The sequence below is a fragment of the Tetrao urogallus genome, assembly GCF_951394365.1.
Source record: "Tetrao urogallus genome assembly, chromosome: 6".
Classification (NCBI taxonomy): Eukaryota; Metazoa; Chordata; class Aves; order Galliformes; family Phasianidae; genus Tetrao; species Tetrao urogallus.
Window position 1 is genome coordinate 55,806,159 of NC_136819.1, and position 72,089 is coordinate 55,878,247.

The 72,089-nt window shown below is 41.4% G+C and overlaps 2 protein-coding genes across 2 annotated transcripts; one reads left to right on the forward strand and one right to left on the reverse strand.

Moving 5' to 3' along the window:
• Nucleotides 1–4,141: 4,141 nt before the first annotated feature.
• AP5M1 (adaptor related protein complex 5 subunit mu 1) lies at nt 4,142–14,689 on the reverse strand (the record flags this gene model as incomplete). The annotated part of the gene is made up of 8 exons (XM_079536765.1): nt 4,142–4,224; nt 5,213–5,309; nt 5,586–5,701; nt 5,806–5,891; nt 6,602–6,741; nt 7,289–7,516; nt 10,025–10,670; nt 14,631–14,689. The coding sequence occupies 8 exons, from the start codon at nt 14,687–14,689 to the stop codon at nt 4,142–4,144; spliced, it is 1,455 nt and encodes a 484-aa protein (XP_079392891.1).
• Nucleotides 14,690–14,889: 200 nt separating this feature from the next.
• Nucleotides 14,890–39,828, forward strand: EXOC5 (exocyst complex component 5; the record flags this gene model as incomplete). Its single annotated transcript, XM_079536746.1, has 18 exons — nt 14,890–14,916; nt 18,729–18,820; nt 22,649–22,796; nt 23,169–23,363; nt 26,882–26,946; nt 27,443–27,471; nt 27,643–27,752; nt 28,385–28,429; nt 28,530–28,670; nt 29,733–29,815; nt 30,289–30,498; nt 31,620–31,767; nt 34,078–34,186; nt 34,463–34,583; nt 35,253–35,339; nt 37,431–37,539; nt 38,514–38,729; nt 39,640–39,828. 18 exons carry the CDS (start codon nt 14,890–14,892, stop codon nt 39,826–39,828), a joined length of 2,124 nt encoding a protein of 707 aa, XP_079392872.1.
• Nucleotides 39,829–72,089: the final 32,261 nt, after the last annotated feature.

A 72,089-nucleotide genomic window follows, 5' to 3' on the forward strand; every position in this document is an offset into this window, starting at 1 on the left:
GAACAAATAGAGGAAAGCTGCTGTTCAATGTTTAATGCTTTGTTGTTTCAGTGTTTACTTGTTAACAAATGGCCAAAGTATTAAATACCACTGGGGAAAAAAATAGAAAAAGAGAAAAACAGAACAATTTAAAATGCAGAGGAGGAAATAGATAAAGGAGACGAAGAAAAAATAGCTGCTTACAACTTATCTGAAGTAATGGGATTTACCCAAAAGTACTTCGGAAACTGGCAGAGACCATCTTGTTGGTATCACCAAATACCTTGTTACTTGGTGGGAGGAAAGGAAAACAGAAAAGCAATAAATTACCTTTAATTGAGCGGTGATACGTAGCAGCCAGCACACATTTGACACCATTGGACCATGTTAGGTAGACTGATTTCTTTCTTTGGTCATATGAACATGCCCTGTGGTTCCCAGGGTGGGGGAACAGTTGGTGTCTCACACATAGGTGTTGGTGATGCTTTGACTTGCTGTGACTGACACGATCATGAGCTGAAGAGATGTGGTTGATGATTGCTGTTAGGGTGTTCCTGTGGCCTGGGCAATTACTGCTTCTCAGTCCTTGCACCCTCTGAGAACTTCAATGCAAAATCTGTTTCTTTCCACACCTTCCACAAAGTGTTCAATAACACAGGTGGTAAACAGAACATGTTTGATGAAGGCACCCCATCACCATGATGTCTCCATTTGGAAACGTCAGCCAGGTTTCACTGTGCTTAATGCATTATACGTGAACTTACATTATACATGAATTTCTTAGAGATCTGTTCTGCCAGTTCTGTTATCTTTACCATATAAAGGTGAAGGTTCATCCAGAAGGATTGTTTGGTACTATTTAGAATCAAAGAACCATTAAGGTTGGATTGGAAGAGACCACTAACATCATCTAGTCCAACCATCAACCCACCAGCACTATAGATTGATGTTAATTGGCATTCCTTACATTACTCCCAACTTTTTATCAGATCTAGTGAGTTCACTTTATTTAAGATCTATATTGGTGGTTGTTTTTTTTTCTTGTTTATACACATTATTTTATTTGGGTTGACAACCAATACTTAATTACACCCTTCTGTTAATTCTTTTCAAATATTTGCATGGTAGTTTTCCTCCAGTCCTCTGAAATGCAATATTATGCCTGGAGAACTCTTTGGCCAGGTCTTGAAGAACTCTCTGTGCAAATCTATCTGTATATATCTCACATAGTCCATACATGAATGGACTCCTTGAAGGGAGCATACAAACAGGAAGGGGAACGACTGTATATGTGGCTGGACAGTAATAGGACAAGGGGGAATGGTTTTAAACTGAGACAGGGGAGGTTTAGGTTGGATATTAGGAGGAGGTTTTTCATCCAGAGGGTGGTGAGGCACTGGCACAGGTTGCCCAAGGAGGCTGTGGATGCCCCATCCCTGCAGGCATTCAAGGCCAGGCTGGATGTGGCTCTGGGCAGCCTGGGCTGCTGGTTGGCAACCTGCACACAGCAGGGGGTTGGAACTGGATGAGCACTGTGCTCCTGTTTAAACCATACCATTCTAGGGTTCTACCATAGCTGTAACAAAACTATAAATGTAAGTACTTCAAGAGAGAGAGATAGAAGAAGTATAGCATGGCAGTGGGAGCATACCAGAGCTGTAACCCAGAGGTTTACGGAGCAAAACCTTAACCAAAACTGCTTCTACTGAGTTATGTAAAACTCAGGGCTAGAAGGGAAACATCACCCATATACTCTGTATACAAACCTGCAATGCTTGATGTATGCATAGCAGTGTAAAGCAACAGCCCTCCATTCCTGAGTACTGCAACTGTCCTAAATTCGGGAGTTAGAAACACAGGTGAGAGGAAAACCAAATGGAATGCAATTTAGAAGCAAGAAGTGTTAGAATCAAGTCCTGGGGAATTCTCTTTGGACACCTGTGAGAAAGAAAAGTTATTCCTCCACGGTGCTGCAGTGCAGAACAAAAAGATCCAGGGGCACTTTCTAGCAGTGTCCCTGCTAGACTCAGCAGAAGCTCATAAATGGGAGGGAGATCAACTTTTTACAGGGTCTGACAGGAAAAAAGGAAATGATTTTAAGTTGAGAGAGGTGAGAAGAGAGTTCTTTTGCACTATGAGAGTGGTGAGGCCCTGGCATTGCTGCCCAGAGTGTGGGTGTCCATCCCTTGAGATGCCCAAGGCCATGGGTGGAGCCACGGTGCAGGGTGTTCCAGCTCACAGCTGGATTTTGGGCTGGATGGGCTTCAAGGACCCTTCCAACCCAAGCCAGTCTATGATTCTATGATCTTTCTCATGGGTAGTTTAAAAGCCAAAACCATATGCTGAAATTCTGCATATGAAATTGAATCATGGAGAACACAACCTAAACCCTTTCAGAGGTGTCTTTCCCCATTCATTGTAGCACTGAGGTGTGCAGATGGCTGTAAAGGGTGAGGCTGAGTTCTGGGCAAATTCATTAAGTTGCTTTTTGCATGCAAAGCAAATTGCATGTCATCTTGAAATAGGTCATAGCATAGCACTGCTGTACGTTTGCATAACAGTTTCAACTGAATGTCAAGTTTCACATGAATTAATCCATCCTTTAGAACATTTCACCAACCTATTAATTACTATCTCAGCCTAAGCATTTTTTACATTTTAAACTCTTCTCCTTACATAGTCATTAATCTTATTTATCCTGCACCATACAGTTAAACAAGAGGTATGGCAGCAGCAACATGTCCAGCTATTAGATGAGATTCTTCTCTTCTTTTGTGCTGCTCTCCACGTTCCCTGTTTTTCATCATCCTCTCAGAATTTGCTCATACCCTGATAGCTCTCTTGAACCATTTCCTGTGTTCCTGCAGATAGCAATTTTCTTCCCAAAATTAGAAGACACCCTCTACAAACCGAGTCCTTCCCTTTTATGCCTACTTTTCTACTGAAATTGGCTCAGCGATGTTTTCTGAAACATCCAGCAAACTCATCTGTTTTGTGCTTACTTTGAACTAGTCTTACAATTTGGAAAAATGGATTTATGTCCCCAGATTCTGACTACTGCTGATCTTAAGAACAGTGAGTTTTTGCATGCCTGCATGGAAAGGAACTCAAAACTTCTGCTGCCAGGGGCCATACAGATTCATGCATTGTCTCCACTTTTAGAAGCACTGTTTGTGTCATACTTCCTCACTTAAAACTCTCGTCAACTATTGACTCGTGTGTATTCTGTGCACAAAATAATGCCATGAAAATAACATTTCTTCCTTTTAAATATCCTGCTTATCAGGGCACTAATGAGATTCTTGTGATTTAAAGAAAAGAATAAGGCAATTAAAACTTTTGTGTCCTTGTAGAGCTCTGGGGTTTACAAAACCAGTGAAGTAACAGGGTCTCCTGGACATGCCCAGTCATGGAATCACAGAATCATACAATAGTTTGAACTGGAAGGGACCCTTAAAGGCCATCTGGTTGAACTCCCCTGCAATGAACAGGGACACCCACAGCTCCATCAGGTGCTCATGTTCAGCCTGACCTTGGCTGTCTCCAAGGACAGGGCGCTCACCACCTCTCCAGGCAACCTGTGCCAACGCCTCACCATATTACTGTAAAAAGCTTTTTCCTTATATCCAGAAAATCTCCCCTCTTTTAGTTTGAAACCATTTCCCCTTGTCCTATCACAACAACCCCTGCTCATCAGTCCGTCCCCATTTTTCTTACAGCCTCCCTTCAGATACACAAAGGCCACTCTCAGGTCTCCCAGCGCCTTCTCTTCTCCAGGCTGCTCAGCCCCAGCTCTCTCAGCCTGTCCTCGTAGGGATGTGTTCCATCTCTTGTGTCACTGATCCCTGTCAGACCAGTTTGTATTGTCTGTGCCCCTAGGTACATATTTTGTACCTTTCTGATAGAAGGGAGTGTAAACTTTGTGTTAGAAAAGAGATTAAAAATGGCCAGGAAAAAAAAAAACCTATTTATTTCAAATTATCTTCCCTAAGCTGTTATCCAGAACTAAACAATTTTAAACCAACATATATATTTAAGTGAAACGACTTACTTGTCATTTTTAAACAAACACACAAGTGCAGGAACAAATTTATTTTCACAGTATTGTGGCACTGCTTCCATTTGCTATTTTGTTTAAATACAAAAATCAATCACAGTCACATCAGTAATATAAGCTTTTGTACATGGTAGGTGCTGATGCTTCGGAATTCCAGATGTAATAATCTGATGAAATCAGTTCCCGGGCTAAAAAAATAAAACAGACAAGAAATATAAGCATTACAGAGTGCCTTACAATCAGCCATTCCTTCAGTCAAGTTAAGAGACTACTAATCCATCCTTACAAGTTTACAGAAAAGGTATAATGGCCTCTTTAAACTCTAAGACTCTTACTATTATTTGAAAATTATTTCTGATAATAACGCATTTAAAGTCTTAGCTTCAATTACCTTTACTAATGTATCAGTCATGAGCTTAAAATTCAAACAGAGGTTAAGTCAAAAGCAGGTGGATAACTTGGATTTTGTTCAATGAATATAAATTACATACTTGACATAAAACATACAGTATGGAAATGATGCTTTTTTGTGTTACACTTTAGGACTGACTGTGACCTGTCACAAAATTAACAGCATAGATCACAGCTTCCAAAAGGCATCTATAGACTTTTGACTGATGGAAGTCGCAAAAGACAGAGAGCAACAAATAGAAATGCTTCCATTAGACAGCAGTGCTCTGATTTTATTGGTGCTTACAGTGTTCTCAGTGTATTTTTGCTGCAGACTTGCAATGTTAACTCAAGAATAGGCAGATTTGGGTTCTGCTCCACATCCACCAGCAGATGTTGGTATGATGACACTAAGACAGCAACAGCTGCAGCCTGCATGCAGGAGCTGCATTCTGGCCTGCAGTCTGTATTTCTAGACCACATATATCTCCAAATTAAAGCATCCTAAGCAAGAGGGCAGACTATGGAAAAGTGTTCTCTGTCTCCCAGTTTAAGTCCTATCATTAGGTAGAACACTGTAAAACATCACAGGTAATTTAGCACACGTAAAAGGGTGATGACAGTCCCTATTCCAAAGGACTTCGTGTGCATTAAGCACAGCAAGAAAAAGATTTGTACAACTTTAGTTACATAATTTTAGTAATTGACATCCAAAGTGTGTCTTAAATCATTGACATCCAACTTGTAACTGTTCCAGCAAAACAACTGACATTTTTAGCAACTCACATGCAGTGATTTTGGGTTTTCCTGGTGCAAAGATCTGAACAGAATGCTGGTCCACATAACACCCAGTAAGTGTGAAGTCTGGGATCCTAAAATACATCTACAGAATGAAAGGAAATACACAGTGAGATGCATAATGTCATGGTTGTTGTGCAAATACTGGCAACCAGCGTTACGTGCTTTAGGTGTGCAGGCGTACCCCAAAATGACAGGATGTCAATTCATGTAAGTTAAAAAAGACTCCATACTGAGAAAAAAAAAACAGGTTAATAATTAAGTCTGATTAATATCTTTGTAGTTGGTTGAAGGCAATAAAAATATCACCTTTCTCACTTATTTACTATTAGGGTATCTTTTTACAGAGACTACGACTTACTTTTACATAAGCTGTGTTGCCAGTGCAAACATAATCAGTTGGGTGCTCTTCACCTATGTCACCAAAAGTCACAGTTCCAGTAAGAGAAACTTCTGAAGATTTAGGGAACTTCTGTCCTAAAGCCAGAAACAACATCTGTTAAGGAATTATACAGCTGTGCTTCCCCTACAGAAAATCAGGTTGGGAAGAAATGATGAATGCACAGGAGTGTTGTACTTACCAATGACCCAAACCAGGAGGCTCTTCTCTCGTGACAAATCCAGTTGGCCATAACTAACTTTGTACTCCAAATGAGCAATTGGGCCCCTGCAGTGTGAAAAAAGAGCAATAAGGCCGCTGGAATTAATATTATTCAGTTATTTGTTAATAATCATTTTGTTCAAACAACAAATGCTGAAATGCTTAAGCGCACACAGACAAATCGTATGTATCTAAGCACACTGTTAATTTATGGAAAGAAATTACAGAGCAGGAGGAAATCAATGTGTTTTCAACCTAGTAATCATCAAAGTTGTTGGTATTTTACTGTCTTCAGTTCACCGACAGCATTTTCCTAACACTGTGATCAGCATCACCAACGTTGCATCATTCCATCTTTGAATTTTCATTGCTGTTGTGTGACAGTGCAGTCAGGCAGCGGTCTGAAAGGCTTAAATAAAAACTATCCTTTTAATTTTAAATGACTGTATTTTTGATAAGCTGATCTGTAGCTAGGATTAGCAGCCTTAAGGAGCAGGTAACCCTGGGCTAGAAAGTATCTCAAGGCTTAATCCACCTGGAGGATTGTGGCAGTGTTTCATGTGAGGAAATACCACAGGGAAACACGATACTTAATGGAGGTATTGAGAACCAATCAGAAGTCACAAGAATTCCAAGGCTTCCCAACGTTACCAAGGTTGATGTCCAGTGTTGGTCCTTTGATGGAGCACAATCTGTTACACTGACTGCCAGGAAGTTCATTTTGGGAAGATCACAGAGAAAAGGAGGAAATGTATCTAGGATTCCTTTACTCTTACCTGTTGAAAAAGGGTATACGAGCTTCACAGTACTCAAAAGAATTCTTTATGCTTTCATGAAGCTTCAAATTTACTGTTATTTTTAACTGTGATCCCTCTTCAGTGAGTTGATAAGATCCCAAAATTGGTGGAACCGGCACCTGGAGAAAACCATATTCATTCTCAAGACATATCAGCAATATCATGGTAAGATCAGCTATATGCTGTTTTAATTACTAAGGTATTTTACAGGCTAACAAACTTATTAATTGCTGATTGGTTTTGAACAGTATCTGTCAAACCCTTTGGGCTGCTGACAATACATAGATTTTTTACCTATGCTCTTGACATCTCAGCCTGGATTCACTTTGTCTAATTTGGGCAATGAGTGGTTCAGAACTTCAAGTATGAACAGTAATGCCAAGTAGTCAGAGGTACTGTCATGTTATGAAAGTGACTCAGATGACTCAAGTCCTGAAGTTCCAAGCAATTTACTATATGAGGAGATTTCTATTTCCTTGTATTGAACTGAAAGTCACTTCTCATAGAATTATTAAGGTGGGAAAAGACCACTGAGATCATCAAGTCCAATTGCTGACCCATCACCACCATGCCCACCAACTCATGTCCCTGGATGCATTCAACAACACAGGTATTTTTATTTCTGTTTGAGGACTGGAAAACAACTAGGGTCAGTGATGGCATTACCTGGGAAGTGTAGTAACACAAGTTGAATGACTCTGAAGGAGGAATGAAAGGAAATTTGTAAGGCCCACTGTACACAGAATCATCCAGTGGATTAACACTGCTGGACATGAGCATGGCAGGGTCAATGGATGTCACGCAATGGTGGACGAAGATGTCTTGGAGTGGAGAACCATTAGTTGGGAGATTCAAAGTGAGGGTTACATTTGGTGCAGCTCCCTCTATATCACACTTGAAAAAAATGAAGACGAAAAGTTATGCTACAATATTTCCTTCAAGTCAGAATTAGATGTTCAAAAGTTAAACACAAACATTAAACCATCACACTAAAATTTTTCAGCTGGCTTCAAATGTTTGTACTGACAAATACTTTCAAAACAAAGTCTCTTTCTCCTTTCTGTACAGCTGAAGCCTTAGCTAGCTGTCTCTTAATTGACAAGTGTATCTTAGCAAGAAATAAGCCCATAAGCAAGCCAAGGACTTACTGCTATAGCTGAATTATTACATAAACACACTTGGTGACAGTCCAATTAATTCAGTTACATTTACAACATTTGCTTAATGGATTCAAGCATGCTATTAATGGCCACTGTGGTCCCATGCCAGCTCTCTCACAGCAACCATGTGCAGCACATTCATGCTCTTGTCCCTTTGCGTGCCAGCTCAGCAGTACACAACTCCACCAGGTCTTTCCTTTTACGTAAGGCCATCCACTCTGCAAGACGACCTAGAAACTTGTTCCTCTGAGAACAGGAAGCTGTTCAGCCATATAGTCCCTACCAGCATGGTTGGTGTGAAATAACTCAGTTTCCAGAAATGCAGTATTTAAGTCGGCTCCCTTTGAAGATGACTATCTCACCTCTTACTAATTACATAAGCACAATCCACTTTAAAATCACAAAATGGTTTGGGTTGGAAGGGACATCAAGGATAACCAAGTTCCATCCCCCCTGCTGTAGGGCTACTCTCAAGGAGTACTTCTCCCAGTCTGAACACATGGGACTACCCTGACTCACCTCACTAGCTTCACATCAGCCCACCTTTCGATTTCATCAAGGTCTCCCTGGATGGCATCCCTTCCTTCTGCCCGATCAGCTGCCCTTCTCAGCTTGGTGTCATCAGCAAACTTGCTGAGTGCACTCGATGCCACTGTCAATGTCATTGATAAAGATACTGAAGAGCACCGATCCCAAGATGGACCTCACTCATGATCAGCCTCTACCTAAACACAGGGCCATTGACCACAGCCCTCTGTCTGCAACAATCCAACCAATTCCTTATCCACCAAATAGCCCACCCTTCAAACCCGTATCTCTCCAAATTAAAGATGTGGTGGGGAACCATGTCACGAGTCTTGCAGAAGGCCAGGTAGATGACATCAGCTGTCTTCCTTGTGTCTACCAATGCCATCACTCCATAATAGAAGGCCACCAGATGGGTCAGGCATGACCTTCCCTTGGTGAAGCCGTGCTGGCTGTCTCGGATCACCTTCTCATCCCTCATGTTCCTTAACATATCCTCCAGGAGGACCTGTTCCATGATCACCCTAGGCACAGAGGTGCCTGTTGTTTCCTGAGTCCTCCTTCCTCCCTTTCTTATAAATGGGAATGACGTGATTATTTTTCCAATGAGTCTCTCTACCCTTACAACAACAGCTATTACAAATACACTGCACTAAGATAATTTATGAAGCATAGTTTGGAAGAAGGAATGTTAAATATAGCAAAAGTAGAAAATACAAATATTAATGTATTTTGTAATTGTTGTTGATCTATTTTGTCAACATTCCCCCAAATTTTAGTATCAAACAAAGAAAACCATTGCTACATTAAAAACATTCAAGATTGTTACGCAATCAGTTTCTTTACACAGATTCTGCAGCAACAGTTCTTACATCAGTCAAACGAAACAGCATTTATGGATTCAAAATTTCATTGTCACAGAATCATAGAATGGCTGGGGTTGGAAGGGACCTCAAGGATCATGAAGCTTCAACCCCCACCACAGGCAGGGCCACCAACCTCCACATTTCATAGCAGCCCAGGCTGCCCAGGGCCCCATCCAACCTGGCCTTGAACACCTCCAGGGATGGACGGGACATCCACAGCCTCTCTGGGCAGCTGTTCCAGCACCTCACCGCTCTCATAGCAAAGAACTTCCCCCTGACATCCAACCTCAATCTTCCCTCCCTCAACTTAAAGCCGTTTCCCCTTGTCCTGCTATTATCTACCCTTTCAAAGAGTTGAATAGAATGCAGGAGGATGGAAAATTACATTTTCATGTGGTAGGAAGATTAATTAAAAATGCTCAAGTAAAGACAGTCAAGTAGAAGACTCAGAAATAGCTTCTAATCATTTATTAGATAGGTAGAAATGAAGTAAGTGTTAGCACTACCATTTCTAAGCCTTTATATGCAAAGGCTGTATGAAATGACTTTTCTCTATTTCATTTAGAATTTAATTAATAAAAAAAAAAAGGTAAAATACATGCAATGTAGCTACTGCTGGTAATTGAAGGCCCAGAAATAGTTACTGATAAATGTTGAAGCATGCAGGAATAAACAGTGAAGATCAAACTAAAACACACTACTAGCACATGAGTCTAATATGCAATGGCTTGCTAATATTCCAAATTTTGCAATTTTAGGAAATCACTGAGTAAAAGGAAACATGCATTTGCTTTCCCAGTGTGCTCACATGAAAAACACGTTGGTTAGACCAGCACAACAAATGCTCTCACCTTGCAGTTCACAGCTCCGTACACCTGCCACATGTCCACAACATCTCTCTTGTCATACTGCATACATTTGACTTTTTCAGTGATGCAGACGTTGACCTGAGGTTTGCCTTTATACGTGTTGGATCTCCAGGCTGGTTGCTTCACGTCTGCGGGAACAACCTGAATGTCATCAAACGAGCTGCTCAAGCTGCTGATGTTTGTGTTTAAGGGGGTGCCAAGCGGACATGCCTGTATGATCAAAGTGCGAAGCTGGCCTGCTTTTGCACTCAACTCCGCTTCATTTTTCCGACTGGGAGAAATGTAGTCCAGGATGCCAAACAGAAGAGCGAGTCCTTGCGAGAGCCCAGGGATGGTGAGGAGGGGCGGCTGAGGCTCCAAGGCTTCCTCAACCAGCGGCAGGCAAGCGTAGATCAGCCCGCTCTTCTGGAAAGCCACCACGGGCCAGAGGTCCCCTCCCTCGACGCGAACCGAGCGCACCGAGGAGTGATCGATTCGAGTGCTCGTATCTCGGTGCTCCACAAAGCTCTGGTCCTCTGTGAGCCTGAGCTCAAAAAGCAAGGCCTTGAGGAAATCGCTGTCAGACGGCACAGCCACGTGTGTTGATCCATTGAAGGCCTCCGCGCGTGCCTCAACGGTGGGGTAACGCCTGCGACACAGAAACAAGAGCGTCTCAGTACTACTCCTCTTTTCCCACTCAAAATACAGCATTCCTAAAAGCAGAACCACGTTGTCTCTTTCCTTGATGATCTCCTTGAATGCAAAAGCACTACAAAAGTCCTTGGAGTGTTGCTGGGTTTTAGGTACAGTCATTCAACAGATGCTCAATCAGATATTCAGCTACTGGCAGAAGTTGCCCAGAGGTGGTGGTGCCCCATCCCTGCAGACACTCAAGGTCAGGCTGTATGGGCTCTGAGCACCTGATGGAGCTGTGGGTGTCCCTGTTCACTGCAGGGGAGTTGGACCAGAGGGCCTTTAAGGGTCCTTTCCAACTGAAACAATTCTATGATTCTACAGATGGAACTCCTGAAAGCTCCTAGAAGTACCCTCGTGCCAGTGGATGCCAGCACTGCCCTGACACAAAGAGCAAGAGGATCACACACTAAATCATGGTCAGTAAAACCATGTCACATGTAATTAGGAATCATACTAACAAGCAGATTTTTACTGGAAACTTTGAGCAAATACATTCACTTTTTTTTTTTTTTTTTTAAACAAACTGTGTATCTGTCTGTCTACCATTTACAGTCCTATCTGTCTGACCTTTTGCGTACATAGACTATTTCACGACACTAATGAAGCCAAGCATGACTCACCGATGCAACAAAACTCCAACAGCAAAATATTTCTAAGAGGTGAGATCGCTCTAAACACAAGTTTTCACACACTTAAGAAAACGAATGCCACACATGACCAAATTATACTTTTTCAGCTTTTTTTTGCCTACATACAGCTACTGTTGTAGTTCTGCTACTCTGCTAAATACACTGAAATTACCTACATACAGGGTTTGCACTTCTGAGCTTGCACAACTGATCTGCAGCAGCTGTTCAACTAACAAGCAAAATGAATTAAAACTCTTCACAATACTGTAAATCCAAGAAGACCTCAGCGTACCTAAGCTCAAATGTTCCAGCAACAGTTGCAAAGTTTTTGTGGGAGAGCAAAGTGGATTCTGCAGTGCAGGTACAATACACGTTATTTGAGTGCTGCTATGACGGCTCCTTCATTTCGTGTTTTTGGAGTATTTACAATGTAACCATAACATCACAGGGGGACGGTTTTGTATATTCTAAAACTGCAGTGCTGCATCAATGTATATACTCTACTCCACTTCAAATGTTCTGCAGATAATGTTTGAGAATAAGCACAGGATTTTCCTCTGAAGCAGTATCATTTTTTACAGGAAAGAGGGGTGAACTTCTTCTCAAGCTAACTAAAACCTATCAAGAAGAACTGAAGAGTTCCCTTATTAAATGGCAATGAAAAATCGGTTTCCACAATTTTTTGTTTGCATTACTGACTCCCTCGAGCCTTTTAAATTAAGTCTGATGACAGGCTAACTTTTCAATATTCTTTTTTACTGATTCTTATAGCAGTTATTCATGGCCCCTCAAAAGCCATGCCATGAGTTGCACACCGCAGAACAAGAAGGATCCCTTTGAATCACACTGCAGCCAATCTGTACTCAGGCCATGTGTTTGTGCTCAGGACCACACTTATAAATGAACACGGGAGAAAAAAATGCCCAGATACATCAACGCCTTCACTTATTCCCCTTTAAATACAATTTTTTTTCTTTTAATACAGTGACAGCCTGTTTCTTAAATTGCCATGGACTTTGTAATCCCAGTGATGTGGTATTTCGTTTTATCTATGACCTCCACATGTAACATCCCTGAGCACTTGTGTGGTTCTTATCTTATTGCCCCCACGTCTCACTTGCACCATCTACAAGAGCAGCAGCCCCTTGCTGGAGGCAAGCCATGCTTCCTCATGCTTGTTTTCGTGACTATGCTTTTTCGTCTGATTCTTAATCACGCATCTGGAGCACCATTTTTTTCCCGTAAGGAAAAGGTATGCATAAGCAGAGAGAAGCCAGAGCTACGGGATTTGTAAACAGGATACAGATGACAGTGAAACACCTCCCTCCAGTGTCACTTCTGTTTTGAACAACAAGGAAACAGAGTGTTTTTGCTGCTCGAAAATTGACAAGGACTTCCTGTGCAAGGACACTGATAAGAGGCTGCGGGTAACCTTGGTGAGCATCTCTTATTTTTGGCCGATGTTCCCAAAACAAAGGAAGAGGAGATATTTCAGCCTAGTTTTGTCCATCCCAACCAGCCTGCTGCATTTGCTAGAGCTGTCCCCACAGCACAACCACCTTCTCCTCCTCCTCCCACTGCATCTTCCCAGCTTTAGCTGAGTCATTAGACAATTAGTTAGCCCTTCTGATCTAAGTTTTTCAGTATTCCCTTCTAGGAAGCGATGAAAACTTAAAAAGATGAAAGTTTCCTGGGCTGAATGAGCTTTAGTGATTCAAGAGAGCGACCACGCTTGTTGCTTGAATTAAGTTATGATCAGCTCAAAAAAGTGGAATGCTTTGATGTCCCAGATGTCTTCTCTGAGGTTAAAGATCAGGGCTCACGTATCTCCAGCTGAGTGCATAAGTCCTGAAACCAACAGCTTCCATGTGATCTGGCATTCTTTATATTGTCTGCACGCTTTGTTGAATTTAAGGTCAGTTAGGAGGATAAACTTGGGGTTTCCACAGCCCTATTATTTCCTCTGGGAACTTGAAAGATCTAAGTCTGGAAATCACTTGAAGTATCAAGTTGAGTTTGCCCTTTTCAAAGGAGCGCTCCTGGCTGACTGTGTGACAAGTTACTTCACAGATCCTTGTCAGCAGCCCCCGGCCTCCATGGTGATTACACTCACCAGCTTTGGGACATGGCTTTCTTTTTCTCTGCGTTTGTAGAGGGGAGGCCACATCTCTCAACTTGTAGGTAATACAAGGACTATAATACTAATCCTAAAACAATCAGAGGAATGCCCAGCGTGGAGAGCTGGCTGCACCCAAAGATGGACAATACTCTACTTACTCCTCTTTTTTGCATCCTTCTAGCTTCTCAGCTTTACAGAATTCAGATGAAGACTGTATGCTGTTCCACACATTTTTTCCTTCCCCAGCCTATTTTTCCTCTTGTTCCTCCCACAAAGGAAATGGGTTCAACACTGCCCAGACCAACAACACCAGCTTGCCTCGCCCAAAATCTTACTTAAAACTCTGAAACAGTTCTGAACGCAAAAAGCCCTCCTTTGGGTCAACCTCACTTTGTATGCAAAGATTAGAACCAAACTGAAACATTTCTGTACTCTCGGTGCAATTCAGCATGATGCTAATGAACAGAAGTGGACACGTGTTCTGCCTGTGTGTCTGGCAGCATTTCCCAACTGCTGCCTTGTCCTTTGTCACATGATGACAGAGAGCGGTGAGGTAAAATGTTTGCAACAAAAGAGAAGCCAAGACAGAAAGAGGAAGAGGGAAAGAGAATTAAATACAAAATGCAGACATTGTAAAACGAAAAAAAAAAAAAAAAAAGGAAAAGGTAAAAGGAAAAAGAAAAGAAGGAAGGAAGAAGGAGAGAAAGGAAGAAGGGAGAAAGGAAAAAGGGAAAAAGGAAGAAGGGAGAAAAAGGAAAGAAGGGAGAAAAAAGAGGAAGAAAAAAAAGGAAGGAAAAAAGAGGAAGGCAAATAGGAAGGGAAAAAGAAGGAAAAAAGAAAAAATAGATGAGAAAAAAAGAAAAAAAAAGGAAAAAAGAAATAGAAAAAAGGAAAAAAGTAAAAAAAAAAAAGAAAAGAAAAGAAAAAATAGAAAAAAAAGAAAAAAAAACGAAAAAAAAAAGAAGAAAAAAATTAAAAAGGGAAAGGGGTTTGGGGAACACGACCAGAATCCAGCGCTCGGCACTGACGGCTCCAGGCCAGCACTGCTGGTCTCGGCGCATCCCGAGCGCCGTCCCTGCGACGCACGTTCACCAGTTCCCCGTTTCCCAGCCCCTGCCCGCCGTGCCCCACCCGCCTCATCCCCCCGCTCTGCCTCCGCCGTTACCTGGAGAACAGCACGGCCCGCGGCTCTTGCCGCAGCACCCAGAGCGCCCGCAGCGCCATAACGCGGCGCCGGGGGCGGCCGGGCCGGGGCGCCGCGGCCGGGGAGGAGCCGGGAGCTGCGCGCGGCACTGCCGGCCGGCGCACGGCCATTTCCGGCGGGCGGAGGCGGCGCCGCGGCGGCTGCTGCTGCCGCTGCTGTGCCGGGACACAATGGGCGGCGGCGACGGGGCGGCGGAAGGCCGCTGAGGAGCCCCGCGGTCATGGCCACCGCGGCCGAGCTGTTCGAGGTGGGTGCTCGGGTTCCGTGCGGGGTGTCCGGGCCTCGGGATGGGAAACCCGGAACCGGGAGGATGAACGGGAGGGTGTGGGAGCGAGGGGGGAGGAGGAAGTTTGGGTGATGGCGTGCGGGGCGGCAGCCCTCCTCGTCTTCTCGTGCACCGCTGTCAGCTGCGCCGTGGGCTGACAGCGCTCTGCTCCGGAAGAGAGCGCTGAAACGCGGAGGGAACTTCGCCCGGCGGCGTCGCGTCGCCCGAGTGCCTCTGAAACGGTGAGCACGCCCTTGGTCTGCCGCGTATTGAGGCCCAACAAGGCAGATATCTCGTCCGAGGCCACGCACGGGCAGGGCAGGGCGCGCAGCAGGAGCCTGGCCGTCCTTCTGGCCTGGACGTGCTGTGACCTGCGTGCCTGTTCCCATGGCTGGTGCGTGGAGGCATCGCTCCAACCCATCGCTGCCGGTTGGAGGCACTCAGGTGCCCGTTGGGTGTGTTAACACTGGGACACGCTTTCCCCAGCCTTCAGGATAGGCCTTCCTGTTTCATCACAGGGTCTGGTGTCTTGTCTAAAGGCATTGTGCTCACTTGGATTTATGAATCAACGCCAACACGTGGGTGTTGTGACTCATGTCTTTTTGCTTGCCTGGTTTTAAGAAACAGGGAGAATAATGCAACATGACCTATGTAGGTGGGTGCCAGGCTTAGTGTCCTCTCCACACCTCCACCATAGACTCTTCTCGACAGATTTCATTCCTCAGCATGGCGATTATGTGGATGCTGAGCATGGGAGAACTTTCTGTGTAAAGAAAGCTGTGGTGTTCAAGGCCAGGTTGGATGGGGCCCTGGGCAGCCTGGGCTGGTATTAAATGGGGAGGTTGGTGGCACTGCATGTGGCAGGCAGGTTGGAGATTCATAATCCTTGAGAGCCCTTCCAACCCTGGCCATTCTGTGTTGGGTGCTTTGGGATCATGCACAACGTGTTCCATTTTGCAATAGAGGTGAGATTACAAAGTAGCTGAGATCTTTGCAAAAAGATGCATTTGAAGTGTTGTTTTCCAGAAGGGAAAGCGGCACTTCATTCTCTCCTGTTCGCATTTCAGTACAGAGGCAGGAGGGGTTATATTCACATTTGTTACGTTAATATTGCCTCATGCATTAGATTGAAGTGACTGCCATGAAGGTAAGACATGAAAACATGTGCTTGTTATGGGAGTAACCCTCAGCTGTATCCTGAGATTAGTGTTAGATTTCAGTCTTTGCATGAAAGCATGTTTGAAAGTAATTTTCTGTATAAATATGTGAAGTTGTATGGGAAGATCTGCTGAAAATGGATGCTATGTGCGCTCATTCTACCCCATGTAACTCAAAATATAACGATTGTTTCTAGATTTTAATGTGGCTTGGTCCAGTTTAGTGTTCCTACAGGCCAGGTTATCACCCACTTCAGGCTTATCTCTTATTAAATCAGGAGTATTGGCAGGATGGATAGGATCGCGCTAATTCATCTTGAGCTGAAGCTGAGTTCAAAGCTGTGAAGAAATTGACTGTTGGGGCTCATCTGATAACAGGCAATGGACTTGCAAATGACATTTGTAGAAGCTGATTTTCAGCAGTTTCTTCAGGACTGGAAAGGAAAATTAAAATAGGAATTAGGCTATCGGATAGCTATAGGTGACCGTATTATCAAGATAGCATTAAAAGCAGTCTACATTTCCTTAGGAGACCCAGCTTGCAGAAAAGCTCTGTAAAGTTGGTTTAAATAATAAAAAAAGAATCATTATGGGTGTAGGGGCAATTATATTGTGTGAACATTTGAATGAATTATAGAATCATAGAATGGTTTGGGTTGGAAGGGACCTCAAGGATCATGGAGCTCCAGCCCCCCTGCTGCATGCAGGGTTGCCAACCTGCCCATTTAATACCAGCCCAGGCTGCCCAGGGCCCCATCCAACCTGGCCTTGAACACCTCTAGGGATGGACGGGGCATCCACAGTGTCTCTGGGTGGCTATTCCAGCACCTCACCACTCTCTGTGTGTATCTATGTACATATGTGTATATACAGGCACACAGAACACATCAGTAAGTAGTGCACCCCTTATACAGGCCTATTCCATAGAGTTGGCATTGGTGTCCTAGCATCTAGAGTGGCACTCCAGCTGGGTTATGGGATCTTCAGAAGAAAGGCTGTGGTTTTTATACGAAGGAGAAGTGCTGAGAAGATCCATAAGACAGCTATGAAGCTGGGGGGGCTCCCCTGAAGGGGCTGCTGCTGTGTTGAATGGCTCATTTCAGCTATAATTAAACTACCAAAAATGTTCCCAGTAACTCGGATGTAAAGGTGATGTAAAGAGAGAGTTTATACTTAGTATGAAAGCGCTGCGTTGCAACCTCTGATGAAAAGGGTCCACATACATGTAACTACATTGCATATTCCAATTTGAGATATGATTTTATATCAGAACTGAGATGAAGAGATGAGTGATGTGTTGGGAAGTGCGTTTTCAGTGCTACTGCTTTTGAAGCTCAACCAAGTTGCCTGAGCAGAACACAGTTGCTGTAGTCAGTCTTGGGAAGAGGAGTCACCCACTGAGCTGTTGAAACTTCTGCATAAGCCAGCAGGATTCAGTACATTGCAAAGTATATTCAGAAAGCTTTTATATGGCTTTTGGATGTGGCTCTGGGCAGCCTGGTCTGGTGGTTGGCGACCCTGCACATAGCAGGAGGGTTGAAACTGGATGAGCATTGTGGTCCTTTTCAACTCAGGCCATTCTATGATTCTATATTTCTGTTTAATAGCTGGGCTTGACTGGGTAGGGCGTGATGTGTTTGGGGGAGAAAGGCAACTTCATTGCTATGTGCAAGGACTGGCAGTGTTTGCTTTCCAGCCCTTGCTTTTGCACTGCTGCTTCTGTGTTGGGTCATGCTTTTAGATCCATTGCATGTAATGGAAAAAGCTCCCTGTGAAGTCCTAGGGGCTGTGAGGATGCTTCATTAACCAGTCTGAGATGTGACAGCGTTAGCACCAGTGCAGTGCTGCTAGATGACCAACAGATCTAAAGGAATAAGTAATGCTTGGTGGTGTTGGTTTATTTGTTTTGCTGTTTGTTAATTAAGGGATAGGTATCATTGCACTTTGTTTTGGGTACTTTACTATTCAGCTGTGGAAGAAATGGTTGAGCTGGTGTGTTTGATCAGCTAGAATACGAGCTCTTAGTTCATCCAGAAAATGTTAGGAGCAAAAATAATTAATTCTTCACCATTGTGCAGAATGTTTGTGGAAGATCCAGCAGATAGTATGGGGCAAACTTGTGTAACCTTGTGCTTTTAACACCATGCACGCCCTGTTTTCCCTTTTTGGGAGAGTAAAAAGAATGAGTGTTGCCTGTTCTTATGCTTCCTTTGTTTTTTCTCCCCTTTATCTGCTTTGTTTCTGCAGCTGCAGTTGGATGTCGCATAGTGAGCAGCAGCATTCTGGCAGTGATCTGCCACAGGGCAGTGCTTTGGTTACTTTTGCTGGTGGTTTAGCTTGCAGAACATGTCAGACACTTTGCAGTGACAATCCATAAGCTCACTGGGAAATAAAGGCAAGTCATATAGGGGCAACTCTGCATGGCCTGTGAGAGAGGCACTCTGGAAGCTAGTAGGCCAGGTGTTCAAGCCCCACCACGCTGAGAACAACGTTCTTTATTAAATATATCAGCACAAGGGGTGATGTGCTCATTGTCAATGCTGTGGTTGCTCTTCATTGCAGTGAAGCTTTCAAAATGATGTGCCACATCTTAAGCAGCTGCTTACACATTTTAAAGAGTTTTTATTTCGTGTCTAGGAGCCTTTTGTGGCAGATGAATACATTGAACGGCTGGCATGGAGGACACCTGGGGGAGGTTCCAGAGGTGGAGAAGCTTTCGATCCAAAAAGGTAAAATAAAATTGTGTAATGGCCTTGCATGGTTGCATCTCTAATTGCACTGCTTTATTACATACACCCTGTGTTTAGTGCTGGTGCACACCCAGTGAGATTTTCGTGTGGGAGAACAGACAGTTTGTGACCACGAGCCAATTACTCAGAATTGACAGGAGTGGGGAAAGTCGCTTTCTAATTTAGGCAGTTTGAATAAAGGAGAATTGATGCTGTTGTTCGTTGTCAGACATGAATGTTCCAAAGTACTGAAGTTTCTGGATTAAAGCATAATATTAGGCTTCTCTGTTAAGATCATTAAGTCAACTTAATGAGTTTCTTGCTAGTTTAGCTTGTTTTAGGACACAGCACTTACAGTGCTGTTGCAAATAAAAGTCACAAACTGGTAGGCTGGGAAGAGGGGCAGGAACGTGGCAATGTTGACATAGCTTGTTTTGATCTGAGTGCGTGTGCTGCAGTTTGAATCAAATGAGCAGCTCAGTTCTTCTGGATGGAGGTGGACTTGAGCCCCTTTTCTTTGCACTTACCTGCATGCTGTGATGGCTTATCTCGAGCTAACTATAGGCAAATGGTATGAGGATAAAATCCAGCTCACTAAAATATCTGGAAACTAAGCCAATGGAGACGTCAGCTTTTTCTAGCTGAGTTAGCATTTTGGAAAGCAGAGCAAAGGGAAAATTCGGTGTCTGTGAGCTAGTGGCAAGGAGAAAAGGAGCAAGGGCAGGGTACAGAGGAAATGGGGAAGGGGGAAACAGTGCAAAACCAGCTCTTGTTTGTGGCAAGGAGGGTGAAGTTTCTCAAGAGAGACAAGCCAAAGTTTAGAAAACAGTTCTCTGTTTCTGGCCCAGCACCAGGTGGTGCACTGATATCTCTGAGGCATGAATTTATACAGCACCATTTTACATCTAAGCTTCAGTGTTCTGCACCTCTGGACCTTCCTGGGAGCAATCAAAGCCGGGCTGGATGGGGCTGTGAGCAACCTGCTCTCGAGAGAGGTGTTCCTGCCTATAGAAGGGGGTTGGAACTGGATTGTCTTCAAGATCCCTTCCAACCCAAACCATTCTATGATCTTCATTTTCGAAAAGTGGCCATTTCAAATAGTGCTACACACTAGCTTTTTATTTATTTATTTATTTATTTATTACCAGTATTGGTATTTTTTCTAGAGAAGCAATTAAATTTCTCAAATGTTTGTTACCTGTGAGATGAGCTTGATCTTATTCCTGTTACAATTATTGCAGTGCTTTTGAGCTCAACAGAAAGTTTAGTTTCCTCAGTGTTGATTTAGAATTATGATGGTGAATTGATCCACAGAGTGCAGTAGCTTAGTGACTTCTTACCCACACAATCTCATTTCTGTTTGAGGTTGTTTGTAGCTACCTGAGATAAAAATCCTGAGAAGTTTAGGATTACTAACTTCATAGATGAGCTGTTACTCAAAATGGATGTGAAAAGCTTCATTAACATGGACGAAAGGCGTTGGTTTTTAGCAGTCTGGCTCTTTGGAGGAGGATGGATGCTGAGCTGTTAACTCTGAATCAGAGGTCAGCATCCTATATAGAGCTTTACATGCAAGATAAGCAGGAATAAGCCTGCAAATACACACCATTGCTTCCTCTAGCTGTTTCTCCACAGCTGTGCCTGGGACTTCACAGTAGTTAGTGATTGTTGCCCACACCAACTCCGATTAACCTCTCTTCTCTAGTCCTGTGGGTTTGCTCATTTTAACTTCTGTGATGCACTCTCACATATATCAAGATGAGTGGAGGTCTCCCACAACAGCAAATAATTTTCTAGTGAGATCTTCCAGTGTAGGAGAAAGGGAAGGCAAAAGAAACAGAAACCTTTTGGCTGTATGGTTTTGGGTTTGTTTTTTTTCCTGTTTTTAGAAACTGATGCCTTCTTTTGCTTGTTTTGTAGAAAGGATGTTGAATTCTTTATTTCTGTGCTGAGAAACATGCCAAGCAACTATTTAACTATTATTTCTATTTAAGCATTCTTTCCTCTCTTGCCTTACTAAATGCTATTGCAGGCTAAGTGCTGAATTGGCATGATACCTGTTTCAAAAACAAACCTATCCCAAACTACACAGAACTGGCTTGTTAAAATGAGCAGAAACAGCACTTCTTGATGCTTTTGTTTGAAACTATGCTTTCTGTGACTTCAAATCGTCCAGGTTTTATTTTTAAAATACTTATATCTATCCCTCATAGTTTTCTCTGTAATCTAATGCAAGGTGCTTGCTTTTTGGGGTTCTGGCAAGCAGGGAATGGACACAAGGAGTTGTAAGCATTTGTCACAGTCATGGTTTCTGTAATAAGTTGTCACTTTTTCTAGGCACTCTTGTAAAGATACCACTTGAAAGACTAATTAGTTTTTCAGAATTAGAATTACTAATTAGTTTCTTAGAGTAATACAGTGAGCAAAAAGGCACCAAACAGCAGGGTAAAAACCACTCATTTCAGCAGCAGAAATGAAAACGGAAAATTCAGTTCCCTCCATGCAAGTACGAAAATCATATTAGTATCAATTATGAAATGCTCAGAGAAAGCCCTATGTGTTGGCTGAGAGAATAATAGCAGTTGTTATTGGGAAGGAGTCATGTGAGGGGAAGACAACGCATTCCACTTCTCCCTTCTGTTTGCTGAGTGTTCCTAGGTTGTGTGTGAGGAGCCAGGGCAGGAGCAGCGTGCCCCTTCTGTGCTTCAGCAGTAATGCACATTGAAAGGACCTCAGCTTCACAAATAGCTTCTGAATAGGGTATGTTTGAAAATGCATGTTCCTCAGCACTCTAGAAGTAGCTCCCTGGAAAAGATTTGGGTTTCTTTTCATCTTCGCATTGACCTTAAATCTGGACAACAATGTTTTTCAATCACTGATATATTTCTAGTTATTAGAATGTATTTTATGGCTGTGGAGGACCTGGGAATAGTTTATTTCCTGCACAGCGGTGACCCGTGTTTAGAAAAATACGAGCTGAAAAGACAACTGGAGTGGGACAGGGTGGACAAGAACAAGAATGAGAGGGGAGCACATGGAGAGTGGAATGAGAGAGGAGAAAATTTAAGAATGCATTTGAAGATCCTGTGATTGGAAAGAATAAAATGCGTCTGAAAGTACAGTCACAGTGATGGGAAATGGCAGGGAAAAGAAAACTTAGTGATAGAGAAGAAAGTGGCTAGAATGTGGCTAAAACTTAGTGGCTAGAGCAAGAAATGCTAGGAGAAAGGAGTGTGGTTATACCTAAAACAACTTTACCAGACTATATGATTGTATTCATTGCCTGTTAATAGGAGAGTGGCTTGCAAGTTTATTGTAAAATCTGCAGTCCAGTAGAAACTATTTTAGAATCATAGAATGGCTTGGGTTGAAAAGGACCACAACGATCATCTAGTTTCAACCTCCTGCTGTATGCAGGGTTGCCAACCAGCAGACCAGGCTGCCCAGAGCCACATCCAGGCTACTATACTGTTATAGCCCTTACACTGAAGGGATGTGGTTGCCTGAGCTTCCTTTGTCTTGATGAGATTTGTTTAAGGAAGATGGGGATACAGGGATTTTTGTGCTAGTGAAAGAATCAGGCTCTTGAGCAATTGGTGTTTAACTGTTTCCCCTGCTATCATGTAATATTTACTTGATCACGTAGCTTTTATGTAGACATAGTTCTACACAACTGGCATGGTGTTGTTTAAAATAAAATAGCATCTGTAATTTAGGCATGGTCATATCAGCATTGAAGGTGAGCTCTTGTTTGAGTTATTTGCTCTTTACAAATCTACACTATCTTTCAAACTGAAATCTGCCTTAATATCTTTTATTTTAAATCAGATTATTGGAAGAATTTGTGAATCACATCCAAGAATTACAGGTAATGGATGAGAGGATTCAAAGAAAGGTGGAGAAACTAGAACAGCAGTGCCAGAAAGAAGCCAAGGAATTTGCCAAGAAGGTACAAGAGCTGCAGAAGAGCAACCAGGTAAAATCTAAAGCATGTGGTTGGTACCAGGCTTTGCAGATTTAGAAGCATCGTGTGCTCCCATCAGTGTTTCTTGGTACAGCATGCTTCTGTTTGAGGTAAAAATAGAAAACGTGATGGAAAGCAATTTCCCCTGCCAGAGGCTGCTTTATCTGCATGTTCCAGCAATGAGTGTTAGTTGTTCTTCACACTAGTTTAGTGGAAGATGCTAGACTTCGAACAGTGGCTTGAGCTTAATTAGCGGTTCCAAATAGTTGTGCAGCTCTGAGGTGGAAAAGCTGATGCCTGGATTCTGACTGATGTAAATGGAGTGCTTCCAAAAGTACAGGAGATGGAAATCTGAGCATTGTGCCCGTGTGTACGTTCTCCCAGGTTGCCTTCCAACATTTCCAAGAACTAGATGAGCACATCAGCTATGTAGCAACTAAGGTCTGTCACCTTGGCGACCAACTGGAGGGGGTAAACACGCCGCGGCAACGGGCTGTGGAGGCTCAGAAGCTGATGAAATACTTTAATGAGTTTCTGGATGGAGAGCTGAAGTCTGATGTTTTTACAAACTCTGAAAAGGTAAGAGCTGTCAGCGGGATGAAAGCAGTTCAAAGCAATAAGCAGTACTGCCCTAATTACAAGCTGCTACCATGACTTACCATGGTCAGACTTCAAACCAGTGAGTGACTGACTTGTTAAAGTTTCATTGTTCTGAAATGTAAATTAACAACACTAGGCTGCAGATTGCTGATAAAGCATTTGTATTCAGCGATGCTGAATGTGGCAACGTTGGCATTTTTCACTTTATGAAATTATCAGAGATTTGAGAAATTGTGGCGGGGGCAACTTTAGGGTGCATACAATATCTGCCCTTTTTCTTTGAACCTTTTGCCTCAGATCCACCCTGTAACGCAGAACGCTTCTGAATGCAGCTTCTTTGTGAGACTTCACTCTGTTGGGTCAGTCCACTGGCCCTGGATACCTTTTTGTCACAGCATGCTTTTGGGCTTTGTGTAGTCCTGTGGCTATGTCTCCACCCTCTGAATTTAGAGGATCTAGGCAGGAAAACTTCAAAGAAACGTTGAAGCATTTTGTTTTTCTTACGCTTCAGAAGCGTGTTTGTGAAGCAAATAGAATCTGAGTGGTCTGGCTAGTGGAAATAGATTGTAGGAATAGTGTCCAGATGTAAGCAAGAGGGGGCCCATATCTTTCACAGTGCATAGTGAAATGTGATCAGTAAAGGTGGTCGATTTTTTTTTTTTAAATTATTATTTTTGTGGGCTTTGTTGTTGTTTTTGGTGTTATTTTTGTCTGTCTTCCTCCAAGTGTGTCCTGAATCACCATCACACCTTGGATAAGTTGTGTGCACAGTGGTATGACCAGTCAAAAATTGCAGTTTTGTGGCAACAGAGAACTTGCTTTGCACGTTCAGCAAAAATATTTTTTCTCATATTATGCATCTCATAAATGACCTCACTGCTGAGCTGGAGGTGTCTCTTAGGGGAGTTCCAGAATAAGTAATTTCATACTTGCATTTCCCAACAAGTCACCTATACAGTGGCATCTGCATCGTGCTCTGTGGGTATGTGATCACTGCCTGTTGATAGTTTGTTCTGCTCTGAGAGGGAGTGCAAAAAGACCTTTTCTGACATCCAAGGAAGGTTCCAGTGTAACAACAGTTCTTCTGTATGTGACCTTTTTCATATTTTTTTTCTTTTTTTTCCTAATAAAACATTAATTTTAAAATTATTGAAGAGAACACAGTCCATAACAAGTCAGAAGGTAAAGCAAGATTTTTTTGTCTGCAGAAAAATCTCATAAGGAATTTAACTTTATTTTTGTAATATTTTCTGTTGGAGGCTCTGAAAAATCTGTGGTAGATAAAATATGATAAGCCTGGAAATTGTTAAACAAATTAATCTTGATATGCCCTGAAGACACAGAGCAAATCTGGAAGAGAAGGAATGCAGGAAGGGCCAGGAGCCTGATGTCAGTCTGCAACTGATGTGTGTGGGGACACACATTTAAATAGCAAGCAGAAATAGTGTTTATAAGGGAGCCTTCCTAAGTGTGAGGTGTGATGTCTTCATACATCTTTGAACTAAAAGCAATTCTGAAGTATGAGATGGTAATAAACGTTCTGAAAGGTTAAACGTTAATTTTTGGCAGCATCCTCTGATTTTTGAGCTGATGTGGATTTCCATTGTGATTTCTTGTTCTGTGCCATCCCTTATGAAATTGTGGACTTCTCTCTAAGCCATTAAGAGCAAGGGCTACTGAGAAAGGGAGGCAAGGAGTTGCAGTGCAATTATTTCTGCAGGAATTCCTGTTTTTCTCGGCAATGTCAGTTCTTATAATCTCTTGGGTTCTTACCATTTTTATTTTCTTTTCCTTACATTGAAGATGTTTCCCACGTTACTTTGTCCTTGATGTACTGAGCAATTTCCAGCTTATCTCTGTGATGGCTTTTCTTTGCTGCCTTGTCCTAAGCTATGTGCTGTGTGTCTTCATCCTCCAAGCCGCTGCCTTTTGCCTTGCCCTGCCAGCTAACCAGACCCTCTTCTGCTCTGAAGTGTCTTAAAGTGAGCAAATCAATTAAAAAATGATGTAGCAGCTTACTTATTTATCATGCAACAGCATCATTGTGCTCAGCATTCACTATTATTCTTACATCTCTTCTGCATTAGTTCTGTACTCAGTATTGTCCCATTACAGCTTTCTGCTTCTTCATGCCAATTCTGTTAAAATTTTCTTTTGCTGCTTTGTCCACTTTTTCAGATGCATTATAGCCTTTAAGTTGTGTCTTACAGAATCAATATTTATTTTGACTTAATGGTTTACAGAAGCCCGATTCAATTAAAAATGAAATGTGTCTGGATTTAAGCAGAAACCATGGAGAATTGATTCGTCTTGGCTTCTGTTGTGCTTAAGAAAAGGCTGTGAATTCAATAAAAATCTAAGAAGTTAGTTAGCAGCTATTGTGTGAAAAGGAGACAGAAGATGTTGCATTTGTTTGCTGATGTTTTTTGTTTTGTTCTTTATTTACCTTTCTTCTGGGCTTTTTTTGGGGTGATGCTGGCGAATAAGTGCTGATCTATAGACTGTCCTCATGACATCAGCACTGAGCAGAATTGTTAGTTAGCTTGAAGCAACCTTAATACCTAATAGAAATAACTGCTGTTTCATTGGATTTATTTGAGGAGCGTGGCTGCTTTTGATTTAAGAGGCTATTGTAAGCTGACAGTTCCAAACATAAGCTGCTCTTAATAAGCAGAATGACTACGCTTTATTAGAGCCTCTATTTCTGCTGCACAGCCAGCCTCGTGCAGTGACTGTGCTCTATTTTCCTACCTGTGCATCTTGTTCTGTTCTTGAGAAGTTTTAATCCCGAGCTCGTAAGTGGTGGCAGAATAGGATCTCAATGCTTCTGTTCCTCTTGCTCTAGTTCTGCTTACAGGAAAAGCAAGACAAATTGCACGCTCTTCTTTATACTTTCTGTTATGTCTACTTGTATGAAGACTTTGCCTGGATGTAGTAGTCAGTTTTTCTTGCTCCCATTAAGGTTCCTTCCAGTTGCTAAGACCAAATAATAAAAGTTTTTACAGCTGTCTCATAGCCATGCTTTGGAGCAGTCCATGCTATGTACCAAATAAATGACTTTTATCCTAATTCATCACAAAGTATCGTGCTGCAGTTCATCCATCTGTGTGTTACAGTTGTCTATTTTATTTCAGTATGAAAGGGTGCAAACTTGAAACGTGATAGTTTTAGCCATGTTACTCAGGGGTGATCAGATCAGGAACTCTGGTCTGCAAGCCTTGTTGGCCTGGTATGGTGATGAGCTTGAGGAGCTGCTCCAAGTGCTTCCCTATAGCAGAAGAATTTTTATCATGTTTTGACGGATGTAATTTGTATATTAAATAATATCTTAAGCATCTTAAAATGCATTCTGTAGGAAAGTGATCTCCTACATGGGGTATATCAACTAAAGGAATAGGAACTACGGTGTGGAAGCTGAACAGTAGAGATGAAAGAAAGGAGTAGCCCATGTTTAGACCTTCTTTAATAACTGGCTGTCATGTTTTTACTCGTAACAGATTAAAGAGGCAGCTGATATTATTCAGAAACTGCATTTGATTGCTCAGGAACTGCCTTTTGACAGGTAAAATTCTACCTGAACATCTCTTTAAAAAAATCAAAACAGAAAAAAAATCCACAATAATAACTTCACATGGCTGTAATTCTGGAATGCTTTTTTATTTTGGAGGGGGATTGGGTGGACAGCAGGGAGGGAATGGGATGGGAAGGGGCTGTATTTCACTCAGTGATTCCTATATCTTTTGATGTGGAGAGAAACAAGCACACCATGCATTCTTGAATTTGTGTTCGCATACTCATGTTGTAGGATCATCTTTACATACACATCCTAAACTGCTTAACAGACTTTTAATGGGATAATTTTGGTGTGCTGACTTAATGCTAGATTTGGATTAGATGCTTGTAGGTTCTTATGGATATGAAGTATGTAACTTTTCTGTCGTCTTTGTGTTACATATATTCCTTTTTAAATAGATCATGAGTAACAGGCACTCTGGGATGTCTGATTTCTCTTGTGACGTGGATTTGAAATTAATCATGGTATTTTTTGATGTTAACAGGTTTTCTGAAGTAAAATCAAAGATAGCAAGTAAGTTATCTATCCAGTTCAATCCATATTCCCATATGTGCATCGTAAAAGCTGATTAAAGAAATATGCTGTACTGTCAGTATTACCATTTTTGCCAGTGCTTGTATTACATAGCTTCATGGATTATTTTTAAATTTTTTTTTTAACCTTCTTTCCTCTGTTCCCTTCCAGGTAAGTACCATGACTTAGAGTGCCAGCTAATTCAGGAGTTTACCAGTGCACAGCGGAGAGGTGAAATATCCAGAATGAGAGAAGTAGCAGCTGTCCTGCTTCATTTTAAGGTAAAAATTAATTTAAAAAGCAAAAACAAAAACAAATACCCAAAACCAACAAAAATCCACCAACTCATCTTTTAAGTGAAAATATTTGCACAGGCAAACAACCGTAACTTGTCTACCTTTTAAAAATACTGAGAATACTGAGATGTTCCATCTGAAATCAAGTGTAGGGGAATAAAGGAGGCAAATGCCATCCCTGCAGGCATTCAAGGCCAGGCTGGATGTGGCTCTGTGCAGCCTGTTCTGCTGGTTGGCAACCCTGCACACAGCAGGGGGTTGGATCTGGATGAGCACTGTGCTCCTTTGCAACCCAGGCCATTCTATTCCGTGATTGTGGTGGGGAATCAAGAGGCAAAGTCAACAGAGACCATTCTGAGGGAATTTTTCTTGAATGTGTATAAGTTGTCATTTGTGCTTGAGGAGCATTAAAACCTGTGGTGTGTATCCATGGAGAGTTGTGATAAGTGAAGTTCTGCTGGGTTTGTGAGAAGAATCGATTTGAAAAAGCCTATGGTTCAGATGAATGCATTTCTTGTGTTAACTTCTTTGCAGGCGTTTTATTTCCTTAATTTTGCTCTATGTTAAAAACATGGAGAGCCTGGTTTTGAGCCTTTTTTTTTTTCCTCCTTCCACAGGGCTATTCCCATTGTGTTGATGTGTACATAAAACAGTGTCAAGAGGTAATGCATTTTATGTTTTAAACGCATCTCTTTGGGTGTTGATTTCCTTAGTTCTATAAGTAGTTGTAAATACGTTGTGAAATTGTTTCCACAACCCTAGGGAGCATTCCTGAGGAATGATGTGTTTGAAGATGCAGCCATTCTCTGCCAGCGAGTGAATAAGCAAGTTGGAGAAGTCTTCAGCAATCCAGAGACTGTGCTAGCCAAACTCATCCAAAACATCTTTGAAGTTAAACTTCAGGTATTGCAAATATTAAGATGTTAAAGTGATTGAGGAAGCTTTTCATCCACATGTGCTTGAAGTAACAACTGCTCAGAATTTACAATATTCATAGTCTTGTATAAAGATGTAGGATCACACTTGATTGCCATATAATGTTTCATACAGGTAATCAGACCCATTTCAAATAAAACTACCTGCACTGTGAATACAACCAGGAAGAAAAGATTCAAATTCAGTATGTAAAATTAAAAAGGAATCAGTACATTCATTAGCTTGTTCATGAGATGTCATACACATTTGATTTCTTCTGTGTGCCACCTACCCAGAATATGTCAGGAAAATAAATTTCACATTTAATGAATATGTTTAATCTGTTCATAGTTGGAATAAGATTTCATGTGTGAGGTTAGTATTGAGTAATAATAATAAAAAGAAAACTTGTAGTATTTATATGAATATAGAAACCTTAGTTGAAAACATTGTTACCCATCCTGAAAGCAGAGTCCCTTAAGTATGTGAAGTCAACAACATGCCTTTTCATTGCAGAGTGTAATTTCCCAGTCAGTGTTGTTCTCCTTATTGATAGTACAGAGTAGGGACTGAGTTTGTATTTCATCCCTGAATTTGACCATCAGTTTTGACTTAGTATTTTACAGTAAACCATATTTTTGGCCAAATAGTCAATTACAGGAAGATTCTAAGCTTGTATCTGCATTATGTATATATTATAGTAATTAAATATGTAAGTACCTCTTTTTCTTTCTGTCAACTGCAGACATGCCATTAGGCCTCTAGTGGTTTTGATTCTTTAAGAGTGGGATCTTGTGTTTGGTCTAGCATGTTTTCAGAGCAGTGTCTATTCTGTTTGCTTTGCCTGCTGTTACTTTGTATTATTAAATCATTCTCTTCAAAACGAGGTATTTATCTGTAGTAAAGTCTGTTATATCAGAGATTTAACCCAAAGCCTATATGAATTGCTTAAGGGTGTGTGCTTTGAAGAAAACTATATATAACCTAACAAGTGAGGATGACCTGAGGTTTGATACCTGTTCTTCTAACAGATATACCTAAATTTTACAGAGTTATGTAAAGGACCAGCTGGAAGAACACAGGAAATCGGATGCAGAGCAGTATCTTAAGAATCTTTATGATCTATATACAAGGTATATTTATATGTAGATGATAAAATGATTGTTGTAGATATCCTCTTGGAATGAAATGATTAAACGTCATCAAGATGTAGGAAGACAGGACAAAAAAGTAAACTGCTCATAAAAATGGGGAAAATGTAATGTCTGTTAACCTTTCCAATGATTAGATTCTTTTAGAAACTTTAAATAGCTATTATTATTTTGAATGGGAGGTATTTAGCATTGAGATCTTTGAATGTGTTGTTTGTTTTTTTTTTTTTTTAGACTGGGCAAAAGCCAGTCCTGATTGCCTTGATGGCAATTGTGCTGTATGTAATCAAACGTGAATTATGCAAAGTTCTTTACTTAAATATAAAGCTGCTGCTAGAAGTTCTAATCATGATCTGTATTCTGTTGTACTATGTACTTTACAAGCATGTAATGCTGTAATTCATACAAATGCAACCTTTTCCTCCTCTCCCCTTCTTTGTTTCTTTTGCATAAAGAACTACTAATCTTTCAAGCAAATTGATGGAATTTAACTTGGGTACTGATAAGCAGACTTTCTTGTCTAAGCTTATCAAATCCATTTTCATTTCCTACTTGGAGAATTACATTGAGGTGGAAATTGGTTATTTGAAAAGTAGGAGCGCTATGATTCTGCAACGTTATTATGATTCCAAAAACCACCAGAAGAGGTCTATTGGCACTGGAGGGTAAGTTTCTTCTATTCTTATACACTTCTGAAGTGTAAGGGAGGTGGTAAAGGGAGAAACATTGTATTTTTCGTGCTAGATGTACAGTGATCAACTGCAAAAGAGCAGACTTCTAAAGCGACCTACAACTTTTCATAATTTGCTGTCATTTTCTGTTAGCTTTCTCTAAATCTTACTGCTCTTGATACGTGTGAAGGGTGATGCATGGTATTTATGTACTTATGGAAAATGAAAAATACCAGTTAAACTTATGTTTCAACTTAGGATCCAGATCCACAAAAGGACTGAAGCAAAATTAAGGTACCGAACGCATGTGTATGTGTGTATCTAAAAGCATACATTTTTTTTCACCTGCCCAGGTCTTGTGGTCCCCTCCCAAGACCTAGGAAGGGGAAAAGTCCATAGCAATGTCAGTGAAAAAGCTCTTAGTGAGCCCAGAAGATGCAATGGACTTAGAGAAAGGTAAAACAAGACTTCATTATCCTCAGGGTAGAGAAACTATAAAGCAGTAGGGAGGCATGGGAAAGGAAGAAAGAAAAGTTGTGTGAGGAAAAGGTGATGAGACTATTGCACCTGGGTTCAGGCATGAAGAGTGATTTGAAGAGAACAACAACAGTAGCACAGTCATGAAATGAAGAAAAACAAAGATAAAAATTTAATTTTCTTGGGGAAAATTAAATTGATTGCAACGACTGGGTTGCTTTATGCATGGAAATGTGTTGGAGCATGCTTGACTAAGTCGTGACTGAACAGATAGGGATGAGGATGAAAGGATTTGTGGGTGTGGATGAGAGAGGCAGACCTCAGTGTTTTGAAAGTAAAAATAACAACGTATTGAGGCTAAACTTTGTCCACAGAGCACACACCCCAGGGGGGGAGCAGCTGTTCCCATGGTATGAGCGTGCCATGGTAGGACATGGCTGACTGTGGGATCAGAGGTGGTTGTTTTGCATTACCAGCAATTTTTTTTAAGCTTGTAAGACTGTCCTAACGCTTGCATATCCTAAACCGTGTCTTGGGTTCTGTTTTTGTAAGTTAACAACTGAATTATTGTGAAGTATCGTTGAATGTGAGCCTCGCGAATTTGCACCCAGCGAAATCTTTCGGTGTCTCTGTTCTAGTATTCAAGACCTCAAGGAAAGGATAAGGCAACGTACTAACTTGCCATTGGGGCCGAGCATTGACACCCATGGAGAAACTTTCCTCTCACAAGAAGTGGTGGTGAACCTTTTGCAGGAAACCAAGCAAGCTTTTGAGAGATGTCACAGAGTAAGTTCACTTCCTGCTGTCTCCGTTAGAGAGAAAATGTTGTGTATCAAATCAAATCTTGAGGTTCAGTTTGATAGATAGAAGGGAAGAACTGCAGTGTATTAAAAAACTCTTCTGTTTCTCACTGAGTTGGGGTCATATTAGGGATTTGGGGTTTTCTGTATAAATGTGGATTACTTTGATCTGTCTATATTTGGAAGAAGCAGGTAGGGTTAAACCTACTTAGCTACATAGGTGGATTCTTTTTTTTTGGTTTTTTTTTTTTTTCTTTTTAAATAAACCAGACCCAAGAACTGAGACAAATTTACTGCTTTCCTCCCTTACAGAGTTGTGACTACAGAGTTGTTTTTTTGTATCAAGTGCCATTTCTTCAATTGTCATACAGAACTGACACAAAGAACTAAGTGAAATCATCTTTAGTAGTTTACCTTAATAACTCTGTACTGTTCTTTAAGAACCTGTGCTACCCAGAAAGGTTTTCTTTCTACCTAAATCACCGGTTTTATTGCCTGTAATTTACTGTTTGGTATTCAAGTGTAAGTGAAAACCTATGAAATTTAATTGGAGACTTCAGTGAATTCCTAGGGCAATATTTATTACATAAACAGAGTCATTCCAAACAATAGTTTGATGCCTCTAATATTCTAAGTTAGCATAGTGTAGAAGAGGTTCTAACACCTTAGTTATTCAGAAGCTTTAATGCTCAACATTCTGAGATGGGGGAAGCATGTAATAAAATATCCAGCACAGTATTACCTGTACATGTAGGGATGATCACATTCTTAGTGGTGGAAGTCAGTGAATGCAGGTATATCATCTTTTTTTTTTTTCTCAGTATGGTTGTTGCTAGGAAATCATTAAAATCATAGAACAAACTTCTTATGCATACTTTTGTTTTTTTCCCCCTGTTAGGGTCAGGTTTGTTTGTTTGTTTGTTTTTTGTTCTAAACTCAGTTGCATTGGTTTGGATGATTTGATTGGTGTTGCACTGGGGGAAACTGGTTGAGTGCAAAATGGATCTTGTGAAATAAGGAGACTTTTAGAATGACAGGCACATTAAAAACCTCTGTGTCATCGTGCTGCTAAGATTGTATTTGTGATCAGAGCAATTCACTTTGCAAAGGAGAAGTGAAGTAGTGGCCCATTCATGCCCCGTCCATCCCTGGAGGTGTTCAAGGCCAGGTTGGATGGGGCCCTGGGCAGCCTGGGCTGCTATGAAATGTGGAGGTTGGTGGCCCTGCCTGTGGCGGGGGGTTGAAGCTTCATGATCCTTGAGGTCCCTTCCAACCCAAGCCATTCTATGATTCTATGACAGGCTAGCCATTGGAATATTTCATTGTATGACAGGTGCATGCTGGTACACTGTGAGTCCCAACCATGACTGATTTAGGAGAAAAAGGTTGACAGTTCTGCCTAACCCTATATTGAAACATCCCTGTGCTTGGAAATGTCTCTAACAGGGTGGGGGTTTTGTTTTTGTTCATTTTTTAGGTATCCTGTGGAAATCTCTTAGAATGTTCTTGTGTAAATTAACCTGGATTGTGATAGTAATCTTACTCCAAGCTTCCAAAAGTCCCCACTTAATCCCTTGAAAACCAAAGCTCCACTTTTTTTGCATGCAAAAGCCCTGTCACATTTTTCTTTTAAAAAAAATGGATTTGCAGACAAGTTGCTGCCCCAAATCCTGTGCTGCTTACAGTTCATGAAGGTAGAGATGCTGTGTGTACATGTAGGCATTGCTTCACTTCATAAAAATTGTCATGCTCTGTTGACTCCAGCTGAACTGTGATAAATGTCAGTGAGGTTCAGACCGTGTTGTTTTTTTTCTGAGGTACTGAGACAGTGATGGAACAGCAGCACTGCCTCTAGCTGTGGTCAGTGGCAAAAGCAGTGAAAAAAGGCAGGGTGTGTACAGTGTCAGCCTTTACCAGGTACCTCATTTCAGCGCCAAGCAGTGGGTGGTTTAGGTGATTACAGAAATTACAGCTGGATGTTTGTGTTTTTACAACTGAATTAATGCCTTCCTTCATTTATTATCACTGCTATTATTAGAAACTGTGTATATTTTTGCTTTCCATAGCATCCTGCAGTGCATTGCCTTCATTTTACCTGTTAGTACCAAAGAGTTTGTTGGTACTGAAGGCTGTTCCTGAATAGTTCTCTGTATGGATGCTTTTAATTTAAAATAAAATTCCAGTTTGTCTGAAATACTCGTTACACTTTAAGCTTATCCTCTACTCAATATTGGGTAAGCTTTCAAATATATGTAAAACTGACCTTTAGAATAAAAGTTCTTCTTTTTCTTTTAAGCTCTCTGATCCATCTGACTTACCGAAGAACGCTTTCAGAATTTTTTCTATGCTTGTAGAGTTCTTATGCACTGAACACATTGATTATGCATTAGAAACAGGCCTTGCTGGTGAGTATAATATTTCTTGAACACTTCATCTCACTGGCCTTTTTGTGCAGATCATCTTTACGGATCTTTTGCTGTGCCTCATTGATTGGTCTTGTTCAAAATGTTTCGGTTAAGTGAAACCTATGAGAAGTATTCTATACATGGCACCACGGTAAATTTATCCAACTCTAAGCATGTGATTTTTAGCACTCATGGAAAAATCTGCATATTTGAAATATTACGTTAATTAAAGAACTGTGTATCGTTGTTATATTAATGAAACCTTCTTTCCTTTAGGCATTCCCTCTTCTGATTCAAAGAACGCGAATCTTTATTTCTTGGATGTTGTCCACCAGGCCAATACTATTTTTCATTTGTTTGACAAACAGTTCAATGATCATCTGATGCCATTAATCAGGTACTTTTATTTTGATTAGTTTCCATTGTGAATGGTAATTTTTGGTGAACAGAGCGGGTTTATATTCTTTATTTTCATCTCTGTTAAGAAGAGTTTATTCTTGGAGTGGTTCAGCTTGATGTTGCAGGAAGATGAAATACTGTCATGGGAGGAGGAGGAAGGGAATTTATCCTTAGATAACCAGAAGGAGAGAGGGAGCTTTTTAGGGTATTGATAGAAGAAGAGGAGTTGCTTTGCAAAGTTCTTGCCCTGCATTGCACTGGGGTAGTGTGGTTTTATGGCTGCATCTTGGGGTGAGCTGGTGATAGCAGGGCTACCGAGATCGGTGGAGTCTCTGCAGGGGAAGAAGCTGGCCATGCTGTGGAGCAACACGTGAATTACATGGAATCTGCATGGAATCAATGAGCTGCTGGTTGGATCTGCTCAAGGTAGAACACACTGATGTGTTATGAATCAGCGTGCACAAGCTGCCAGTCAGTGCTCCACAGTTCTGCTCAAGGTCACGTGGCTATTGATTTGGTGATCTGAAGCCAGCCTACTCCACCTAAATTCATCCTTCTTGATGGAACAGGAATTCTTCACGCATCCCTGATTTAAGAAGCCATCCCAGCAAACAGATTTGTTTTGGTATTCTAACCCTTTCTCACACAACTCTTTATGTTGTTGCAGTTCGTCTCCTAAGTTATCCGAATGCCTTCAGAAGAAAAAGGATATCATAGAACAGATGGAAGTGAAGCTGGATATGGGCATTGATCGGCAAGTAGAGATTTAAACTTTGTTAAGCACCAATTCTTTTAAAACTCCTTTGTGATTTACTATTTGGTTCCCTTTTCAGGATTAAATATTTCTGAACACAAAGTTTTCATTATATATTTTTTTTTAACATTATTCTGTGCAGGAAATCTAGATTTTGTTTGTATAGAGAGTCTTATTTATGTGGCAGTTTTCTGACCCTACATAATCTGGAAAGATGTTAGCAAATCTGTTGAGAGTGCTGTCATTCAGCTTTACCTTATTGTCTCATGCTACTTTTTTTCCCCCATTTGAAGGAATGATGATTGAAATAGGTTAAAGACTTGCAGAATTTCCATAAGGGAAGAAGTTTGGCAAAAATAGGTTAGATGATGTGAGGGAATCTGTGCTATGGATTACACCTAGCCATAGAAATCTGTAGACCTGGAATGACTTTTGGTTCTAACATTGGCTTGCTTTGAGATTGTGACTTATTTAATCTTTTCTCCTTTTCTTCTAATAATATTGGAATAGCCATAACATTTGTAAATGAAAATCATGCAGTGATGGCAGTAAGCCTTCCTATGGACATGAAAGCTATTCTGGAACTCATTGAAATTTATGTAGGAGTCATTCCACACTGGAAAGGGTTGAGAACAGCTCTATATAGGAAAAGTAGGCGTTGCATTTATGTCTTACAGGGTGATTTCTGTGGAGACAAGGAGGAGACTGGATGTATTTCCAGAGAGCTCTACAAGTTGTTTCTTAAAGGCATTTTCTGCAGGTGCAGAAGGAATGGTTGGAGGTGGAATATGTGTATGTAACAATTGAGATTTTAGCTGCTGCTGCTGGAAGTTGATGATAAAGGCTTAAATGCAAAGCTTGAAATACTTGAACCACAGCGACCATAAGCTTGGCTCTGGACAGGCATGGGTCAGTTGTCAGCATTAGAATAGTTTTAACTGTATCAAGTAAATAGTTTCTTAAAAATGACAGTAAGACTTAGGAGAACAAATCTATGTTGGAAAACTGTGCTCAAAGGTTTGTGGATGGACTCTTCATAAGCACTGGCACTCTTACATGTAAGGGAGAGCTTAGTTTTCAGATGAGTGTTACATGTAAGATGTGTGCTCTTGCTTTACATGCTGCTTTGTGGTACCACTGCTGCTAAGAGTTGATTGCCTTACTGAAAGGAATGATCTACTTTGAAAAATAAAGCACTTCCTAATGCTGAAATTGCTAATGCAAGTAATTTCTAAATTTAAAGCCATTAACATTGTGCAACCTGAACGAGTCCTTCAGGAGCTTCTGGAATGGCATTCACATAATTGTCTGCCTCTATAGAAGTGATTTACTAGTCAACCAAAAGTAGTAGTTCTAATGGTTTTCTGTCAGTTTGTATTCTGTGTAAACAGTCTATTGGGAGTATTTATTGAAAACAGAAATGGAGGAGAGTGTAAAATTTTTTTCCTTTTTAATTTGATTGCACATAGATTGTTGAATGAAATGCTAATTTGAGTTTCTATGCATAGAAAAGGAGTTTTAAAGGATCCATTTATTACATTTGTGGACAGAAACATTCTTCCCCTGCCCTTCCTTTTTTATTTTTTTCATTTTACAAGTGTTTTCTGATGCTTGCTGCTGAATAATACACAGTGTGATCTAATTCTACTAACTAAGCATTTGGAACTCTTCCTTTGGCTGTCCCATTCCCTCAGCAGTGCAATCCAGCTCCTCTGAAGAGCTGGGATTGGTTACTTCCCACTTAATGTGTCCCTTTAAAAACCAACTGGCCAGCATGTTTGCTTGTTTTTTCCCCTACTTCTGTTTTTCTTAATGACTTTCTAAAAATCAAGCTTATCTTTAGAGAACTGCACTGTAACTACAGTCCCTTGTTTCTTATGTTTCCTTTTGGTGTATATTCTATAGATTAAATGGTAAGTGGTGAGGTTTTTTTTTTCCTCGTTATTTTATGCTGCATACTTTTATACAAAACCACTTGTATATGTTTTGTATATGTATTTTATATTGACATATTGCTATATGTCAATATAAAAATCAAGGAAATGAGAACGTTCCCTTCAGAACTCTTAAGTGTTCTTTGTAACTTTAAAGGACTTTGAATTGTATGATTGGACAGATGAAGCACATCTTGGCTGCAGAGCAGAAAAAGACAGATTTTAAACCAGAAGATGAAAACAACGTTTTGATTCAATATACTAATGTAAGTAAATTAAGTTCCAACTCATCAGTATAGCTTGAAATGCACTTGAGTGATACCAAACACGAGGCAGAGTTTAACAAATACATGTTTGACAACGTGCATTCGATTGATTTACTTAGCCATTGGACTAAGGAACTGCAGGCTCTATTGAGGACTGCTTTTCCAAGCTGGAGGGGACTTTAGAATTTTGTGTGTAGAGTCAGACAAAAATCTGACATTAGGCGCTGTAAAAGCTGTCACAATTCTTCCCCGTCCCAAGAGGCCCAGATTTAAATCCAAGTTTTTAACTGATAATTGGCTTGAAGCTATCAGTTTCAGAAAACTTGTTATCAGATCTAGTTGCTGGGTGCTTTTTCCCCTTAGGAGCAGAAGAAAGCAGCATGGGTATGGCAAGACCAATTTTTTACTGCAGAATTTTCTGTACCATTGAATGCATCGTATTTTACGGCCTGGAGGATGGAATTTAAACTCCAGGGCTGTGTTGCATTAGGCTGTTGTTAGGGAGCAATTAGAGAGAAGTAGATTGTTAATGGGAGGAATATATCTGAATATGTGAAGCTGGGTGAAAGTGGGAAGAGTGCAGCAGTAGGTTGTAGAGGTTGGTAGTGTGTGGGAAGAGTGAAGATGGCTGTTAAATTGGGTTTGCAGCTACTGCTGACAGGGTTTGAATCATCTTGATTGTCCCCCCTTGGTTAATTGTTGCTTAAATTAAAAGTGCAGACTAAACTGAACTGACATAAAGTATAGTTTGGTGAAATGTTGTCTTGTATCCTTTCTTTTTATGCATACTTATGTCTCTGTGACAAATGAAAACCTATTGGAATTATTAATTGGAAGGTAACAGATGATGTCACGCTGTGGGAATTTTAAAGAAGTCATTAATGTTCAGCTTATGATGTAGAAGGCACTTTATGAGAACAGGTTTCTTGATATTTTTTTTTTTTTTAATTTTTATTTGATCTTTTTTTCCTAAGGCTTGTGTTAAAGTCTGCAGCTACGTTAGAAAGCAGGTGGAAAAGATTAGGAAATCTATGGATGGCAAGAACGTGGACACAGTTTTGATGGAGCTTGGAGTTCGTTTCCATCGACTCATCTACGAACACCTGCAGCAATACTCCTACAGCTGCATGGGTGGCATGTTGGCTATTTGTGATGTGGCTGAATATAGAAAGTGTGCCAAAGACTTCAAGGTAAGTTGTGTGTACGTTGGTGATGTACAGCCATGTTGATTGGTTAGATAATATTTTATTTTACCATTTCTTCTGAGAAGTTTTTGAAAGTGATCTTTTTGTTTGAATATCAGCATTTCATGTGCTGATGTTGTATGTCCTGTTAATTGTACTAGTAGTGCTTTATCACATCCTGAAGAGCAGTTTGCTGATACCATTTTGTTGCTTGCAGGCTATATAGAAAGACAGAGAGAGAGAGAGAGAGAAAGTGTTTAGTGTTTATGATACAGTGTATTCTAGATATAATTTTGTATTGAAGTAAAAGCTAAGATTTGGTTTCTGGCCAAGACCTGTGGTTCTCTTGCTTCGAGTGCTTTGTTTTTTCCCAATGACTATTGCCAAAATTTTGAGAAAGTCAAGACAAGGGGACTTGTTTTTCTAAGTCTCTTCTGATCATATTTAGTTAGAGATTAAGTTTACTGAAATTTGGTAGAGATTTTTTTTTTTATTAATTTTACATCTGTTGGTATCAATGAGTCTTTCCTGGAATAGTCTTAAAACTTAACAAAAACAAAAGAAAGCATCCCTCCCTTAGTTTTCTCAATGATGTCTTAGGGCTTTGTGTTGAGGAAATAAATCCATTCTAGCCTTCAGTTTATGTCTTTGCAAGCAGTTCAGTACACTTTTAAATTGCAGTGTAGATTTGTGTTGAACATGAGATAAGCATACAGTGAGAAATAGCAAGCTATCTTAGTTACTTTGTAATTGGTTTGTTTTTTGCTCTCATTCCATGTGCCTATGTATGTCTATATACAGACTGACTGAAGTGTATTTTCAATAGGGAAGAAGTATTTTGAGAATCTTGATGGGTGCCGTACGCAGTTTTTTTACTCTTAACACCTCTCTCTTTCTTTCTTTTTCTTAACCACAGATTGCTCTGGTGTTGCAGCTCTTTGATACTTTGCATGCACTTTGCAATCTTCTGGTTGTAGCCCCGGATAACTTAAAGCAAGTTTGCTCAGGTGAACAACTTGCTAATCTGGACAAGAACATCCTTCACTCCTTTGTTCAGCTGCGTGTTGATTATAGGTCTGCACGTCTTGCTCGTCACTTCAGCTGAGAGCACAGGAGGAAATGTACCTATGGGCAGGCCTCAGAAAGCACAGGGAATGTTTTCTTACCAAACCACAGCTGTAACTTTTGTGGAATAAAGACTGTTCAGAATAAAACAGCCATATTTAGACGTGACAATGTAGAATGCTAGCAAGTGAAAATCTGAATGATACGTAAGCTAAAGTTCTCCCAGTGATGAATTTTAGCACAACTACTTGCTACTGATTTATTTTTTTTCAATTGGGTGTGTTGGTGTGGGAAAGCAAGTGGTCCATGGGAAGTATCTTAGTCTTCAGTATTGAATCATCAGATACCATTTGTTAGAGTTTGAACTACAGAGCATAGCGTAGGTAATGGATTACATAGAATAGACCAATGTAACATTCTTCATCAATTTTAATGACTTAGACTTCAGCACAGCTAATCATAATCAAATTATCTTTGATTGGTGTTTCTAAGTCATTTCTTTCATTTAAAACGTTATCCTGCCCAATGTAATTTCTTGCTCTAATTAATTAGTTGGGAATTTCTTTGAGATATAGAAGTAAAAGGAACAGTATCCCACAAAGATGTAATTTATTCATTGTGTAGCATTCTAAACATAACTAACGTGGTGGAAAGATTTTATTTTTTTGGTTCTTTGGTTTTGGGTTGGGTTTTTTTTTTTCACCTAACAGTCAAGGGCCCACTGAAAAATATTGGTATTGTATGACCTGACATTCTTGTTTCTCTCTGCTTGATATTGGAACACTGAATTTGATAGATGCTCCTGAAGTGCAGCTGCCTTGTCTGGGCTTTGTTACTACAAGGTGAAGGTGCCTGTGGTTGGATTAATACAACTTTTTCCTGTCTCTCATTTTATATATAAATAAATTGAGATTCTAACGAGTGAAAGGATAAAAATGTAGCCCAAGTGTTCGTTTATCTACAGGAGGAATGGACTGCAGCTCTAGCAAAATCCGAAAGGTGAAATGTACTGTGCTGATGATAATTGATCCTTGGTGCCTGAGCAATATGAAATGTTCAAGTGTGCAAAAGTTTCTCTTCCACTGCTTGTAATTTTAATATTGGAGACAGACTACTTCTGCATCAGTTCTACTACAGCGTTTATTCAAGGTGCTTCTGAGATGGACCACATTGTGTGCCAAGAGAGAATTGAAGCACTGGTGGTTTGAAACATCTAGGGTAGCTTTTCCTCAAGCAGTTGAAAATCGTTGTAAATAGACCTTTGTTCAGAACAGACTCGTGGAAAACAGGTTGGGACTGCTGTGGACTGTCATCAATCTGACTCACATCGTCTCCAAACAGATCATCTGTAACACTTTTATTTCTACTGCGGGCTCAGCGTGCATTATGAAAACCTTTCTCTCCCATCTTCAGAGCAGCAATTCTATAGATTTGCTTTAAGGGTTGGTCAAATCAAATTATTTTCGTTAATGACTTCCCAGGTGCAGTCAATATTGACAGACTCGTGCGGAACTTTTCTTGGTTAGTTGAGGTTCTTCTGCTTCATTTTCCATTTAGGAGAGCACTCTATCAGTAAACAAGAGCGTGGATGCCAGGCTTTCTCAAAGTGTTCTGGGAGCCTGGCTGCTTTGTTGAGCTGCAGAGCTCTATTCCTTGGCCATGGCAAAGCCACAAAGAGTTTGGGATGCTGGAGGAGGCCCATGCTTGTACTGCTGCCATTTGTTTTTTTTTTTTTCCTAAAGCTCTGATGTGAATTCAGATGATACCTCTCTGTTACCTCTGTAACTGAAAGCCAACAATTTTAAGGCTGTGGTTTTATTAACCAATACAAAATCTTTCTACAAAAAAAAAAGTGTCAATTTGTAATAAAAAAAACTTCAGAACAGCGAACATCACTTTGAGATCACAGATCACAGAAGTGCTTCAGAATTTGTTGTATGGTTGTTTGGACTTATTTTAAGGTTGTATGAAATGTGTATTTACCATATTTCTTGCTTTATTAGCTGTGTTTCCCATGAATGTGCTCAGTTCAATATTTCATTATGCCTGTTAACAGGAGGCAGCAAACAGTAGGTGAATACTAGAACATACATATGTAAACTCTTCCTCAATAAAAAGAATTTCCTCCAGATAACTTTCTTCCATTTCATTTCCGCATTCTTCTACTGTCTTTGTGCTCAATTGTAAAAACAAAACCTATTCAATAGGAAAAATAGGGGGGGAAAAATAATTTTGCTGATCAAATTAATCACTGATGTGGGCTTTTCTCTTCCCCTTTTCTTGACAAACCTCCCCATGCACGTACTGAAGGAGTTTCTGTATGTTGTCAGTAAGTTTGCTTTGCAATACAGCTGGGATTGGGATAGAGTGGGAGACTGCAATTTTCACACATTTTTTAAGTTTAGAGCTATTATAGCATATAATTTGGGAAAATATTTCCAGTGGTTTCTGAATACCATCGAGTACTATCCGAAATACAAATATGCATTATAATGTTCGTGTAATGAAGTAAAGTGTTGCCTTTCTAATGCTTGCTCCCAGAACATTGGCATTTAACAGGCTGGCAGCCAAATGGATGCCTGAGAGGAGAGCGTGCGTGTGTGTGTAATTATGTTGTCTACAATTGGTGAAAATGGCTTTGCAGTGAACTGTTGTGGGCTGGAAAATAAGCTGTGTTTTTTTAGAAGTCCTATAATTTAGTAACGTGGTTTGTTATTGTCTCACATATGTGCAAAGCACAGGGATTGGTGCTCTGTAAGAAGGCTTTTCAATGCAAATAAAAGTAAAATTGGGAAATGGAAGTGCTTGGAAAAATAGAAGGTCCTGGTTTTTAGGTGAGGCTAAGAAACAGACATGAATTAAAAAGATATGGGGAACAAGCAGTTTTGTGGCACATCACATGAGAGGTTAAAATGTGATTAATAGAAACCTGGCATGCACGTCGATCCAGGAGAATAAGCAGGATTGGAAATAGAATCTTTTTACAGCTGCATCCCCATCCTGAAATGAAATGAGCCTCTAGAGAGGGGCTGGCTGAAATACTTGGCCTTGGAGCTGCTCGCTCGTCTTGAAACTGCTGGGTTCAATGGGAAGAGGCTTTCCATGCTCTACTGTAAATCTACTCTGAAGGACAGTGGTAATGCTGCAATGTGAGCTGTGCCTGCTTCCGCTGTGAGGACCAGAAATGTCTCAGCACTGCACAGTTAGGAGGAAGGAAGAGAGGATTGCTGGAGCTGAGCCTGGTTTTGTTCTTTCAAGACTGCGGTGATGCGGATAATGGTGAGTAACTGCTGGACTGGAGAACTGCATGGTGCCAAATGGGAGAAGGTTAGTGTGTCTCAGGGACAATCAGTGAGAGAACCCGAGTTGGGTTTGTAGGAAATAAGGTAAATACATGATATGATAAAAATTCTGCCTCTTCTAAAGTGCTTTGAAAAGGTGGAGAGAGACCTGCTGTGTGCCAGTATGGGTCCTGGAATATGTAGGCCTGTTCTTCAGAAACCCTCAGTTCCAAATTTACTCAATTTTAGATGTCATAATAAATCCCAACAAGGAGTGATACTCTGTGGGTGAAGTTTTTATTGTGTAACTATGCCAGTTTGGATCAGTGTTTGAGTTCTACCAGTCATGGGCAGGGAAACCTGCCCAGGCCAAGGTGGTAATTGTGTTTCTATGGAACATAACAGTGATTACTTGTCTCGTTTTAGATGAGGGTAGCAGCTCTTTGTTAAGCTTCCATCTCAAGAGGACCATTCCATCCCAGCAGGGAGGACAATGCCATGCTTCATGCCTAGAGCTACTCTTCTTGAGGACACCTGAAAGGTAAGAGCACCTTTCCCATCCTCTTGTTCTGCTCCGTGCTGGCATCAAGGCAATGTCTCTCACACTTCTGCCTTTTGTAAACGGATAGATTTGTGTCTTGCTACCTACACTGCAGTATTTCCTCTGCGGACATCAAGTGGACAGGCTGGCACATTGTTTGTTTTCTCTTCCACAGTTGTTCTTACACCCATTCAAGGGAGGGGAGGGAAAGACATTGCCTCCTGTCCAGCCGTGTTCACTGCTTAGTGCTCGTCTGTTCTTTTTTTCCCCTCTTTCCTTATTTCTTCAGTGGCAGGAGATTTCTGTGTCTTCTGCTTATCTGTGAGTCAAGAAGCAGCTGTGTTTGCCTGTCTTCTTTTCACTTGTATGGGGCACTGCTTATCCTGTGTCAATACAGCCTTTAGTCTGTGTGGAAGCCCTGGTTTTACTTGTATTCTATTAGCTTTACTTCTGTGTCCTATTTTCCTTTCCAGACCTCTCAGGACTGCACTGTCCCTTCCCCACTGTTACAACACTAACAGAGAGCAAGCCACTAACTTTACAGGATGGCTTCTAAGTGTCCTCTAGATACTGCCTAATGGTTCTTCAGCTATATGTTGCCTGGTAGGTCGAGGAGTTTGGTTCCTTCCCTTTTTATCTTGCTACCTTCCCCATATTCCTGCGGGTTTGTGGTTTGATGTACTTTCCCCTATAACAAAATTCACAGAATCATAGGATGGTTTGGGTTGGGATATTAAAAATCATCTAGTTCCAATCCCCTGCTGTGGGCTGGTTGCTCCCCACCAGCTCAGGCTTTGCAAAACCCCATCCGTGGCCTTGAGCACCTCCAGGGATGGAGCACCCTCAGCTCTCTGGTCTGCAGATCCAGGGCCTCACTGCCCTTTGAGTGAGGAATTTCTTCTTAAAGTTATCCAAGTGGTAAGTTGTGGCAGTATACTTGCTGTGCTAAAGCTTGCCTGTGACACAGCTGAGAAAGTCACCCCTGCTGCAAGGGAAGGGTCAGCACATCTGCTCTGTGCCTGCCTTTGCCCTACCCTATTGCAAAGCGTCAGCGTGGAGTGATGTGAGGCCTTTGTGTCACCATTGTGCTACAGAAGAGGTTTTTGTTTGTCCTTCATAGGCTGACCCAGGAGCTTTGAGCTATGGATTGTTGTCCTTGCAGGGTCAGAATTGTTCCCCTCTATAATGTCATTTTAGAGAATGGCCTGTGTAATTCTCATGAGATGCTTAGCTGTAAGTACTGGATTCTTCAGTTGATTTTGTAGTACGTGATGTTCTTTGAAAGTTGGCATTTTACTGAAAACCCAAATGATCTCATAAGGCTGCCAGAGCATGAAATAAACAAACGGTACTTGGGGATTCTGGTGCTTTCAGGCCAATAGGGATAATGGCAGCAGTGGCTGTGGCTGAAACCTGTTGTGCTGATACCTGTGTTTTGTATTCCTCCAACCTGGATTTAGCAGGAATAGAACGGAGAGTGGATTAAAAGATGTTTCTCCCTTTGGTTCCTTTGTTTTGGGTGCACAATGGGGCTCTATAAGTTGGGGCTGTTTCTTCTCCCCTCTTCTTTGTTGACAGTTTGTGCCACCTTTTTCCCTTGGAATTTATTCACCTCATTTGTTATCAGGGTTGCCTTTGTCAGTCTTGGCCCTATCCCAACTTCATTTCTAGCTGAGGCACGTGATACATATTTGTATCATGTCACAAACAAGCACTTGCAGTCTATTCTTTCCCATCCTGAATGTCTGCTTTTCCAGTTTGGTCATCAGCATGGTGGGGATGGCAGCTGGCATTCTACCAAGGGTCTCCAACCTCCTCAAGGCCACCTCTGTTTGAAAAGAGAGGCAGAGAGGCCGAGATGTCCCAGATTGATTCACAGATAGATAAAGCGTGCAGCAGCAGAACAAAAGCAAGGTAAATAACTTGTGTTGAAAGACACGGTTACAGTTCTGCTGGCAGCATCAGCTGAGGTGAAGACAGTCATTTGGAACTCTGCTGTTCTGACATGTGGCATTTGGGTGTTGTAGTAAAGCCAGCTAACGTGAACTTATTGGAAACATTTTTGTAACGTTCCATTTGCTGTAAACAATTCATTAAAATAACTTGCTAAGTCTTAGACAAGTGGGTTTTTGAAGGTTGCTCATTTTACTTATCCACCCAAAGTCAATTTGAGTATGAATATATATCATTTTACTCATAATAGCAAACAACTTCAGAGAAGAAACATTTATTCTGGAGGCAGAGATTCAAACTAAACGGCAATGATGCATTACAAATATATAATTATTTGCACTAATATTTGAGCAGGTGGAATGGATTAGTGCACGGTCAACATTACACTGCTGATAACATGTATTTTTCTATATTAATATGTACTGTGCAACATGTATTAAAATTCATTTTAACAGAGATAGCAATATTTATATTGCTGTGTTCTACAGACAGCAGACTGAATTGCTGAAATGTGCAAAGCTGGGCTTGATTCAACTTAACTTTGTTTCCCTGTTTGTGTGTTTTTAATTTCTCATTAAAAAAAAAAAAAAAAAAAAAAAAAAAAAGGCCACGTTAAACAACCCAACAGCCTTCAGGCCAGAAAGGTTTGCTTCAGTGTGGAGTTTTTGATCTAAATCACTTTCACTTCTGCTCTCCCCAGCCTGGCAGGAAGCGTCTTGAAATGAGGCCTCCAAAGCTCAATCCGTTGTATCAATACTGGGATACAACCTCATTTTAGGAGCTTGATGGGTATGTTCCCTCTGGGGATTTTCCTGAATTATTATTTTTTATAGGACCCGCTTTTGGCTTGTAAGCTGTTGCTTTTCCCTCTTAATACATCTTTCTGGAAGTCTCTGATAGTAGAGATAGACTGTTTAGCCAGTGAATGTGCCTCCTGCTATGACAGAACAGCAGGAGGAGAGACCTGGTCCTTGTTGGTACTGTTAAGCAGGAAGTGTGGCATGGGTTGAGACACCAAGTTTTAGAAGGATATCTTGAATCATGTCACATCTGCAAGTGTTTCTTGACAGCTGCTTTGATCTGAGGTGTGTTCTGGTGAGATGCAGGCCTGGGGCATGTGTCATGTTTGGGGGAAAAAACAGCCTTAATTGCTTTTCCCTCAAAGGGGGGATGTCCAGAGACACACGCAACAGCGGAGTTCAAAGCATCCAGAATCCACCCATCCATCCAAAGACATTAAATGACCTCCCTTTGCAGCCAGATGTGAGTTGATGTTCAACTAGACTAGTTAATCTCTCTATTTTTTTTGTGTCTTCTTAAAATTTTATTATGTATGTGCTGATACATATGTTAATCTCAGAGAAGCAGCTGTGAGGATGGATCATCTGTCATAAATGCCTACATAAACTTCGAGCCTAATGGGAAGAAAGTCTTTTTAAAAAAAAGTACTTTTTTCTTGCTCTGCAATGGTGAAAGCCTTAAGTAGCAATTTTGAGGCAGGTCTTGAACTCCAGGTCTTCTGAAGGAGACCAGAAACAGTCGGCTTACCTTCACTCAAAATACAGGGCGCCGTGCCAAATTCTCTGCTGGTGTTAGCAGCTGTAACTTTGCCAGCTTCAATGAAAATGTGCATTTCTACAAGTCCATAAGCGTGTTAGACACATACCTTTGTCTCTCCACAATTAGTTTTGTTGCTTACATAGCATGAGGCTTTCTGCAGTACATAATCCAATGGCTAAATATAGTAATTCCAATGCACTTGAGATCAATTAGATTTGTACTTTTAAACTCAGTTTTGTCTGTAAAGATAATGTTATATTGCTGAAGGGATTTGGTATTTAAAGTGTCTGAACAAGTCTAAGTGGCTCTTGGGCATTATAATTTTTATTTAGCTGCTTTTAGTCCAATCACTAATCAAATTAAAACCTACCATGACTGGTGTGTAACTCGGAGAAGACGGCGGAGCATGTTTGAGCTGATAGCACTTAATTTGTTGGTGGGTTAGGTGCTAAGGTGGTGTTTTTGTTAGCAACAACAAATGCCTGTCTTCTGAAAATGGAAAAGTAGGCTGAAGTGGCTTTCGGGGGACAAAAAGATGCAAATCCCAAGTGCAGAAGATGGTAGTTCCTGCAAAAATGGGCAAAATCTGCTTGAAGTCTTTGCGCTGCAAAGACCTTTTGCTTTAAAAGAAATTACTTTGTTTGGTCTTGTTAATCAGCACTTCTATAGGAATAATACTGCAGGTTGTGTGTATGGAGAAGGGGAAGAGTGGGACAAGCTGTCACTTTCCGTCTAGGAAATTGTTTCAGAATGTGCCCTCAGATCAGACCACCAGAGGTAGGATGCCTTGTACAGTGGTGATGTGATCCAAAATGTATGTCGTTTCCCATCTGAGACATGTTGAGCAACCCCAAGCTATGCTTTGTTTTGCTTTTGCTTTTCACTATATGTTGGTGTGTTCAATTCAGGCCCACCATATGATAGAATCACAGAATGGCCTGGGTTACAAAGGAGTACAGTGCTCATCCAGTTCCAACCCCCTGCTATGTGCAGGATTGCCAACCAGCAGCCCAGGCTGCCCAGAGCCACATCCAGCCTGGCCTTGAATGCCTGCAGGGATGAGGTAACAAACAGGAAGGCAGGCACTTTCTTTTTTTGTTTCATGTAAGAATGGTACATTTAGAAATGCTAGGAGCCTGGCTTTAAAAGAGAAGGCAGAAAAGAATGATTTAAGTGACTCTTACTGCTCAACTGTTCCGTCATGATGCAAGGGCAGAAATCAACAGCAAAATCAGCTAAGGAAGAGAGTGCAGTTCTGGAAAAACAAAATCAAGATGAATAATGTCTTTTTCAGGCTCAGGAGATGTCTGTCCTTTACATTTAGAAACTTGTAAGAGTCTGTCAACTTGGTTTAAAAATCTTGTGGCTGATATGTTGTGTTGTCAGATCCACTCTTACACTTGTCTCAAACTTTGAATGGAAATGGACTGTACTTTCTTTTAATTGTAAGTGCTAGTAAGTTATTTCATGCCATGGTAGATGAGAAATGGCTCTCATTCTCGTGCAGAACTTATTCTTTTTAAAATAGGCATAAGAAAGACCAGATATGATGAGGAAATGAGAAGAGAGTGACATGGCATTCCACTGAATTAAATTTAAAAATAAAAAAAAAAGTTTTTTGGATGCCAGACTGTGGATTCCAAGGGGAAAATGGAATGGAGCCAGTGCTGCAATAAAACGAGATTATAGAAGAAAGCACTGCAATTCTGCAGCGTGATGCAAAATATAGCTAGAGGCAAAAGTGGAGCAGTTCTCAGGGCATGGTAACATCAACAGGTACTGGTATCACTGAATTCCCACTCCGTGAAGTTAAAAACTATGTAGTACTTGTATAGATTTGTTATGAGATGGATGAAAAGAAGGGAGCTGTTCCAAAGTCTGATTCATCCTGGCATATAACTAAAGTAGGACAGATGATTTGCTTCCTAGAAGTCTCAGTTGCTTCATCAGTTATACAGGCAACGAGAAGCTTGTTTAGATCAGCTCAAATGAGATGCCTAACGGGTAAGGTTGCCTCAACCTCTTGTAGAGGCCAAGAAAGCCTTCTGATACTCGTTATTTTGACCCCTGAAGACTGTCTGTAATGAATTCAGCCCTTCCAACTTTCCTGGCCCTTTGGATTTTCTTTTTCCCTTGAAAACGGAAGAATCTAGAGCTGGTTTTCTTTTGCTTGAAAGTCTGCTGATAGAGAGCAGAGAGTTTGATAGCAGGCAAATACTGCCTGGCAGTGTTCAGTAGTTGACTTTACGAAGGCTGTGCTGTAGCTTTGGCTGCTATGGCATGATGTTACTTATGGATTTATTTCCATTGGCAATGCTGTGTGAAAAGACACATTAGTGTACATGGTGATGCAGGAATAAAAACTTGTGCTTCCCGGGTTGCTTTGATCTTCATTGCTTTGGTGATCTGAAAGCCAAAAGATGAGTCTATTTTGGAGTGGCTGTTGTGTGACGGATGAAGAAAATGAGCAAACGGAGGAAAAAGAGAAAGGAGGTTAAACTGGACAAAAGGCTTGGACTGAAATCTGAGGAATGTTTCCTTTATTTCTCTTTGCTTTACTCTAAACAAGTCTTTGATTTGTCTAATCTGACACTGGCTAACTTCAAACAAAATGAGTTTTCTTCTAGCTTGGTTCCCTTCTGCTTGGCATCTCTCCGCTCCCACACCTGCTGGTCCTTGGCAGAGAGGAGCAGGCCCTCTCATCCTGCTTCCCCTTGGATCCCAGCTCTGCCTGCATGAGTGACAGCTGCTGTCTGACCATTTGGCCGACTGGTGATTGTGCATTTGTCTGAAGCTGTGCGGTGAGGGACGGTGCAAGATAGACAATCTACATCCGTCTGTTCCATCATTGGTTCTTCTTAGAAACGAACTTCCTTCCACTGTCCTTGGAAGTTCACTGGCTGGATCTCTTCCTCCTCACTGAACACAGTTCTGTTTCCTTCATGGTGGAGTTCTGCTGCTCCTGCTGTGAATGACTTCTCAGGCTTTTCCATATTTTAGAGTTACTCTGGCAGTCTGTTGGGTGCACCTCGTGTCTGTCTGCTTCCTGCAGGGCCCTGTTTATGAGCTGCCCTCATATGTCCTCACTGCTGTTACCCTCTTACTTTCCTGGATCTGATTTCTAGCAAATGTTGTCCAGCTGTAACAGCAATAAAAACAGTGCTGTTCTTCCCAGTGAGGCTGAATAGTTAAGAGATTTTCTTCCCCTACAAAGCAAGGAATGGGATTTCTTGCCATCATGTTTCTTTTTTTCTATAATTATGTACTGCAGATTGCAAAATCTTTTTTGTCCCTACAAAGGACTAAACTGCAGAGCTTTCTGATCTTTGTTGACCAGTTCCCTCAGGTTAGGACTCTGTGAGTTCATAAAGCTGAAAGGAGAAATAATTCATCTCCCTCTGAGGAAAATGCTGGGAATAGCTGGACATCTCCTTAGATGTCCAGTCGCTCCTAAGGGCTCTTCCACCTGAGTTGCCATTCTCCTTTGACTCTCCCTTGGGCTTATTATTTTACATGGTGACAGTTTTGATCCTCACCATTCCCTTCCCCCTCCTCAACTCTTCTCCCAAGACTCTGCACGCTCATCAGCCAAGGCGTATTTGGCAGGATAGACAGGAACTCTTCCAAGAACAGGATCTTCACCAGTCAAGCAGTTGCTTGTCATCTTGTCCCCTCCTGATTCACAGGTGGCTTTGAGCTTCCCCGTCTGGCAATGTGAAAGGCAACTGCTACCAGAGCCCAGTTGGTTCAACTCAATAAAACAGAAGAATTTGAAATGACAGGATGACAGATCACCTTTTTGCACTGTGGAACTCCAAAGCCAGGCTTCTTATTCTGCAACATCTTGGTAATAGCGGTCGATGTCAGCACTGATGGAATGAAGTATGGCTCCTGTCCAGCCCAACCCTTGTTGTGTTTAGTATTTGATAGCTGGTTCATGGAATCACCGTCAGTTTTCTCTACCTGTTGAGAGTATGCCATAGGCTTGCTGTGACAGTTTATCTTCTTATATAATCTTTTCATCAGCTTGGTGTTTGGTGTTTTTTTGGTCTTACAGTTTGTCTTCCTTACATATATGATAGACACATGTATTTCAGATTAATAGGGACCTCAGGGAGTCATCTGGCCCAACTTCTGACTTCTAAAGCAGGGTCAGTACTGAATGTAGACAGTAAAGAACAAGACCTTTTCTCTTTCTGCCTGCCCAAGTGCAATCCAGTGCTATGCTTCTCTGCAGCTTTCTGTCCTGATGGTGAATGGGTGAGACTTTACTGGTCTGTGTTACTTGTGTTCAGGCTGGTTCGAGGATTGCTAATGTGAAGAACAGTCTTGTGTTACGTAGGAATAGAAAAATTAATTTAAAGCATATTCAGAGGCATAGCTTCTTGGCTCAAGAAGGAAATCAGCTGTTCTGGGAGTTCCTAGATGAAGAAGAGAGCTGTGAAATGCTTCCCCCAGTATTTAAGCTGTGTAAGCTCCTGATTTTTTTTTGATTTTTTTTTTTTTTTTTTTTTTTTTTTTCCACACTTTCATGAAAATTGTTACCAGATCAAATAAATGCAACGTGGCCCTCATTTGAGGTTGGAGGAGCGTGGTTACTCTCTTCCTTTTACAGTAAGAGAAATAGAGAAGGTTCCTTATGTGTAACCCAAGCAGAGAAACGGTTAAGCATCTTAAGCTGTGTAAGCAAAAAAGAGAAGAAAGTTGCCAACATATTTTTGACAAAAGACAGGGAAGTGGCAGGCTGTTTGGGGTATGCAAAAAATTTTTCCTTTCGTACATATTGACAGCCAGAGGGGGGTTATTATTGAGAATATGGGTAAAGTTACTGCCAGTTTCTGCTGGTACTCATGTTTAAAAAGAAACTATGGAAACCAGGAGTAGGAATATTAATTAAGTTCAAATCTGGAATGCCTTTGCCAGGAGTGGCTGCATGAATTCAATGAAGCAGCCTGTTGGGTTGCAATTCACTACGTTGCTTGCAGTTTAATAGAATGCTGAACTTTTCATAAATTAACATGTTGTTTCAGTAATCTGATTAAAAGGTTATATGTTGATAAGATTAGCCTTAGCTGAGTTTTTTCCCTTAAAGAACCAATATATATTTTCTTTAATCGGTATGCAATCATAAACTGTACCTTAGGGGCAAGTTCATTGACTCATTCCAATTGTGGAAGCGCAGATGAAATCAGTGGAGCTGTGACAGTTTACATCAGCTGAAGATATGACCCTTGTCCCTGCTTTCTGGTGAGCATCTTTATAATTAAGATATTCAAAAAAAAAAAAAAAAAATCAGATCTTAATTAGCTGTGGAAGTTGGTTGAATCCTATTTTTGTAGAATAAGATTGAAGTGACGAAACTTTGATTCTCTTTTAGTTTGTCCTTGTCTTTCTTAGGATTTAACTACATCCTATGTCTAAAAATATTACAGATGTGTGTATAAGGAGGGAGGTAGACACTCATGCAGGAAGCAAACTTTGCTTGTGGAGGATCACTTCCTAGCACGTCACAGCATCCATTGTAGTAGACTCAGTGCTGCAGCATCCATTTTAGAAACTCAGATCCACGAAAGTATCTGGATGCTTAAATCTCATTGTTTTAAGGGGCTTTACATGCCTGAATAACTTCAATTGAGCCTGTGCTGTAAAGAGGCGTGCTTTATGTTCTGCAAGCATTAGCTTAGTTCACAAGGATGGATGGGAATGATGGGATGTGTATTGCAGACTGGTGGCAGCTGGAGAAATGGAAGCAAGGAACCACCTTTAAAAAATTGGCAGGCCCTTGTTTGTGTGGGCAGCTGTTTTCTCTTCCCGATTCCTTCTGCACTTCCTTTTCTGCATGGATTTAGCCATGTTTGAGCCTTGGTGTTTGTGTCCAGTGTGTGCAGGCAGACAAATGAGCCTAACAGTCATGTGGAATTAGCCAAGTGCTCTGACAGACCTGAATTTTACATCAAATATCGATAACCTCCCTCCTGTTTGCTTGGAAAACCAGCTAGTAAGTGATGAATAAAGTACCAAACACAGCAGCCAGTACTGTTCTCAACCAGTGGTCAGTCCTGAGCTCAACTCATTGAACTCCCATACATGCCCATAGCTCCAACCTTGCTCTTCCATTGCCCTCTTTGGACTGAAAGGAAGGATGTTAGAAGTAGCAATTGTAGCTGTGCAGAATTGTCACGTAGCTCAACCAGGAAATGTAGAATAGTGGCAGAGGGGACCAAACAGGAAGGCTGAGTGTTTGCTGTCTTGCCTGTAGAAGAGCAGGTGGAGTTATCCATGGGATGCTGCTCAGTTTTTAGGAGTACAATGAAATGCATTCCAAGTAATTCTCTCAAAACCCTTCAAGTGCAAGGCAGAGATTCAGGAAGGCTGCCAGTTCCGTGTAGCTGCTTTGGTTTTTAACTGCCTTACATCTTTGTGACAAGAATGGTGGCTGTGTTCGGAAAGCACTTATTAAGCCAAAAATAACACCCCATTTTTCTGTGAAAAGCGAGTTATAAATATAATCACAGCCAGCAGTTGATCTCCAATCTAAATTGTATGCTTTGCTGAGAGGTTTTTTTTTCCCCCCTCGACAGAGGTTAGCAGCTGGTAAAGGTGCACTTCCCAGGGATGGCAGAAGGGAGGCAGGCTTGCTTCAAGTAATGCTGTTTCTGGGCGATAATCCAAAATGCGCAGTAGGCAGAAGTTAAAAGGAAGTGCTTGCTTTTAGGTTTTTAAACTATATCCCTTAATCCTGGGTGATGATTGACAATCATGATTTAGAGTACGAGGTGCCCCTTTCTAATCCGGCAAGTTTGATGTTATTTGCGTATCTAGTATGGCTTTATTCAACTAAAACTAAATGGGAGCCTGTGCAATTGATGCCACATTTCTGAGATGAGTCCTGGACTGGGAGTCTATTTACAGATTAGTGGATACACAGTATCCATAGTACTGCCTTTTTTAATGTGCCCGTGTGTGTAATTCAAAGACTCCAAACGGCACATTTACAATTAAAATGTTTCTTGCTGGGTAAGAATACTAGTGGGAGACTTTTAACATAATTTAATTCACCGTGAAGGAAAGCAATATACAAGATTATATTAATCCTGGTTTGATAATTATAGTAAAATAAGAATACATGTTTGTATTTAATAACGATGAAAAAAGCTATCATTTATTGGCTTTGTGTTATTTATTATGATGTATGCGCTTGATCTTGGTTGCAGTGCTTTTCTTCTGCTGAAGTTTGCAGCAAGCGAATGTAAAACGAAGAGGACAAAGTAGTTAATGAGTATTTGCCCACGGTTTGTTATTTGTAAAGGTGAGGTGACACTTCTTATCTTCTGCAATCGGTGGCTTTTAAATCCATTTTGCTTAAAGAAAAAGAAGTAAAAGATAATGATACATTAGAAATGGCAAATAGAGGACACATCTGAAAAAGCTGATGTGTCTTCAGCATGTAAAGCGTTGCAATATCTTCTGCGTTTTGTGGGTTTTACTGTTGATTTCCCAAACACGGGCTAGCTAAGATGCACACTCTTGCTGATTGAAGCTTGGCCTGTATATTTAGCACTAATCACAAGCAGCTGTGATGGAGGGAAACCTTCCTAGCCAGCCAGATTATATTAGATTAAAATGATCCACATGTAAGGTGTAGCAATACCTACTACCCGGGCAGGAGGGAAATCACATTATACTTGCAACTAGATTAACACAGGGATTGAGTTGACAAATAATTCTCTCCTGCTTTTTATTTTGTCAGGTGGGAGAAATAAAATGTTGCTACGCCAGTGAACTGCCTCAACAAGGCATGCTTCTGTAATTGCCTTGGATGTGCATGCTGGTTCCTCGAGTCAGCACAGGATCCCAGCAGAGCCTGGTGCTGTAGGAATATGGCTGCCAACCCAAGCTACACAACCCTACCTGCAGGGAATACAGCTGGTGGAATACAGGGCTGGTGTTGGGTGTGGAGTTCTGCACCTTGGACAACAGTGCCCACGCTAAGAGCAGCTGGGGAAATAGGCTGCACTTGTAGGCTGGTCCTGTGAGTATGCTACCATGAGTGGGGCATAAGCATGTGCTGTGTGCTTGCAAAACTCATCTGTAAGGGCAGGAATATTTTCCTTTGTGGCTTGAGACTGTCAGTAGAGGAGGACAATGTGTGATGTCTTCTGTACTGTCTTAGAGAAACAATAGCTCAATAAAATATCGCATGGAGCTGAGGAGTGGGGAAAGGAGACTGAGCTCCATTTGCATAATGCCAGCACTGGAATTTGGCTGCCAACAGGGCAGGGGAAAGCAGGGGGCTATAGAATTCACTCTTGATCATGAATAGCTCTGGGGGCTCCACGCTGAACGACTGGGATGGAGCCGTGGTGGGCCTGGGCATGCATCCAGCATGTGCTGTCACAGAGGAAATTCCTCTCTTTTGGTAGTTTTGTGTGAGCAGAGGGGACAGGACCAGGATCATGATTATCTGGGACTCCTGAGGAACCCATCTATCTTGTCATCTTCTTACATCTTTTGTCTATAACTTTTAATGGCATCAGGGGTTCTGGGGTAAGAACAGGGTGGCCAAAGGAGTGAGGGTATTTGGCCAGGGCACAGCCAGCTGCACTTCTGATTTTATTTCTTTGTCCCTTTAATTTATCCTCTAGTGTAAGGTAGCACAGCTAGGATGTGTGGTTTCCCCTGACCTCTCTCAAGGGGAGAGCACATCTGGCCCACATTCCAGGGCTTCTGCCTTGTGCCTATGCACGTGGTAATGGATTTTCTCTTCTTGTCTTCTCTTCTTTTAGTAGGCCAGAAGTTGACCATTTCACCTGACAGCAACATGCCTTCCTTCCTCCGCTTTTTGTTTGCTCTATCTCTCCCTCTCTCATTATCAGTCTGCTTCTCAGGTGATTTTTCATTTCCTACCTGGCCTGTTTCACCTGAGAACTCTGACTTCTATCATACTCAAAGTGCTTGATTTGCATAAATGTTATTGTACCCTTTCTAATGTAAGGCCTGTACCGTGTTGTGTTTGAAGAACATACCAGGGTTGAGAATTGCCTTCTTGTTGCAGAGCTCACATGGTTTCCTACAAATCCTATGGGTGGTAATGCACAGCTAATGGTTTTGATATTCTGCACATTTTTGGCAGCTGTGCAGCACTAACATATTCAGTAGATGTAACAAAAATATCTGGGCAATTTTTAAAATAACAGAACGGAGAAGTAAACACCAAGTTTGCACAGAAAATCTCACCTGGAAGCTAACTGATGTGTACTGCAGTAAGTCTGAGAGGTTCTGGCTGTCGTCCTACCAAGTCATGGTAAGTATGGCACCATAGGACCATGTTTGACCACGTTCAGACTGCTTAAGTGTGAAAAATGCAGGGAATACCTTGTTTTACTCAGGATTAAGATATCTGTCATTTTTCAGTTACTCACTCCATTTTAGATGGGATCTCAGACTGCCTCTGCAGCATATTGTTGCAGTTTTGTTGTATAATAGCAATGCTGCAGCAAAGCAGGGCAGGGACTTCACAAAGCACTTTCAGCAAGTCAGAAGTGGAAAGATCTGAAAAGTGACAGGCTTTGGACTTCTGATTTGACTCAAGAATCATTGGGAATTAAATCTATTGAGCTCAATTAAACACTTCCTTTTCTAATGAGTACTCTGAGTACCTCAAGCACAGAGCAGTAAACCTCAGTGCCATATTTGAGAGCTTATGGCTTATTTATCTTTCAATGTGTTTCAGAATATGCCAGTGAGATACAGTATGAATGATCAGCTGAACCATTTCAGGGAAGTAGCATTATTTGGTTATCACACGTGCAATGCAAGGGCATCTTCACAAGGGTGGAAGTGATATTAAACTCCATGAAATGCCCAGAATGACTTTGTAATTCTATCGTATCGCATACTCAAGAATCTGACCTCATAGCCTGGAACATGGTCTTTGCTTATAAGCTTTAGTAATGTGCTGAGAAAGGCAAACTCCATGATGATGACTCTTGTTTTCCCTATAGTGAGGTCATAATTTGAGCAGGGCTTGTTGCTGCTCTAAGATTAAATGTTGGTATTTGATCTTCTAGCGAAAACTGTTTATCACCCATGTGAAACCATCGGCTTCTTGTGAATGTGTAGATTTAAACAGTGGTTGTTTGGATAATTGATGTATTTAAAAGAAGTCTTGCTCTGTACATCTCAATGAGATTTAAAAATCAATCAACATCTGAAAACTATATACTCTCCACAAACCTAATGAATGCCTGTCTCTGTGAGACATTGCAGCTCACATTATATTTTGAATTAATTGGCAAACAGTTACATAAAGAGATCATATTAAGGTCTCTGAAAAAGGAAGCTGGGTTAAAGATGAGCTTTCATCTTTAAATCTGCTTTTCCCGACTTTTTAATAGCTTGATTTGTCAAGATGTAGTTGACTCTGCTGGTTTGTGTATAGATTTTTTTTTTTCTTTGTTTTTCTTTTACATAAAGAGGTTGAGGGGGAAGCCAATACAACATCAAAGCATTAAAATAAAGAGCTTTAAGGGAAGGAAAAGAGAGATGTTAAGATTAGGTGAACGAGGGAAGCAAAGGTGTGGAGGAGATATCATCAAGTAAATAAAGACATGGCAGCGAACTGCTCTAATGAGACACGAGGCTAATTAAAGAAAAGGAACAGAGATAATTATGCTCAGATGTTTTGCAAGGCGTGAGAACGAGGCTAGCTGAAACCTCAGATTCTGTCTGTCTTCCCCTACGAAGGCACTCAAATCACATAAGATCAGGCTTCATGACTCATGCCCTCATTTCCCTCTTGGTGATACTGTTTTCAGAGGTGTGGTGTATATTGTTCTCCTGTCCCTGCTTTCCACCTGCTTCTTAGGGAACCAGATCAGAAAACAGGGTTTCAAACAATCTGCAGCCTCTGCTTTGTCACAAGCGCAGAGCCCTGGATGTCGTTTTTCTTCCTGCACGGGCCCTGTGCTGGGACTCAATCTGTGAACCTGTGCTTACCTAGAAATGAAGGTTTGTTCTGCCTTTCCTCAGAAGAAAGCAATTTTTAAAGAATATCTTTTGAAAAGCAGGCTTGCTCGCATTCGAGGCTAAGGGATGGTTGCCATGCAGAGGTGTAGGGACTAAAGCTGCTTCTGTGGAAGTTAATGGCAACCCTTCAGTTGCTTTATGAGGTCCAGATCATTGTTGACCTGTTCTGTTATCATCAAAAAAGAAAGAAATCTATGACGGGTTCAGCTTTCAGGCGAGATGCCTTTTTTCCCCCCTGTTCCTCACCCCCTCCTCCTTCCGTTCCCCTTGTCCTCCAAAGAAGACTTGTGTGCTCGCCTCTTTTGCTGCCTTGGCACTGTGTTAGAATACTTGCAGGAAAAGGAAAGAAAGCAAAATCCTGAAAGCCACGCTTTTCCCTGTAGGTTGGCACCATCGCTTCAGCTTTCATCAGCGAGAGCAGTGTGCCAATCTCACGCCAGCACAAACAGATGTGACTCTAGAGCTTTGAGTGGCCAATGAAAGAGGCATTACTTGCTGAACTACGCTCTGAAAGCAGCCAAATTCACCAGCCTTAGGATTTTCTATTGAGACAGACAGTTTCTCAGAGCTTTGCTTCAAGGTGCCGGGATTTGGGTTTTCTTTATTTATTTATTTTCCTTCCCTTTATGCGCTGACATTATTCCAACATTCAGTGTATGATTTCTGTTTCATAAGAATGTTATCAGACCAGGGTAAGTGCATGGGAAGGCTGTTTGCTGCTCTCTGAAAACCACTATATACATAATGCAGGACTGTATGCATAGATGGGATGAAATGTATTCCACATGCATTGGGAGCTCACGTGTATTGAAAATTTGTGCAACAGATAAACCGTATTTTAATTTCGACAAAAACCAGCCAGTTTTCATGCTATTTGAAATATATAAAGCAGTAAAATACATACGATTCAGAACGCTCCGCTGAATCATAAAAAGGAGGTGCTTAGTTGGCAAAACCACTTTAATCCAGACATCTACAAGGGAAATCACGTAAGTCCAATGATGCTTAGTGGCAATGAGTGCCACTTAATAGGGATTGTAGTTCTGCTAAACTGGGGCACCTCCAGATGATTTAGTAGGCTTAGTGGAGCAGGGTGAACTATTTGCAGGCTGTATTCTTCAAAACATATACCATATTCTGATGTGCAAAAAGTCACCAAGTGGTCTGCCGTATTTGGGATGATATTTGCTCGTCAGAGTTTTGTGAGGGCTTTCAGGGCTTTCCCATAGCTGCCCTTTGCACGGCTCTTGTGTTGCGACAGTAAGAAATCACTAATTGCTGATGAGCCCGGGCTAACAGTTGGTCACAGTGGATTAGCCATTTTTTTGCAAGACTAGCAGGATCTACTGTGATCATCTGTCCCGGCGTCTGGCCTACATTACCCAGAGAATTTCATCCTGATGTTGCTCTATCAGGCCCATCAACTTCAGGGTGAAGTAGAGTTTAGCTTTTATTGGTGTAGAAGTCACAAAATCAGTTTCCTTCTTCAGTGCTGCCTTGCTGGTGTTTTTGCAATAAATGTTACATTAGAGATGAAATTCTGTTAGAGCTGGGAGCATTCTACCAGCGTGAGATATGAAGGATGGTGAACAATACTGAGAGGCAATGATGTGGCTGAACCACATTCTCCAAGACGGGATGGATTTTGTTTAAACTGTTCTAGGGAGTTATTTGTCTAACCTGGCCCTTAGAGTTGCACAGTGTTCAAGAAATGTTTTGATTTTGTTCTAAAGGACGTGGTTTAGTGGGGACATATTGGTGGTGGTTAAATGGTTGGACTAGCTGACCTTGGAGGTCTTTTCCAACCTTGGTGGTTCTATGATTCCATACACCGTGATACCTCTTGGCAATCTGTTTCACTGTGTTTCATTAATACTGCTACATTGCTTAAGGTTTCCAATGGCATTTGATGGACTGTTCCACAAAACAACAAGTGAGCATGTGCTAAGAGATTGTTTCCAAATAACTCTAGAATCTGGAGGGACTGAACAGACAATCAAAACTGAGTGGCAGAATCCTCATTTTACAAATGGACAACTGCATCTTGGAGGAATTGAACAAGTTCTTCAGAACTCAGAATCAGGACTGGGACTTGAACTTCTGTGGCTTTGCAACCTAGTCCTGTCCAACTGCCCTTCCTTCTGAGATGAGGGATGCTTCAAGGTAAGATTAGACTCAGAGACTGGAAAGCAAGTTGACTGTTGAGCCGTGTGACAAGATGTTCTTGTGAATTTTTAATTGCTGGCTGTGCAGACATGTCCTTTGTAAGGCAATAACCTGAGGAGATCTGTCCTACATTTTGGAAACTGTTGTACTTCTGCAGCTCTTGGAATGAGTCTCAAATGAAAAATCTGTTCTGTAGCTCATTCCCTACCATATTCCCTCTAGATAAAGCTTTAAACCTGTTAACTTTGTGGCTATTGTTCCAGGAATTTATCCTTGGAAGCAAGCAACAATATCCCTAATATTTAGCTGGAAAGAAAATCTGTTTGGGGAAAGACTAAAACGGTGCAAGCTGATCACAAATTGATAGTTGCCTTTTTCTTTCTTATACAAATTTCAACACTGTGATTTTCTACTTCAGTCAGCTCTTAGCTAGTCTCTTACAAAATAACTTTGCATCTTTTATCAGCTAGATGATGAAAGTTTCCCTTCTACCTGCTTCTTAGATATTGGATTCTTCGTATAACTACCAGTGTGAATTTAATTTCAGGAGACTGAAACTATGATAACTTGTCTAAGATGTGAATATAGTTCCCTGGAGGTTCTCAAGAAAAAGGGTGGATGTGGCACTGAGGGACATGGTCAATGGGCATGGTGGGGATGGACTGGGTTTGGGCTTAGCAATCTTAGAGATATTTTCCAACCTGAATATTCTATGATTCTGTGACTCCCTACCCCATTGAACCTTCCAGAAAGATCAGCTGGCATATCTGTTCTGTGAAAAGTGGTATTTTAGGAAAATTCTAGAGCTTAGATTCAGCAGTACACATGAACATACCTTGATTTTAAGTCTACAAATGGCCTCTTGGCTCTAGTGGCAATATTCGTTTGCTCTAATTAACAGTTTCCTGAGTTCCTACTGTGCTGCCTCTAGAAGGAGCTCCCTTCTTCCTTCACAGCTCCCCAGAAGCAGGGCTCTACTTTTTCCCTATGCTTTTTGAAGGTCTTCAGGCCTCAGGCTGTGGTTGCATTGAGGTTTAATTGTGCAGGTGATTAGCAAGTTCAGGATCAGGCTCAGACACAGACTTCACTTCCCACTGTAACACCATGAGTCACTGGGAAGCTTTTGAAAATCTCACCTTAAAGGTCCAATACAACTGCCATCAAACTCCAAGTACTGACTTCAGTGGAAGTTGGACTGGACTCTTAGCAAGGAATTCCATGAGATTCCATGAGCAAGGCATGTCCAAGAGATTTTACGGCATGGGTTTGAAAATCACTTTTAAACAGGCATGATGTGCTGCAACACTGTGTCTGTGTGTTTGGAATGAATACGTGAGAACAAATGGAGAGCCTTCAGCTCTCCTAAAGAAAGATGGGACAGGCAACAGTTAAAATTTGCTCATGTTTTTCCCATAGATTTTGTTTAGATCCATGCTTGGGTACTATTTCCTATACTTATTCAGTTCATCTCAAGCTTGGAATGTTTCTGAAGTCTGTCCAGCGTGGGGTAAAGTCCAATATTTCTAGTGAAAGATTCTTACCTGGATTGCTGTGTCTTAAGGGTTCTGCTGCTAAAGCAAAAGGGAGAATCCAATTTTGTCTTGCATTAGCCACCTCCACAACTGGTACACAGTAACAGTCAGACATCCATTTTGTGAGACTCTGCTTTGCCTCTTGTGGACCTAGCTCCATTCTTTAAAACTGTGCCCAGCTGTGAAATATGGAGGAGAAATGGCTTTCAAACTCTAGGAAATGGTGTGTTGGAAGCCAGCTACAAATTCATTTTAATTTTGACAGTGTTACAGGTCTTAAGATGCGTTACCTGTATCCTGTAGAGCGTTAAGTCACCGATTGTATTTGACCACTGCCTACCTGTAACATCAGTTGGAAGACCGATATCTAGCAGTGGTTATTTGTCCATCCATTTATTTTTCGTCAAGTTTGTGATTTGCTCAATCTGAGCTGGTGTTTGCTTGTGTATATCTGCACGTATCAGGTGAAGATCCACTCGCAGCTTAGAAATGATCAAGCAGTAAGTAGGGCAGTGTGCATCTCAACACTGCACAGTATTTGTGCATTGCTCCATCTCCCCCTTTCATATTTAGACCAGGGCTGTGCCTATACATCCGCATCATATCCAAATACAGCAGCAGTGGTAGTATGGAACTGCAAAAGAACCCATTTGCCAGTGAACTTCTGTTAGAAAATGAACAGAAATATCTGTTGAACCTATTAAGCTATTTACTTTGTTAATATAACATGGAATACTGTGAATGATTTTAACTACCATGCATTGTTTAAAGCTTAAAAGAAACAACTATCCAAGGATGGAACAGAATAATAAATCAGTAATGAGTAATAGCACAGCATGATTTTCACGTGCACATTTTCTCTTCAGCTGGGAACAAACCTGAACAGAACATTTTTGGTTCACCAGCAGGACATGGAGTCCCTTTGTGGGACTACAGCCACTGCATGTATGTATAGCCACTCTATTACAACAGAGGAAAGGCATTTCATTGCTTTATACTTTCCTCTTTTTCATCCTTTTTGTGACTGGATCACTCTAAGCAATGTCAGTCAACACCAGTAATGGGAACATACTCCAGTTGGAAGCAAGAACTTGGAAAGGACAACATTTTTCTACATCTGATAGACTGCTGATGTGATCCATTTGATAGGTGCAACACAAGGAGGGCATGGAGTACATGCATGGCTGGATTCTCATCTGAAAGCTTCAGTCCATGTAACTCTTCCTTACTCTTCACTGAAATTAGGCCCAATTTCCAAATGTAAGTACTCTGCTACAAAATATGCAGGTGAAGCTGCCTACATATGTTGCAGTTCAGGATCAATACCTGGTGAAAACGTGTTTATACAACTTGTAGACTACATCACATGATACACTGTGCAGCTGGTGTTTCTTTTGATAAATATTTTATGCCTTGATGATGAGTTCTGTAGTTGACTGCATGGTCATTCAATAATATTTCACAAGTGAGGGCTCCTTTTATTAAGACCGACCCTTTTCTCCCCCTCTTGCTGATGTTTTAATGTGCTGATGAGACAAACCGTGCAGTTGAAATATGAATTTCAAATTATTTAAGTCGGTGTGTTTGAAAGTCAACCATTTCATAAGCTGTGTCGATGAAAGGTCTCCCAGTTAGTCCAGAGAAGTTGGTTTGGTTTTTTTTTGCTGTCATTTCTGTCCTGTTAATTTGAGCAGAAACTGTAATTAGATGTAAGTGGTCTTGTTCCCACAGAAATGAATGGCAGCATCTGGAGAGAGACAACCGTTCCAAATGCTTTTGGCTACCATTTCTCTGCAAGTTAGCAGTATGGAGCAAGGGCCTGAATCCAGACTTCTGTCGGCCTAATTTTATATCTGTGGAAGCACAACACTAAATCCAATATTCAAATGCCTCTCTGTGATGGGTGCAGAGCAGGATACATTCCAGGCTTTCATGTTGCCCGCTCCTCTCAGGAGGCCAATCCTCGTTGCATCTCCTGATGGGACTGAATGTGTTCCTCTGACTGACCTGGACTAAGAGTAGGAGGGATTCTGGGTCAAAGGCTTTATTTTTCCCCTTTTTTCCTCCTCCATCTCATTATCCAGTTTGACAGTATCTGGGCTCCGCTTCCCCAGACAGGAGCGCGGCTCTGTTTGTAAACAGTAATTGAGTTAAAAGATGTTTTGTGTCAGAGCTGAGCTGGTTTCTTTATTTGCTCGCTCTGCAGAAGGGCTGGCTCCTGTAGGAAGGTGCTGTGCTGCCTCTGAGCGCTGGGTCTCCACAAGGTCACGCAGCTCCTTATCGCCGCCGAAATTTGTCTTTTATCCTAATCAACGCCAGGGTGCTGCGTTTTTATCAAACTTCCCGTCCCCTAAAGGAGAATCAGACTTGAAGCTGATAGTGCTATTTTGGAGTAAATACTTCAATTCAGCCTTTCCTGTTAATTGAAATGGGATAGACTGCTTTCCTTTCTTCAGCTTTTCAAACCTGTCTGTCTTGTGCTCAGGAACTTGCAGCCTTTCAGAAGCGTGTTCATCTGTGGACAACCACCGTATGTAACTTTCCTTGTAGAACATGGCACTGCTTTCAGCAGGGCAGGAGGTGATGGCCTTAAGTTACACCAGGGCAGGTTTGGGTCAGATATTAGGAAAAATTTCTTCTCCAAAAGAGCAGTGATGCAGTGGCACAGCTGCCCAGGGAGTGGTGGAGTCACCATCCTTTGAGTTGTCCAAGAACCATGGAGATGTGGCACTGAGGGACGTGGGCATGGTGGGGTGGGTTTGGGTTGGACTAGATGATCTTAAAGGTCTTTTCCAACCTGAATGTTTCATGTTTGACAACTCCATATGGAGGACAAATGTGATGGCACTTCTAAGTGCCTTTTATTAAGCTTTGCTACCATGCAATGCTAATTCTCTACTTTTACCTTGCTCCTTGCTAACAGCAGTACCTTTGACAATGCAGCCTCCTTTCTAAGCCACTGTTTTTCAGGGCTTTGTCTCATTTCTCTAAAATATGCAAATAGACAGGGAATTTAGACTGAGACTTTAGACTTAGAGCTGCCTGAAAGATTTACAGGACCAGTTCCCATGAGCCTAATGGGACTTGTCTATCTAAACCCTTTACAAGACTCTCAAATCTCTGCCTTCTGCTGTTATGGAGGCATCAGTGATGGCCCAATAAATGAGGGGAATTGAGGTTTACAGTTGAAGGGTTGTCTCAAATTTACTGTTGGATACAAAAGAAAATACAGTGTTTCTTCCCCAAAGCCACAGTGCTCAGAATGAAAGTCTGAGCGTTTACAAGTAAATCTGTTATTCAGTGTGGGAATTAAATTAAATTATTCATCCTTTAAGAAATTTAGGAACGTCAGACCCTTCTTTCCTTGATAATTTCAGTAATACAGTGGTAAAGTCACTTCAGACTTGTCATAGGTTCAGTGACAACTTTCCTCTGTATATTTGATGCTGTTGAGTGTTTGCATAAAGTGATGCTCTCACAGATAGCTGTGTTCTGTGGACAGTAATTCATGTTGTTGGGTATAGAGAATAATCTTTCTGTCACAAGACATTTCTATTCCTGCTTTGCAGACACAAGACTTTTTTGCTTGCTGTTAAAGCTTGCCCTCTTTTTCCCTCAGCCAAGGACATGCTGGTAGCTCATACTTGTAGACCTCTGAATTTTGCTTAAAAATTTTCAATCTTACTTCTTCTGATTGTTTGCAAGGATAAATGCCTGTGCAACATGGCCTTCCTTAGTTGGTCTTTCCTCAGTCATTCTCAGCATCTGCAATCTACTGCTGTTATTATATATTTTATATATTGGCTGCTATGTTATATTTATCACCATGCTCACTATGTTTAGCTGTTTGTAGAATCATAGAATGGCTCAGGTTGGAAGGGACCTCAAGGACCATCAAGTTCCAACCCCCCTGCCACATGCTGGGTTGCCAGCTGCTGGATTGAGTACTACATCAGGTTGCCCAACTGTTCCTACGTCGTTTGTACTTTCTATTAGAACTTCTGCAGATACGCAGGCTGAACTCAAAATATCAGTGCTATATTTTGACAGGCGTGTTTTTCGGTTTAGTCAACATCCAGATAGAACCATCCATACAAGAGCAAGATACCTTGCTGTGCTGCAGTTTGGCCCTTTCTTTAATGTTAGTTGCGATGGTTGGAAGATGCCTGACCTTGGCCAACACTTGTGAAACCTGCTGGATGTTTGGATGAGGATCCATGATTACAAACAGGAGGAGGAGTTCATTTGATTGTGTTTTCTTGGTTACTAGGAGATTATCAGTGTTCCTTTAGATTATTCCCTTGCACGGATATTATTGATATAGAAATACAAACTACCTGAGTTATTGCCTTTGATTAGTGAGAGCTACTTAGGCTTATCCATCCTCTGACCCATTTCTTGCCATGTCCTCAGGTGTTGTCATAGCCTGGTGGAGGCTGGTTCTGAAGGGTTGGAGAAGACTTCTGGTAGTGATAATACCACAATAAAGAGAGATGGTGAAGGTGACTATGCTTCTAACTGTTGCTTAAGTGAGATGGGGTGAATGCTCAGTGGAGGGGCTTCTCTACATTGGTAGATTGGCAGTTTTGCTCGCTGCCTGGGAGGCTGGAGAACTGGAGTAAAACAGAATGGGGATCACCCCATCATGCATGCAGGATAAATGGGGTGAAGAAGAGTAAGTCAGTGTGGAGAGCACCTGAACCATCACCTCTGAGCTTCCCAGGGGAAGGGATCTGAAATTACTCCTGCAAGTTGTCCTCATCTACCGTATAAAAATCCTTTTTGTAGAAGGCAGTCATTCCCTTCCCTGACTCTTCAGGATGTGGTGGCAGAGTATCACTGAGCCATTGCTGGCTGCGTGGCTTTGTTCTGCAGTGAGCGGTGTCTTTGCAGGCCTGTGACCTGCCCTGAAGGCTGGGCAGCGCACAGCTTGCTGTGACAGATGCTTTCAGAGCAGGCTGAAGCTTTCCTCTGCCTGGGTGGCCTTCACATGTCACCTGCTGCCTGCTCCATGCAGTGGATAAGGGCCGTCAGGTACAGGTGCCAGCTGGCAGCTCTCATCTCTGCTTCTCGTGTGCTTTCAATGTTCAGATAGCAATGCAGGTAAAAAAAAAAAAAGGTGTCACAGCTGCTGAGCCACAGCTACACCCGCTGCCAGGCATCTGCATCCATGCAGAATTTATGTGGATGCTCAGTAACAAAGCGTTAGTGTTCAGGGCTGGAGATGATGGGATGCACTTTCCTGTTTCGAAAGAATATCAGATGTGTCTTTGTTGAAGAATTTTCTGGGATACTGCAGGTAACATCTCCAGCAGATGTAGCACTGTGTGATGCATTGCTTCCCTTTCTGTCCCAGAAAACAGACCTAGACCTAATATTAAGGACTTGAGAGAAATGCCATTGAGATAAATACCATTCCCATTGATTTCTTCTATAGTGCTGTAAATCCCACGAAGTTCAGGCTGGCTGTTTGACTGTCCCTTTTTGTGAATGTGAAAGAGCAAGGACAGGGAGAGCAGGAGAATGCCACGAGGCAGAAATAGCAGAACCGTACTCTTGCTGCATCTGGGCTCCATATGAAACCTTTGCCTCAATAGACCATAGAGGTAGCCAGGATGCTGCAGAGAACTAAGGATGAGGAGAGCTCCTGGGTCACTGCGTTAGGTCACCTCCCAGCCCATGCTGTGACATGCTACAGTGCCATTCATAAACACACTGTGGTTCACTTACACCCTTTGCTGGGGTTTGTTTGCTTGGTTGGGAGGAAGAGCTGCCCTGCCAGTCCACTCCGCCAGGCAGCTCCACAGCCCCTCTGATCTTGCAGGCTGAAATCTTCCTCTAATTTCCAGTGTAAATAAGATCAAGACTCAAATGCTCATGTGCTACAGTCCTTTAGCTTCAGTTTCTCCCCCTAGGCATTAAATCTACATATTTATTTACAGAGAGCAGATCTATCCCCTTCCAGCCTTGTCTTGCTAAGGCTGGAGAATTGTTCTTTATGTGCTGTCTTGCCCCATCAATCCCTGCTACAAAGGACGATCCCACTTCTCAAAGAGTTGTTGGATATCTGAAGCTGCTTTAATAAGAAGTCACTTAGCTTTTCTCTTGCATTATTCCCTGAACAAAGCCACTTTGGTCTGCAGAAAGCCTAGGGTTCGGCTCAATGTCAGAGTGACATCCAGTGGAAGCATGGCAGAGCATCTCTATAGCACACCCACCTGGCAAAACCTTGCTTGTCACTGCTTTAAATTTATTTTATTCTTGCTCCACTGAGCAGGGCAAAAACTTGCCAAAGTCAACATGTGATGAATGAAATGGCTTTCGTTGTAAGACCTGTCAATACACTTCAGCTTCCTTACAATAAAAGGGTGACTCCTTTGACGTCTGGGACTTGCACCTGTCCTCCTTCTGAAAGCAATACATTCTCGATATGCTGAAATGCCACTCTTAGGAAATCAACAGAGTTAATCTATTGGGAACACTGAGGTCTCAGGGCCAGCTGTTCAGCTTTTCTTAGTATCATAGCTCCATTGATCTAAAGCAGCTCTGATGATACACACCGACTGCTCGTATCAGATAAAATCCCTTTTTTAGTTATTTTGTGCAAGGAGAATAGTGATTAAGGCTGATCTGGGGACAGAACAAAATGGATTATCATAATAAGTAATAACTGGAAAATAGGAGGTCCCTATATTTTGGGTACATTCAATGTTGAATTTGAAGCAAGGAGAGGGGAAAGAATACTGGAGGTGCTCTTTTTCTGCACGTAAAAGTAGGGAGTGGGTAACATGGACCTTAATTTCTCACTTCTGTTTGGTTTCCACATTTCCTTCCCAACCACCCTCCCACCCATATCCGTCTCTGAGCCATAAGCATCAGTGTCCAGGACTCGGCCTCCTTCTCTTCTCCTCCTTCCGCAGGGTTTGGTCACTGGGATGTTTCACCCAAAAAGGCTCTTGGCGTTGGGTAGATGGTGATGATTGCTTTAACCCAGTGCTGAGCAGACCGAGGCATTGCAGTTACTAACCCGTTTATTGCAATTGGCTTTTATCATCGTTTTAATTCTCCATTTTGGCTTGTGGATCCCAAGGAACCTGCGGGATGCTGGGACAGCCTTTGACCAGGAAGATTTCCCCATCTCTCCCCAGTGTCTTCCAGGCAAACGAGAGAGGAACTTAATTCGTTTGAAGAAGCACCAAGTGTTTAAGGTAATTTGAAATCCTTTATCTGTCAGTATTCTTGACAGCAATCAGGAACAATGGAGAAATAAATAAATTAAAATCCCGTAGCCATGGAAGCACACTTTAGATCAGATTTCTATTTGCATGCTTCGTACATATACACAAAACATATTTCATGTACCAAGTTAAATAATGCACAATACTTAAACTATTCTCACTTTTTATCCTTTGGTTATTGTAATTACAAGTAATTTTGTGAAGGATTTTCTATTTTTAAGAAATCACACTTTTGTACTTGATCCAGCTAACAGGATTTTCTTACATTACTTCATAAAGAGACCATCTTTAAACTTCTAATGTTATTTCTTATTCATTAGTACATATGCCTGTAGGGTATGTTCATAAATGGGTTAAAGTTACAAAGTTATGCTTATAAAAGCTCATGGTAATTTGGAGTATCAGGAGGATTTATTAATTTTGAAATCTTAAAAGAGCAAAAGCTAAAATGAGATTGGATTAAGTATATTCTTGCATGCAGTTATTCTAAACACCCTTAAGGACCGCAGACTAACTTACAGAGGACATTATGCAAATATGAATATATCTCTAAGTGCCTCATAGGCTTGCTGATGTAATATTTTACATGGTTAGTTAAGTACATCAAGTAAAAGGTTTGACCTTGATATACTGTAAAAGGTACTTATCCCACAACACCCAATTGTTTTCGGTGCCATTGTGAAATATATCGCTCAAACGTGCAAACAATTTTGTGCATAAATCTCATTAAATGTAGCTCCAGCAGCCAAACAGCTGCCCACAATACCCCGTCTCTTTAGAAGACCAAAGAACCGCTTTATGATTTATCTTTATCAAAATGCTGTTTATATTTATCGACAGTACCAGGCTGTGCTTAAGGAGCGAGATGACAATTTCTTACTGGGACAAACAGAGTTTCTGGGCTTTGTTACTGGCACCTGTTCCCATTACACAGTTCAGGTTTTGGTTTTTTTAAGGGCATGCAGAAGGTGGAAGACTACAATGCCCTAAAGTCAAACCATGTTCTGGGGAAGGAAAACAAGTTTGGGTTTTGATCTTGGCTCAGAATTTCTGCACATTCTTGGGTTTACTTTCCTCTGATTGTGCTGCAGTAAGCTTGGCTATAGGGACTTAAACATTCCATTTTCCTGTATCTTCCCTCCTCTTGCCCCTACTCCATTCCATATATATATGTGTGTGTGTGTGTGTGTGTGTTCCATTGAGGTGGTAATGAAACAGAATAGAAAAATGGATTGCTAAATATTGTGTTATCTTTTCTGTATGCATATCTGAAGGGAAGATTGGCTGATGTGGCACCTGCAGATTACTTTAGGGTAAATCCTTGTTTGTTCTGTTTAGCATTTTTGTGGTTATCACTAACTGAACTGGAGGGAAGGACTCTGTGGATGGGGGAAGTAGGCATGGGTTCCTTATATTAATCAGATGGAAAAATAGATATTCAGTCCTGCACACCAAGACATCAGCCCCCTTCTAAAGTCTGTATCGTATCAAGCGGTTCCTGCGGGGCTCAAGCAGTAAAGAGTCTAATCTCTCTCAAGTCCCTCCAAAGTGACCAAAGTGCTCCAAAAATATTTATGGCACTTTATGTTGGACTGCAAATAGCCTATTGGGATTGCTTCTCTTACATGATGGTTTGGGAGTGATTAGGTAGTCAGGGGGTTGGAAAAAAAAGAGAATTAATAATGCAGCTTCATTGGGGTGATGTTGATCGTGTGGGATGTTGCACCAAATCCTGCTTTTTCATTTAGTCCATCTTAGAAAAATGATGAATTAGCTGTGAAGTACTACTGAGAATGTATCACTAGCATTTGCCAGCTACCTGGGAAAACTCGACCTGTTGTGTATGTCACAGGCTGAAATACTATCCCAGAAAAAAAAAAAAAAAAACCACGACTGCAGCTTTAGGTGAACAAGAGCTATTTCTGTGACTCTGCCTGCCATGCTGTGGTTTTGCTCAGAGGAAAAAGCCAGTGGTTTTCTTACGAGATGAGGGGGTGTTCCCAAGTTCTGGGCAATTTTGTATAATATGATATATGTCTTTTGTGGTAAAGCACGAGCAATCGGGTCCATTCAATTTGGACCTCTCCTCTTAGGATAGACGTTAGGAAAAAGTTCTTCTCAGAAACAGCTGTGATGCGTTGGAGCCAGCTGCTTAGAGAAGTGGTGGGGTCACCATCCCTGGAGATGCTGGAGAACTGTGGACATGTGGCACTGAGGGACATGGTCAGTGAGCATGGTGGGGATGACTTTGGCTTGGGGATCCTAGTGGTCTTTTTCAGCCTTCATGATTCTGTGACGCTGTTTGGAAGGTTATGTACCCAAAGAGGAGAAGAGCTTGGAAGCGAGATGAGATTTGAGAAATTGTTATTCTCTGAGCCTGTGCTTGTTTGCAAGGACCCTGTGAATGTATTTGACCAATGTATTGCTCTTGTTTGGCTGGCATCGGAAATGAACCCGCTTCCATGCCACAGAGGTAATTCCAAGGATGCGTGTCAGTATGTCACACTGGTAATTCTGAATATCCACTTATTTCTGTGGTATATCTAGCTGGAGTAAGTCTGTTTGCTAAAGGATAAAATAAGAAACTGTTTTGAGGAGGTTTACTGATTTCTTTTGCTTTCACGTGGAAAATAAAATTGCTACAAAGGCTGTTCGTACTATATGGAGGTTCCACTGAGATTAGTGAGGATGCGGTGCCTCTGAGCAGAAGCTTCTGTCTCTGCAGGAGGAGGTGTTTATAAGGAGAGGGACTGATCTCTAACAAAATCTGGTGCTTGAAGTAATATGCCACACACGTCGTAATTTAGGACCTGATCCATGGAAGTGTGGTATTTGGATAAGCAGTTGGGTGCCTTGTGAATTTACAAACACAGCTAAACAGATTAGGTTAGGTTGGTAACTCACTGGAAATGTTTGTTGGTTCCTTTTGGCATCTGTCTGCCACTTTGGTCTCCAAGAAACATGCCTGAATGTATCTTCATTCTGTGAGGTGCTTGTATGAA